The sequence below is a fragment of the Cajanus cajan genome, chromosome 7 (genome assembly GCF_000230855.2).
Source record: "Cajanus cajan strain Asha chromosome 7, NIPB_CcT2T_4, whole genome shotgun sequence".
Taxonomy (NCBI): Eukaryota; Viridiplantae; Streptophyta; class Magnoliopsida; order Fabales; family Fabaceae; genus Cajanus; species Cajanus cajan.
In genome coordinates, this window is record NC_138523.1 from 12,026,116 (window position 1) to 12,098,204 (window position 72,089).

A 72,089-nucleotide genomic window follows, 5' to 3' on the forward strand; every position below is an offset into this window, starting at 1 on the left:
TTTAGTAGATTATTATATTCCTTAAAATGTAAAAAAATTATATTTTTTTTAAAATAGTACTTTTAACTTTTAATATTTATCTATATATCAGAGACACAAAGTGTTTTAACTTTTTTATTTTTTATAAAAATAAAAAAATTATAAAAATAATCATAATAAGAATTAAACCTACATTCTGGTGCATTTTACTAACCGAGTCCTTCCCCACCAATCGAAGCTTTTTACTTTCCACTTAAAGTTGGTTGGGTTCGCCGACTAGTAAATTGTCTCTACATCACTCATCGTTCCAATCATGGCATGTTTACAGTTGCGAACCGAAGCCTTCAGACTAGGTTCTTTTTTTTTTTGTTTTATTACCGCGAAGTGCAATCCCATTGACTTAAAATAATAATAAAAGGTAAGAATTACAAGAATAATCGCATCGATAACAAGTTCAGCTTCAGATTCATGGAACCTGACCCACTTTTTGTTCCTTTAAAACTAATACTTTATCATGGGGTATTTACATGCGTGACGATTACACACGTATCAATTTATATCAATCTTATACTATTCTTTTTAAGTGCATGCTAAGGGTATTCTACATTTCTAACCGACAAGGCGATAAGACTAGTAGTAGTCTCTTGTAAATTCAGAGATTACCAGAATAAGTGTTCTAAATTTTATTTCTTTTTTTCATATATGGTATCAAGAGTCAAACTTTTATTAACATGTGTTTTAGAACTTGTCTTATCTGCATATCTTTGGGTTTTGATTTTGTAAAACTTATTGAGAATTTGAGATGTGTAAAGTAGGAAAAGTTGACCCGTGTGTGAGTGAAGCTCTTATGGAGAATGGATAGAAATACTCTTTGGGTGATTAGGGAAGAAAGAGTATTGGAGGACGTTCTCAATATCCTTAAATTTTAAATCACCAACCTAATTTATCATTTTTTTTCAGGAAGTTTGTTAAAACTGATATTTAAAAATAAATTTATGTTCATGAGTGTAACTTCAGCTGATAAAATATTATGTTGAAGTTTTTATATTCATATCTTCATGCTTGTTCGATAGTTAAAGATAAAATATAAAAAAATAATAATAATAAAAATAAAACATTATAAAATAAGATAAACTTTAATGTTATTTATTATTTAAATAATATTATTATATTATACATAATGTGTTTAAAATATATCAATAAGATATGATACAAGTTATATTTAAATAAAAAAAATTATTGTTTCATTAAAATTGCATATAACTTTTTAAAAGTAACTTTTAACTTGTTTGTTTAAATTTGACAAATTATAAAAATTATAATTTTAACTGTATTAAAAAAAAGATATTTTTTATTTATGTAGCTATATTTGTTAAATTATCAAAAAAGTATTTAATGTTTTAAAATTATAATTATTACTCAAATATTTTTCTTTGAAAATTGTATGGTATTATATACTAAATTATATAATATATACCAATATATTATATAATATTAATTTATATAGTAATATATAATTTTAAACTTCTTATAAATATTTTGTATATAAAATATTTATATTCACATATATTACATTATATATGTATTATATTAAATTATATAAATAATATAATATAATAAATAACATAATATAAAGAGGGATAAGTTATCACATTTGTTGTTTCATAACTCAATTATCCCCTTAAGATAAATAATAATAATAATAATAATAAATAATCTAATAAAATATTGGATCAACATAATAAGATAAGGGATTGAATAAAATTATTGTATCATGTTGGGTACAAACAATTGATTATAACATAATATCTTATTACATTCTAGTCATCAAGAGAGTCCTAAAAGTTTAAATAAAAGGATTTAATTGAATAAACTCTTACATAATTATTTATAAATTATGTGAAAAGAAAAGATTAAATAAGTTTTTATCTGATAGCCATAACTCACAGCAAGCCCAATCCATTCAACTAAATCCCAAGAGAGAAATTAGGTCTCCAACGTGGCTCAAGGACTATTATTGAGTTGGTTTTATTTTACCGTTGTTTTTAATCTTAGCCTTGTTTTATATCAACAGATACAAATATTTGACCGTTGCAGTTATTTCCTTTAAATAATTCTTGTATGATCTTTTTGAAAGAAGAAGAAATTATGAAGTATCTCTTTACTTAATTATCAGTTTTTACTTTATTAGTTGTAGTCTATCAGGTTTTTGGTGCTTTCGTTGAGTCTTCATGCCTCCCAAACCAGCCTCCACTTCCAAGGATTTAGAATCCACAATCCATTCCATCTCCGAGCAATTAGGGGTGTTTGCTACCCAAATCGAAAACATTCAGACTTTGCAAAACTCACGTTATGAATCACTCACCAGTTCCATTGCCACTGTCATGGCTCAACTGAGCAATCCTTCAAATTCTACCTCATCATCACCCCTTATTTCCTTCATTCCTCCATCATCTACTGACATACCTCCTCCCCAAATACCATCCATTATGTCTGGCCCAACTTCACAACCATTTAACCAAGTTATTAACCCACCTTTCCTTACACAACCACAACCCTTCCTCCACACGCCCTATTCATTAAACCCTCCTCTCAACTCCCATTTTTCTCCTCCTTATCCCCCACCCTTTACACCTCCTCCTCCAGCACCTGGTTCTCATTCTCAAAGCCCTCACTTTCGTCTACCTAAATTATAGCTAATTCCATTTGATGGCACCAAACCATTAGATTAGCTTTTCCAAGATGAACAATTTTTTACTTTCCATCAAGTCCCTTGGGAACATCGCTTAACCATGACAACCTTTTATATGAAAGGCGATGCACTTAGTTGGTTCAAATGGATGCACATGAACAATCAACTCAATGATTAGTTCTCTTTCACAAAGGCTTTGAAATTACATTTTGGTCCTTCTACGTATGAAAATCATGAAGCTGAGCTTTACAAATTACGCCAGACAGGCTCCATCACAGATTATCAGGCTCAATTCGAAAAACTCTGTAATAGGATTTATGGTTTATCTCCTACTATTAACCTTAATTGTTTCATTTCAGGTCTCTCACCTGCCATTAAGCGAGACTTTGCACTCCATAAACCAGCTTCTATCACACAAGCCATTGGGTTAGCTAAACTTGTGGAATCCAAAATTCTTGATTCTAAACCTAAGTTTTCGAAATAACTTAACCCTTACTTTACATCTCCCACTCAACTCACCCAATCATCCTCTACCACCAATTCTACACCATCCCACCCACTTAATACTCCATCTCTCCCAGTTAAACGCCTTTCCCAATCCCAACTACAAGAAAGACGTGCAGCAGGGTTGTGTTATTACTGTGATGCAAAGTTCCACTCTGGTCACAAATGTTCCCCACCAAAGTTTCTCATTCTTTTGGCAGAAGTAGAGTTTGATGAGCAAACTACCCCTACAAATTTAAACACCAATCCAGACATAGACCTCGAAGCTATTCACTTACAATTATCAAGTCAAGCACTCATGGGTTTCCCATCCCCCCAAACACTTAAATTCCAAGGTTTCGTAAATAGTCTGTCTGTCATGATCCTCATTGATTCTGGTAGTTCTCACAATATCCTCCAACCACGGATAGCTACTCATTTAAACTTACCCTCCACCCCCATTAAACCTTTTTTCCATCATGGTTGGCAATGGTCAACACATTTCTTGTTATGGACTTTGTTCAAATGTTCCCATTACATTCCAAAACCACCTATTCCACATTCCCTGTTACCTTCTACCTATCCAAGGTGCTGATGTCGTTTTAGGCATTGAATGGCTACGTTCCATTGGTCCCATACAGGCTGATTTTTCAATTCCTCAACTCTCATTTTCCATTGATAAATTACCCATTACAATCCAAGGTGACCCTTCAATTTCCCCAACTTTGGCTTCCTACCAACAAATATGTCATCTCATACATCATGACTCCATTGCTTCTTACCATTTTTTCTCCTTTGATAAACTGACAACACACACAGAGGATGATAATTCCATTTTTTTACCACACCCAGAGATTGACACACTCTTGCAAAATCACCTTCAAGTTTTTTCCCATCCACAAGGACTTCCTCCTATTCGACCACATGACCACTATATCAACTTACTTCCCAACTCTTCTCCTGTTAATGTCAAACCTTATCGATACCCTCACTCCCACAAGGATACCATGACAACATTGATTAAAGAAATGCTTCATGATGGCCTTATTGTTCCTAGCACTAGCCCCTATTCATCCCTAGTGTTGCTTGTGAGAAAAAAAGATGGTAATTGGCATTTTTGTGTTGATTATCGAGCTTTAAATGTGAGAAAAAAAGATGGTAATTGGAATTTTTGTGTTGATTATCGAGCTTTAAATGCCAACACTGTGAAAGATCGGTTCCCTATTCCCACTATCGATGAACTTTTAGATGAACTTGGCTTGGCTAAGATTTTCTCTAAAATTAACCTTCATTCAGGATATCACCAAATTCGTGTGAACCCAAATGATACCCACAAAATAGCTTTTCGTACTTACGATGGCCATTATGAGTTTTTGGTATTACCTTTTGGTCTCTCTATCGCACCGTCAACATTTCAATCGGCTATGAATGATCTCCTTCAACCATTTTTAAGAAAATTTGTGTTAGTTTTTTTTATGACATACTCATTTATAGTAGTTGCTTATCTGATCATCTATCTCATTTATCTACTATTCTTGGGTTACTAACTACTCACAAATTTTTGCTAAGAGATCTAAGTGTGTCTTTGGAGTACCTAGCATTGCTTACTTAGGTCACATTATTTCTGGTGAGGGTCTTGCTCCTGATCCAGATAAGATTGATGCAATTCAAAATTGGCCAGAGCCACATTCACTCACATCTCTCTGCGGATTCCTAGGTCTCACTAGATTTTATAGGAAATTTATTTGCAACTATGCCTCTCTCGCCTCTCCACTCACCGATTTACTTAGACATTCCACATTTCAGTGGACACAACAAGCCACTTTGGCTTTTACACAACTCAAATCAGTAGTGACCACTGCCCCTGTCCTAACACTTCCAAATTTTACACAACCATTCACTATTGAAACAAACGCTTATGCCTTTGTTGTTGGTGCAATCCTTTCTCAACGACACCATCCCATTACTTTTTTTTAGCTGCAAGTTGTGCCCTAGAATGCAGAATGCTTCCACTTATGTTCGAGAGTTGTTAACTGTCACAGAAGCAGTAAAAAAATGGCGTCAATACTTGATCGGTCAAAAATTCATTATCATTATGGATCACCAAAGTTTAAAACAACTCTTATCACACAAGGGTACCAATCTCCAGAACAACAAAAATGGACCACCAAGTTATTAGGATACAATTTTGACATTCAATATCGACCTGGTAAACACAATTCTACTGCTGATGCCCTTTCCCGACTGCCAGACTCTCCTTTACTCCTCCTTGCTCTCTCATCACCAGTCCCAGATCTCATACATACATTAAAACAATATTACTACACCAATATTTTTGGTAAACAAATGCTACAGCAAACAGGGAAGGATCCTAATTACCATTTTTCTCATGGATTACTTTATTTCCATAATCTTATCTTTATTCATGTTTTTAAAGACTTGTGTTTATCCTTGTTGACAAAATATCATTGTTCACCATCGGCCGGTCACTCAAGCCCTAAACCCACCATTGCTCGCCTCTCCGCTACTTTCTCTTGGTCGGGTCTTACTGCAGATGCTAAACGCTTTATTGATTCCTGCATCACATGTCAAAAGAATAAATACAAACCAACAAAAAAATTTGGCCTTCTTCAACCCTTACCAATTCCAAAAAAAGTATGGGATGAACTCACAATAGATTTTATCACGCACCTTCCTAGCTCTTTTGGCCACACTACGATATGGGTCATCTGCGATAGGTTGATTAAATATGCACATTTCATTGCCCTGCCAACCCATTATACGGCTCCTCAGCTCGCCAAACGATTCTCAACTGAGGTTTGTCGTCTTCATGGCATTCCCAGCTCCATTCTCTCCGATCGTGACCGTTGTTTTTAAGTACCTTCTGGAGAGAATTATTTTGCGCTCAAGGTACAACCCTCAAGTTCTGTTCTGCCTACCATCCTCAGACGGACAGTCAAACATAAGTGTTAAATAGCGGCTTGGAAGCTTATTTGCGTTGTTTTTCCAGTGAACACCCTCGCAGATGGTTCTCTTTCCTCCAATTAGTAGAGTTTTGGTACAATTCTTCTCACCACTCTGCTATTGGCACTTCTCCATTCCAGGCTCTTTACGGACGTTCGCCACCAACATTTCCATTCTACCAACCTAATACGTCCGATAATACATCTATTCATGTCCACCTACAAGAAAGACAAGTTTTGTTAGAAGACCTCAAAAAAATACTTCGGTTCACTCGCAGTCAAATGGTATCCCAAGATAACAAGAATAGAAAAGACGTCACCTTTGAGGTCGGAGACTGGGTTCTTCTTCGTCTTCAACCATATCGACAAGTTTTGATTAGACGTCGCCACCACCACAAACTTTCTCATAAGTTCTACAGCCCCTTCAAAGTTCGATGTCACATCGGAAACGTCACTTATGACCTTGAGTTACCTCCTCACTCTCGCATTCACTCGGTATTCCACGTTTCTTTACTACGTCCATATTTTGGAACCAAAACCAATGCTCCATTTACGCCTATTCCTCGTGACCTTTCAAACCCTCCAGATGACACACCACTTTCTGAACCCAACCAACAACCCTTACCACTTAAGACTTCCCCAATGCAAGTTCCCAATCTCGAGGATATCCAATGACCACTTTCAAACCTCTCTCCATACTCATTAAAGCTTTTGCCATCTAACTCCACGACCATCACTTCAACCACTTTTTCACCTGACATAATTAATACTTCCACCCACTAACCAACGGACCCTTCATCTCAACCTTTGGATCTTCCCACTCATCCCAACTTTCAATCCCCACCCTTGCGTAAAAGCACAATTCAGGTGACTCCAATTTCACCCAATAGCCTTGCGGACAAGGCCATTTTCCCTCCCCCATGCATTGATAGCCATAACCCACGGCAAGCCCAATCCATTCAACTAAAGCCCAATAGAGAAATTAGGCCTCCAACGTGGCTCAAGGACTATTATTGAGTTGGTTTTATTTTACCGTTTTTTTTAACCTTAGCCTTGTTTTATACCAATGGATACAAATATTTGATCGTTGCAGTTATTTCCTTTAAATAATTCTTGTATGATCTTTTTGAAAGGAGAAGAAATTATGAAGTATATCTTTACTTAATTATCATTTTTTACTTTATTAGTTGTAGTCTATCATTATCATAAGTTAAAACTAGTTTGTGTATAAATTAAAAATAGGATCAAATGTCATTTTCGATCCTAAATTTGAAATGTGTTATTGTATAAGTCTTTGAAACTAAAAAAAATGTCAAATAAGTCTTTGAAAGTATAATTTAACAATCACAACAGTCCAAAATTTTAAAAAGTGTGACTAAAGTGATAACATTGATATATATTCAAGAACCAAAATCACAATTAATAGTCAAATTTTGTTATGAATTTATTTGATATTTTAGGAATTTATTTGACATTTTATTGATTTTAGGAGAAAATGTGACAATGCTCATTGCATTTTCTAAGACCAAAATGAATGTTTACTCATAAGAAAAAGTTTTTTAAAAAAATAATATTGAGAGAGCTTCTACAAATAACTTTTGCATAAACTAATTTAAGCTTGTAGAAAAACTTATTTCATTTTTGTTTCATGTTTTCTTTCTTTTATAAGTGCTTATAAAAAAAGTTTATCTAAATAGATCGTAAGACAATATTATTTAGTGGAATGGCATTGACTTGCCTTGTGAGATAGCATGAGTTGTACCTAAGACACACCTTCAACAAGCTCTACCACACCCAAACTATAAGACAATTGTCACTTAAGTTGCAAAAATAAAGAAATGGACAAGTAAAGACATTTACATTTTCCTAAAATCAAGGTTTGGATTATGTTATTTGTACTAACGAAAATTTGTAGTACCTAGTCGTCGAGTTGTGGGGGAGGTGAACACAATCTCCTTCAAGTGGTGATTCCTATTTTATAGGAGACAGTGAGTAATACTAGCAAAAGCATTTCAACGCTCAATTTATGATGAAATATTAGGACTTTCCCATACAAACTAGGATAAGCTTACTTATGAACTATACTTTCATTATGTAAAGAGTATTGACACTAATAATGGATACTATGGCCAACAAAATAGTTGATCATTTTTACTCATTTTTAGGAGATGTGACTGTTATTGATCTTGTCGATAAATGCACATAATGTGTTATTTGCAAAATATCATATGTGGTGTTTTTTTTCATTAATAGTTTGTCCACCTTAATCGATCATTCTTAATCACCTTATATAGCTTGATTGTGCCTTCCATATTTTCCTAGACAGTGCATAAATCCCCCAAGCTCTAAGCTTGAGAAAGCGAAAGAGATTTTAAGATATTCTCATGTAGTTGAGCTTAATGATACCTAAGGGAATGTTATTTTTTTAAATAATGAATCAAATATAAGAAACTAACATCTCGACTTTAAATTATTAGGAAACTAAAAACCTCCTATGTACCAAATGCCTCTTTAGGGGATAGGTTCATATTCAACCTTTTTGGAGTAAGCTCAAGTCGAGTTAAAGGAATTGAAGGTGCCAGGCCATGTAGAACTTTGTTTGGTGGCAAGTATAGGTATCTGTTTGGTTTTGTAACGTAGTGAGTGGTTCAAGGTTTAGTGGATGCTAGAGGGAAGAGTATTTAAGGCTTTCTCTAAGAACAGAGCCTCATAAGCTCATTCTTAAAGAAACCTAGAGAGAGGTTTTAGAGAGAAGGACTCTGGTGAAGAAACTTGTTCTGGAGGATTGAAGTCCGTGAGTTGAGCTCCAGGAGAAATCTTATTCTTGGCCATTTTGAGCCAATTTTCAGGTGAGGGAAGCTAGATTGTAGATTGTTTTGTTGCATGTGAGTGTAAGAACTCAATTGATGTATGAATTCTGAGAATTCATGGTTGGATTGAAGAATTTCTCATTTTTCGGGGTTTTGGGAAAAATGGGATTTTTTGATGATTTTGAAGCGTTTGATGGTTGCATGTTGAATCTGAGGTTGTTTTTGAGTTGTATGAAGTTTATGCATTTCATTTCATGGATTGCATGTGGTTGAAGTTACTGATTTCTAGGTTTTGAAGGAATTTTCGAAGTTTGTGGAAGTTTTTGTTTGCATTTTGTGCCAAGCGCAGTTCTTGGCGTCGGGCGTGCATTCACCAAGGTCCACCATTGTCCAATCACGTCGAGTGCGAGGTTAGTCACATCGAGCGCGATTAGGAATGGGTGTTCTGGATGAATCACGCCAGACGTGGGGAGAACCACGTCGGGCGCGATATCAGATGTTGGCCTTAGGTTTTTGGTTACTGATATGGCGCTGGGCATATGATCTGAGCGCGCCAAGCACGGAGACTCCTTGGGGGTCTCTGCCTGGGGTGGCGCCAGGCCCAGGGTGAGTGCGCCGGGCACGGAGACCGTTGTAGGTCTCTGTGTAGACGACGCCTGGCGTGGAGACTCTGGGAGTCTCTGCCTATAAATACGTCGGGCGTGATAATACTACGCCGGGCGTGAGAGAGCTTTAGAGCTCTCGGGTTGGGTTCAAGCCGGGCGCGAGTTAACTTGCACCGGGCATCAATGTGTTTGGTTCTATGGTTAATAAATGTTGAAAGTTGTGTGTTGAACCATAGTTGTGTATTTGTGTAGAGATGTCGTATGTATGATTTGAATGAGTTACTTTGTTGCTAAAACATGTTGTTAAACATTGTTGAGGAGTTGTTGTGCTGTTAAATTGTGTTGTTAAAGTTGTGAGTTGACTATGTTGTTTAAGTTGAAAATTGATTGAGATGATGAGTTGAAAATTGTGATGATGAGTTGTTGATCACTAAGACTAGGGGAGATGTTTTCAAAGTTGTTCATCCTATTGTGTGGATTGAGAGTGATGTGGTGCTTTGAGAGCCCAATTTGTTGAAAAATCCTCCTCGGGAAGTTATCCCTTAGAGCGGATAATGTGTTGTTTTTCTCTAGGACTTAGTTGGTCCCGTGTGTGGGCAAGGTCAAGGCACACATGTATGAAGCGACCACGGTATAGGAGTCAGGTCAAGCTATACCGCTTACAAGCGACCAATTTGAGTAAAGTACAAAGTTGGTAACTTAGTTCCTAACTGAGTATCGGAGGGTTATAGTATTTCGAGGATAGTTAGTAGGTTAATCCCATAGGTGGCTTAGTTAAGCTAACTAATGTCGTGGTAGGCCTAAACCCAGCTGTTCTATCCTAACATAGTACTATACTTTCTTGTTTAAGTGGAAAAGTCTGAGAAATCGTTATCATGTGTGGATTGATATCCAAATTTGTTGTTTACCTAGCAAGCCCAAAAAGGTTCTGTATTGTCGGTTCGGTATGACCTAGCCACTTAGACTGCTCACCCTATGTTGTAGGAAATCTCTGACTTGAAATGCGTGATGACGCATAAGTTGTTGATGAGTTGATTCTGTGTGATGCAAGTTGAATAAATGTTGTTGAGTTGTGAAGTTGCGGTTGAGTTGTGTGTTGTTACGTGTTGCATGTTGAACTATTTAGGATGATGATATAGTTGTTGTTTTGTAAGTTGTTTATACATATGTATATGTTGATTCTTTTCACTAGCTTACCCTTTTGTTTCCATGTGGTGTGGACTACGATGATCATACGTGGTATGAAAGCAGAATAGGGATAGGTTAGAGAGTAGCAGTAGTGCCACAGGTGGTGCTTGGAGCTGATATTTTGTGTAGGCTACTTTGGAGTAGCATTTTGCTAGTATTATATATACTTTGACTTGTTGAGCCTCAGGACTGGATATATGTATATATTCTTTTATGTATGTATATTCTAGTGTGTGGTGTTGTTCTATAGTGTGACGGCCAGGCGGGTCATTACATGTTTGGTGCCTATCAATACAAGGCTTAATTTGATGTTTGTCGATGCACAACTTCTTTAGCACGTGTTTTATCTTTTGGAAATCATGGGTTTATAGTCTAATGGGGGTTTGGTGTATCAACCCTTGGAAAATCTTGTACCCTTGGAAATTTCTTGCTACTAAGTTTTGAGGCGGGTTTAATGTGTTTATTTATCATCATTTCTTTTCTTCAAGTCAAGTTTGGTGTATCGACTCATGATAACTCATAAAGGGTTCGGTGTATTTACCCTTGGAGAATTGTTGCCTTTGTGCTTTGAGTTGGGTTTAACATATTAATTTGGGGTATCTTAAAAAAGGTTTAGATTAACTTGTGTTCAATCTTGAATTTCATAGTGGTGATTTAATCTCCTATTTGGCATAGGTGCGGTGATTTGACCTTTTAAAATATGATAACTAGTCTGATAGGGTTTTAGCATATCAACCCTTAGATAATTCTTGGTACTTTGTTGTAGGATGAGTTTGTTATTGACTTGTAGTGAACTAAAAAAGGTTAATTTGTCAACCCTCAAAGAGTTTTTACTCCATTGCTTTAGATCAAGTTTAATGGATTAGCCTGTGGGAACTTGGGAAGAGTTTGATTTGTCAACCCTTGGAGCGTTTTTTCTTCATTGCTCCAAGTCAGTTTGGTTGATTGAGGGAACTTGATAAGGGTTTAATATGCCAACCTTTGGAGAGTTCTCGCTCTATTGCTTCAAGTTGAGTTCAATGCATTGACCTATAGGAACCTATGAAAGGTTTGAACCTTAGAGAATTATCGTTTCATTACTCTTGGTCGAGTTTGATGGAATGACCCATAAGAACATAAAAAAGGTATGGTGTTACTTGGACAATTCTCACTTCATGCTCCAAGTTGAGTTCAATGTACTAACTCATGGAAGTTTGGGAAAGGTTCAATGTGTCAACCCTTAGAAAGTTCTCATATCATTGCTCTAGGTTGAGTTTGGTTTATTGACTTGCAAGAACCTATAAAAAGGTTTAATGACATAAGTTGGTTCAGTGTATTAACATAGGTTGGGATAGTTCTTAGAAAGGGTTATTGCTTCATTTCTCCAAGTAGGGTTCAATGTATTGACCTATGGGAATCTGGGAAGGGTTTAGTGTGTCAATCCTTGGAGAGTTTTGGCTTCATTACTTCAACTTGGGCTTGGTCTGTTGACCCATAGGAATTTGGAAAGTGTTCGATGTGTCTACCCTTGAAAAGTTTTAGCTTCATTACTCTAAGTATTGTTCAGTGGATTGACACATGGGAAATTGGGAAGCGTCTAACATGTTGGCTTTTGAATCACAAATTCTTAACAAGTCTTGACATAACACTACCACAAGTGTTAATATAATTATATTCACATTGTCAATAATTTGTACCTTTTACGTGTAGTGTAGGCCATTTGTTTGATCACAAGAGTATTTCATATGTCCTTTATTCATGCTTTCACCTTCATCGTGATATTTGTATAAGATTTAACTTTATGACTGAGTTATACAAGTTTTATATTCAAGTTGTGAGAAAAAGTTCCTTAAGGTAGTTGACCCTGAGTGAAACATCATTATAACATGTCTTAACATTTGACAACTTGACTTTTCTATCCAATTTATAAAGTTGAAGTCACCCTAATGATATCATGCCAAAGAGTCAAGTCTTAAAGGAACTAAAAGGAGTGAGTAAGGCATGAAGGAAGAAGGTCCAAACTCTTATTGAACTTTGGGTTATCTTAGTAGCTTACTTTCTCTTATTTATGTATATTTCCCTTGTAAATATTTCCTTTATTTTTGACCTTGTCTTTTAGGTCAAGTAGTATAAGATTTTTGTCCTTGTATTGATATTATTTTGATGGTGTAATTAGTAGTTAGGAGAGGTGTAACTAGCTAAAGTCATATTGGACTTGGATGGGCCAAGATCCATTTTAGTCATGGTCTTGGAAGTCCATTTGCTTATTTGGATGTCCAACACCATGTCCATTTGTTCATCCAAGTGTCCAACTTGTCACATGGCTTTTGATACTGACATCTTAAAAACTTGTTTAAGTAATATTTAGCTTAGTAGTTGTAATGAGTAGGCTACGTAGTTGAAGTTAACTTAAGCTAACCTATATTATTTTTAAATTAAGATTAACTTAACTTGTTCCATAAGACATTTAGCTAAAGTTGGTTAACTTAAGTACAAGATAACTAACTTTGATTACATTTAACCATAGTTAGCCTAGCAACTCCATAAGCCAACCAAACTCTATATATAAATTTTATTTTGTTACAAATGAAATAAAGTTTAAAAGACACATTATGAATGATGTAGCTTGCTTCTTACGTCTTTCATCCAAAGAAAGTATTATTCATATTTTTCACCTATGCCTTTTGGTGAAACAAGTTTGCCTATTTGTGATAAAAAAAAATAATGTTACCAGATTTTTTCAATTAAACAATAAAGATTAGCTTATGAATAATTTGGAAACTTTGAAGCATTTTGTAGGAACAACTGGTCAACCATATTTATGGTAAATTTGGATTGATTATGGATGAGTAGATGTGAAAGGATCTTCGAAAAAGCAAATAAGTTAAAGCATTTGTTCACAAGTTAAAATGCATTGAGGCTAGCCTAAATCAACAAAGTCAAATCAAGATTACCTTTGGAGTTAACTTTCCTCGACCCCATATCACTTGGGAGAAGCTACCGAATGGAAAGTATAAAGTAAACTATGATGGTTCTATAAGAAATAAATTTAATAGAGTACAAAAAAATAAATATTTAGATTTATCAGTAAGATCAATATCAACAACACAATGAATACTATAAAATTAAAAACAAAACAATCAATTACAACTAATTAAACACAAAGAGTAAATTAAAATATTAAATAATAAGATTAGAGTAGTCTGTGTTGAAGCATGTAGAGTGTTATCCTTAGAAAGAAAATACTCCCATTGCACTGCAATTTTGAGTATTATAGTGCACTCCTCTCCCAAGATACGTCAACCCGTTAGACCGTTCGAGTGCAACGAAAGATCCTCGAACCAAAGAACATTGCTTCAAAAAATATATTTTGGTAGTATAAATAATTTCGAGGGAGAGATAAATGAACTTGTTATGTATTTGTTTATCTATTTTTCTCACGTATTAATGTATATATATAGGCACAATATTAGATACCTTTTTCAAATTAGGAATACATGCACCAGTTTTTATTTTTTATTTATTTTGCAAATTTTTCAATAACAGTAAAGCTATTGGATGTATGTTGTGTTAACCAATTTGAAAAACCACAAGACTTGGTCAAAGGAGAAAAACCATAACTATTTTGGTTTTTGGAACGTTGGAATATTAAAAACAATAAAGATTAATTAAATTAAATATTTAATTTAAATTTTAAATTATAAGATAATTTCTCAACAATCCTCCACTAATTTAAAATTTAAAATTTAAATATGAAAAAAGATGATATATATATATATATATATATATATATATATATATATATATATATATATATATATATATATAGACTTAAACATTTTAATCGAGCATGATATATCATATTTTCAGTATAAGGTACCATCCAGGTTTGAGCCTTATACCTAGTGCATATGAACTTCCATCTAAGAGAATATGGAGACATGATTGTCTTGAAGCATATCCCTTTGACCAAATTTTAGAACATAACACATAAAATAAAAGGTGTTCATTTGAGTTCTAATTAGTGGAGTGCATTACGGCCTTGCGCATGTATCTTGTTTCGTGAGTGTCATTTAGAGATTGCCCATATCTCACAGTTGCGACCCCACCACGATACTCACTAAGTGAACCCTTCTAAGGGTAATCTGTAACACCCACCCTTATAACAATTATCATTAGGTCTATTAAGAGGTATTTTTAATTTTAACACAATAAATATAAATATTTGAATATATTAACCTTATTACTACCACAATTTACTTTAAAGTACACCTCACCATAGGAATGGAACATGCAATAATTTTGCAGCTTACAATGGTGTACTTAGTTAACAAATAATTTCATTATTACCCATTGAACTTCATTTATGGGATCACCATTTATGTGAAGACGGGTGTCCATTATTGCAACTAGTTGATGGACTTTAGTCTCATTCCCCTCGACGATTCAAGTACTTGTTTACGTGTCAACCCTTTTGTGAGTGGATCCGCAAGATTATTTTCAAACTTGATAAAATCAACAGAAATAACACCACGAGTTATCAAATTTCTAATAGATTTGTGTCTTATTCTCAAGTGTCTTCTTTTTTCATTAAAGTTTTTGCTAGTAACTTTAGCAATAGAAACTTGACTATCACAATGCATTGAGATTAGATGTATAGGTTTATTTAATAATGGAAAGTCATATAAATTTTTTTTAAGAAATTTAGCTTCACTACTACTAGTATCTAAGGCAATTATTTCAGCTTCCATAGTAGAACGAGAAATAATAGTTTGTTTTGCAGATTTCCAAGCTACTGCACCTCCAGCTAAAGTAAAAACATAACCACTAGTAGATTTAGTTTTATCAGAGTCAGAAATCCAATTTGTATCAGTAAAACCTTCAATTACAGTAGGATAATATGCATAGTGAATGCCATAATTAATAGTTCCTTTAAGATATCTAAATAACCTTTCTAGAGCAAGTCAATGTGAATGATTAGGATTATGAGTGTATCTTCCTAACCTACCAACAACATATGCAATGTCCAGTCTAGAGAAACTAGACAAATGCAACAAGGAACCAATAATTTGAGAGTATTTAAGAGGAGAGACACTTTCACCAATATTTTTCTTCAATTTAATACTAGAATCAAATTGGGTAAAAACTGGTTTCACATCAAAATAATTAAACTTTTTAAATAATTTTTCAATATAATGTGATTATGTCAAAACAATACCATCATGATTCTTAATTAACTTAATACCTAAAATAACATCAACAAGGCCAAGATCTTTCATTTCAAAATTACTAGACAAGAAAAACTTCACATCATTTATAATATGTAGATTACTACCAAAGATTAAAATATCATCCACATAGAGACATAAAATAACACATGAATTATCACCAAATTGTCTCACACAAACACATTTATCACTATTATTAAACTGAAATTCATATGAAGAAACAACTTGATCAAATTTATCATGCCATTGTTTAAGAGCTTGTTTTAAACCCTACAAGGATTTAACAAGCTTGCAAACTTTATTTTTCCATTCCAGGTTCTATAAAACCTTCAAGTTGATTCATGTAAATTTCTTCTTCTAAGTCACCATTTAAGAAAGCAGTTTTTACATCCATTTGATGAATTTCCAAATTAAAAACACATGCAAGTGCAATTAAAACGATAATAGTAGTAACTTTAGAAATAAGAGAATATGTATCAAAGAAATCTACAGCTTCTACTTGTTTATAACCAATAACAACAAGTCTTGTCTTAAACTTATCTATGAAGCCATCTGTTCTTAATTTTTTCTGAAAAATCCATTTACAACCTATACTTTTGTAGCCAAGAGGAATGTCAATCAAAAACCAAGTTTTATTGATTTTAAGAGAATCTATTTCATCATTAATGACTTCTTTCCAAAAAGGTGCGTCAACAGATCTCATAGCTTCATTATACGTTTTAGGATGATTTTCAAGTAAGAAAGAATAAAATTCAGGACCAAAATTAGCTTTTCTAATTCTTTTAATAATTTTAGGTTCAAAATCCTTGTTAACAATGCTACTAGAAGGTAAAAAAGAGCTAGAAGTATCATAAACAGGTTTAGACAATTTATTCTTCAAAGGAAAATTATTTTCAAAGAAAACAACATCTTTAGATTCCATAATTATATTATTAGAAATTTTAGCAACTTTAGAATTAATAACTAAAAATCTATAAGTAGTACTATGTAAAGAATATCCCAAAAAAACACAATCAACTGTCTTGGGACCAATTTTTCTTTTCTTATTAATAAGAATATTCACATTTGCAAGACACCCCCACACTTTGAGATATTTCAAATTTGATTTTCTATTTTTCTAAAGTTCATAAGGGGTTTTATCTGAATTTTTATAAGGAATTCTATTCAAAATGTGACATACAGTAAATAAAGCTTTCCCCCACAAATTATTAGGCAAACCAAAACTTATAAGCATAGCGTTTATCATGTCTAATAGAGTACAATTTTTTCTTTTAGCAATTCCATTAGATTGAGGAGCATAAAGAGGAATGACTTCATGAATAATGCCATGTGTGTCAAAAAATTCACCCATTTCAGTAGAAGAATATTCTCCTCCTCTATCAGAACGAAGAATTTTAATACTCTTTTCTAATTGATTTTCAACTTATGCTTTTATAAACCTTGAATTTTTCAAATAACTCTTTATGAATAATCAAGTATACATAACATTTTGAGAAGTCATCAATAAAGGTAATAAAGTATTTCTTTCCACCACGAGTAATAACACCATTGCTATCACATATATCACTATGAATGAGTTCAAGCAAGCAAGTTTCCTTTTGGACAAAATTTTGAAAAGATTGTTTAGGTTGTTTAGCTTGAACACAAACGTCACATTTTTGTTTCAATTCATTAAAAGATTTAGGAATAAGATCAAGAGTTATCATTCTTTTAATAGAATTCAAGTTAGCATGTCAAAGTCTACCATGCCAAATGTCACAACATTCAACATTTGAAATAGAAGATGAAGAAATGCTATAATTTTTATTAATAAAGAACGACATGAGATTAAGTTTAAACAAAATATCACAAATATATCATTCCCAACAAAAGAACCATGTTGAGAAATTACAACTCTATTATATTCAAAAATAACTTTAAAACCTTGTTGAACTAACAAAGCAACACTAATCAAATTTTTTCTAATTTCAGAAACATGAAAGACTTTATCTAAAACAAGACAATTTCCCAAAGATAATTCTAATTCTACTCGGCCTAGACCAATGATGCGTGCTAGGCTCCCATTCCCCATGCTTACAGTACTTGTGCCACATTCCTGATATGAAGAAAATATTTTTTTTATCAGCACACACATGAACATTAGCCCCAAAGTCAATCCACCAATCATTTGAGTTATAAATAAAATTTAACTCTGGGCTAGTGACATGATACCTATTAGATGGGGAATCCGAGCTAGCATTAGCAGTAATAACATTAGCTTGAGGCTGAGATGATGATTTGGGATCGGATGTAAGGTCTTTTGGTTGACGACGACGATAAAAACAATCCTTAGCAAAATGATTGTTTCTTCCACAAACAAAGCAGAAGGACTCAGTTCCTTGAATTTTACTCTTTGGTTTGTAGTTGTTATTAAAAGCCTTGTTTTTATTTTTAGAGAAATGAAAGCTTTGACCAAATTTATTATTATTGGAAAAATCATATTTTTTTGAATTTTTTTTGTTTAGGCTTATTAGCGTTTTCTACTAAATGAGCCTTAGCCTGAAAAAGGGGTTTACGAGAATCCTTTTGTGAAATACGATGCTTATCTTCAATTTGCAAGGTCACCAATAAATTAGATAAAGTGAAATCATCAGATTTATGCTTAAGGCTTCTTGCAAATTCAGACCAAAGAAGTAGACAATTTAGAAATTAACAAATTAACAAGCATTATGTTAGGCAAAGTAATTTCTTTCATCTTCATATCATAAATAATATTTTTCAAATTCCTGAACTTGGTCAGAGAAAGGTTTTCCATCTTCTATTTGAAAATAAATCATTCTTTCATAAGAGTATCTTCTTAAACCCTTTTAAGCAAAATCATACTTTAGTTTAAGAGCGTCCCATAACTCTAAAGCAGTTTTTGTATGACAAAATATTTTATAAATATTATCAGATAAAGCATTCAAAATACGACCATGACACAAAACATCTTTATTATTATAAGTATCATCAGAAGAACTTGCTTCAACCAAGGCACAATCAAAACATTTTTCAGATTTATCATTTTAAATAACAGAAAATAAACTCAACTCTGTAAACCAAAATTCCATCTGTTGTTGCCAACATAAAAAATTTCACCATTAAATTTTTCTGGCTTACTACTCAAAGACTTTAAAATATCCATAACAGACATGTTAATATTGAACAATAAAAGAAATTTTCTCTCTAAGATTGTTAGACATAAATTTAATAGAGTACAAAAAAATAAACATTTAGATTTATCAATAAGACCAATATCAACAACACAATGAATACTATAAAATTAAAAACAAAATAATCAGTAACAACTAATAAAACACAAAGAATAAATTAAAATATTAAATAATAAGATTAGAGTAACCTAGGTTGAAGCACGCAGAGTGCTATCTTTAGAGAGAAAACGCCTCCACTACACTAGTAATTTTGAGTCGTATAGTGCGCTCCTCTCCCAAGATACGTCAACCCGTTAGACCATTTGCGTACAGCGAAAGATCCCCAAACCAAAGAACACAACTTCAAAAAATATATTTTGGTAGTAGAAATAATTTTGAGGGAAAGATAAATGAATTTGTTGTGTATAAATATTTAATTTAAAATTTAAATTATTTTAGTTTTTGGAACGGTGGAATATAAAAAAATAAATAAATAAAATTAAATACTTAATTTAAAATTTAAATTATAAGATAATTTCTCAACAGCTTCAATAGAGAAGCAATCGGGAAGAGCTGCTATTGGAGGCGTGCTACGGGACTCGAATGGCCATATTTGTTTGCTTATGCAGTTGATATTAGAGTATGCTCTGTTCCTAGACAAAATTATGGGCCATTTACCTGGACATTTCTTTAGCCTAACAAATGGGTTTTAAGGAGATTATAGTTGAATCAAATTCAAAGGTAGCCATCAATTTACTCACAAGTGGTTGTAACCAGCTTCATCCATGCTCATATATTGTCCACTGCATTGACTTCTTTGAAAACAATGGTAGTCTGTTTATGTGGAAGCATTCTCTCCATGAAGGGAACCTTTTGTTGATGAATTGTCCAAGTTCAGCCACTTCTTAAATGGAAATGTGAAGCTTTTTGAATTTGTACCTTCTTTCTTATATTCCATTTTTTTTAGCAGATTTGTCTTTAACCATATTTCTGTGCAGTTTTTAAATTGCATTTTAAGTTAATCCCACTTTATCCCAACAAAAAATATTTATTTATTTTCTGTTATAAGATGACCCATATTTGAATGTGAGTGTAATAAATCTCTAATCTCTCTATGTATTTTACTTATTTTTTTTAAACAAATTTAGTTTTGATACATCGTCAATGTAATTTTTTTATAATCAATTAATTAAATATCACTTAAATAGATTTTTAATTAATTATTATAAAATTAATATTTTTTAATTATATAATAATCCATGATAAAAGAAACATTGTTAGATAATGTATTTTAATTATTTTCATTTAAAATAATTTAGTTTTTATATAGTATTAGAAGAAATATTTTTATATTATTAATAAATTAAAAAATATTTTAAATATAACCTTTGAGTATTTATTAAAAAATAATAATATTCAATTATTCAACTACTTTTGATTAAATAAATGTTTGAATCAAACACCGAAATAATTAATTTTCCTAACTAAAATATATTTAAATTCATCTAAATAAGACTTTGTCGTCAACTATATCCACACTACCATACCTGAATCAAATTGACCTTTTTCATCCCTGTTTTGCTTTTTTTTTTTTTTTTCTTTTTACGAACATATATGACAATAACATATTTTTATTTATTATGTACGCACAATAAAAGTACATCTCAATAAAATAGGTTTTTATTGTGTATTAAATCTCATATACACAACAATGAAATTTCATTTTCATCATGTATGATAAGTTGACATTCTTTATAGTACAATGAAGAATTATTTCCGTTGTAAAAATAAATTTCATCCATTATGTATTTCACTCGCATATGCATATATATACCTTAAAAGGGTAATATTGTCTTGAAAAATATAAATCAAATAAAAAATAAAAAATAAAATAATTAGAATATTGTTATAAAAGTAATATTATTTTAAAAAAATTCTGCTCATAAAATTATATTATCAATTTTATAAATATTATAGATTATAAATATAAATAAAATAAATACACCTTACGTAGTAAAGCCAAATACCGAAAAAGTCAGCGTCTGCGAATTGGATGGAGCAGTTCGCTAAGAACAACTTGAGATAAACATAGGCCGGCGGTGGAGGAAAAAAAACATAGCCTTATTATTATTAGCATATCCATCAATATTTTCAACTATTCTATACTTTTATTTAAAATAAATAGATAGATTATACATTGATTAAACGCATTTTGTTATTGATTATACAAAAAGCCATTATTATTAAACAAAATGACGTAATAATCCATGACAAATTTTAATTATGAACATTTAATAACTATGTATTTAGAATTATTTAAAGTTGAGAGCAGTGATTCATGGCAACAATTCATCTCAGTTGATCCACTTGATGCTATGAATCTACAACGCGACTGTGTTTTATCTTTTCAAAAAGCATTTAAAAAATAATTTATTTGTATTAACTTTGTGAAGGAATTTCAAGAAATAAATGATTACACCTATTTCGTATGATTATAATAAACCAAACTGCTAAAAAATAATAAGGGAAATAATTACGACTGCGTCACCGATTAAAAAAAAAAGGCCTGTGCTCGTTGATTTCTCTCTCTCCGACAATCGAATTCCAGAGAGAGAGAGAGAGAGAGGATTCATTGATTCAACCATTCCCACTGATACAACACACTAACACAGTTACCTGGTGGTAGTTCTAGTGAGAGAAAGTGAGAGAAAGAGAAAAAGAGAGAGAGAGAGAGAGAGGAATAGTAAAACAGAAACCTCGCAAAAACCAATGGCGAGTTTTAGGGTTTTGTGAACAGCTTGCGATGGAAATGCCTGCCAGAAGATCCAACTACTCGCTCCTCAGCCAAATTCCCGACGACCAGTTTTCCGGCCCCGCCGCGCCGTCCTCCTCCGGCGACGGGAAGAACGGCCGCGGCGGCAAGGCGGACCGCGCCTTCGACTGGGACCTCGTCGCCGATCACAGGGCGGCGCAGCAGGGGACCAACCGGATCGGAAACCTGTACTCCTCGATCGGCCTGCAGAGGCAGTCCAGCGGGAGCAGCTACGGCGAGAGCTCGCTCTCCGGCGGCGGCGACTTCTACGCTCCCACGCTGTCCACGGCGGCGGCCAGCGAGGTCGACGCCTTCGGCTACCTCCATGACGAGCGGAGCAAGTTCTCCGAGGCGCCGGCGAGGATCTCCGGCTCCTCCGGGAAGAGCTGGGCGCAGCAGACGGAGGAGAGTTATCAGCTGCAGCTTGCGCTCGCGCTGCGGTTGTCGTCGGACGCCACGTGCGCCGATGATCCCAATTTCCTCGATCCGGTGCCGGACGATTCGTCTATGCGGCTCTCGTCGTCCGCGGAGGCGGTTTCGCATAGGTTCTGGGTACGTTGATCGTTGTGCTTTTTTGTTTACGTGGCTCGGATTGGACTGTGGTTGTGAATTATGCTGATGGATTTTGCTGTGAGGTGTTTTTGAACTCGTGTGTTGATGAATTGATAGTGGAAGTGATTAGGGAGCGTGAGTGGACATAGGTGTAGTTTGACTCTGATAAGCCTGGTTAAGTGCAATGTAATGTAGCATGAGGTGAAGCTGCTGTCATTCTGTGATTGATATGTTTTTTTAAGGAACCGTTGAATTACATAGGTTTTGTAGTTGATCGATCAATCAAATTGTGGTTGATTATAAACTTTTAGAAGTTCATCCAGACTGGTTGGTCCTTCGCTGTGAGTGATTGGAGGAGTTGTATTATGAATTTCATGGTTCAGGATCACGTCTCGGCTAATCTCCACATGACACATAGTCAAGTATTATTAATTCTCTCTTTTAAATTGAAAAATTCAACTGCATGTTACATAGAGATTGTGTTTTGTTTATCTCCATGGTGGTTCCAGACTATCTAAAAATTTATCCTCTTATAGAATTGTGTTGTTTGTCTGAAAGGACGGTTGGGTTTTGAATTAAAGTGTTGAAGTCTAATGGGTATCAGGCTCCTTTTTTCTTTCTCTTCTACTCCCCTCCCCCTTGGCATCTGCTTCTTGGGAAAACTGTGTGCTGTTTTCTTTGAATTCTGGGCAGGGTATCTTCTCACTGTGTGTCTACCATATTTCGCATTCTTTAATAATTTTTCTCATTGTTGCACTGCATAAAAGTTCAATATTGGAAAATGTAATTAAGAATCTTCAAATTTTTAATTTATATTTTGGCATTATTGCTGGGGGAGCAGAATGTACTTGGTCATACTTGAGGAAATTGCTGCCAAGAAGTATAGTCATAATTTCTGAAGAGATGAAATTGAAACTTGATTCTTGGTTGTTGCATGAAATAAGTTTAATAGGAAAAATATCCCAGCACTCTTTATTCTACTCCATTTTTCTTTTTAATATTTTCTCTTGTTTTCCCTGAAAGTTGAGGGAGGAAACTGGAAGTTGTTTCATTATGACAGACGTGCTGCACTTATTTGTACATATGCAACCATTGATTTGGGTCTTGTTAATGTTGTGCACCAGGTGAATGGCTGCCTGTCATACTCTGACAAAATTCCAGATGGCTTTTACCTAATTCATGGGATGGATTCCTATGTCTGGACCGTATGCACTGATCTGCATGAAAATGGCCGAATTCCATCAGTTGATACACTGAAGTCTGTGAATCCCTGCATCATTTCTTCACTTGAAGTAGTTTTGGTGGATCGACGCAGTGACCCCAGCTTAAGAGATCTTCAAAATAGAGTTCATAGCATTTCTTGTAGCAGCATAACAACAACAGATGTTGTAGATCAGCTTTCGAAGCTGATTTGCAACCGTATGGGGTGAGCCTCCTTGGCATTCTTGGTTTGACCTATTTAACTTTTTGTTTGGTCGTGTAGTCTAACTGTGCTTTGTTGCTATAATAACAAGGGGTTCAGCTTCTATTGGGGAAGATAATTTTTTTTCCATCTGGAGGGATTGCAGTAATGATCTGAAAGATTGCTTAGGATCTGTTGTTATTCCCATAGGTAGTCTATCTGTTGGCCTCTGCAGGCATCGTGCTGTATTATTCAAAGTAAGGCTCTACTTTTCTTTGGGAGGTTAAGGCTATGTTTATGCACGTTGACTTGTTTTTGTTTTCTGGTTCAGTGCAGATATTTGTATTAAGTTGTTTTTTTTTTAAATGTCTTGCTTTATTTTCAATATTTTCAGGTATTGGCTGATGCCATCGATTTGCCATGTCGAATTGCAAAGGGCTGTAAATATTGCAAAAGGGATGATGCAGCATCTTGTCTTGTTCGATTTGGGCTTGAGAGGTATGTACTTTATTGCTAAGCAGTAGCAAATATATTTTTCTTTTTATTAATAGAGCTGCAATGTAAAAATTAGTTTCCATAAGTTATGATGACCATGGAAATGCAAAATTGTAAAAGGACATTATATAAGTGGTTAACATTCTGTGAACATTATGTATATTGACATTTTAAATATGTTTCTTAATAGTAATATTCCTGACACCTCTTATCTGACATAGGCTAATATTCTAATTACAGGGAATATCTTGTTGATTTAATTGGAAAGCCAGGAAGCTTATCCGAGCCTGATTCCTTGCTCAATGGTCCATCTTCCATCTCATTTTCTTCACCCTTGCGCTTTCCACGACTTAAACCAGCTGAACCTACCATTGATTTCAGGTCGCTGGCCAAACAGTATTTCTCAGACAATCTGTCTCTTGAGCTTGTCTTCGACAACAGTTCTGCAGGTGATATTCATACTTCCTAATAATTTATGATATTCTAAATCTGGGTGTGTGATATTGTTGTTTACACATGTCTTGAAAGATCTACTAATGGTCTGTTATTGCATTTATTAAGAATTTAATATCCAGGTGCCCCAGATTTTTATTTTTATTTTTTTTAATTCCCATTTTTTTTAATGAATGATGAAATCATTTGCTTTAAGCTAGTTACTCTCTGATAGGGGTTGAGGCTCAGGGTCAAGTATTGGACTTGTATCCAAAGGGGCCAAAGATTTTTAAGGTTCATGTTAGGAAAAAGAAAGTGGGTCCCTAGGCTTGGTTATCTGAGTTGGAAGAGTTAGTTGCTTACTGGCATAGAACCATAGATTCCGGATAAGGGGAAAGATTACAAGGAGTGGAGTGTAGGAAGTGAGGAGTTAGTTTTTGCAATTGCTTTTGGTGTGAATTGTAGGCAGCGAAGCTTACTTCTCCAAGGGGCAGGTTTCTGCTCTGGAGTATTTTTTGCTTGTAATAGCTTATTAAGCTGGTTTCAGAGAATAAAACTATCAGTTTCTGGTGTTTAACCTGTGGTTCCTAACACACTCCATAATTAATTTGCTTTCTACCAAATATGGTAGTTTGTTATACTACAGCTTTGTTATTTGAATTGAACTCTATCCATTTGTTGCTTTAATCAGTTTATAAGCACCAAGATATTAGATGACAGGTGTCTGTATTTTTGTCTCTTTCATACGTTCACTGTAATTAGTTGACAAGTAAATTTATTCTAAACTTGGAAATTGCAAGAATAGGGATGCCTACTGTCACTGAAAAATAAAAAGATCATGATTCTTCACTGATATTTGTGCTATATGATGATGTTCCATGTATGTTGTTGGGCTCTGTATTCTAGAATTGGGAGAACAGTTCCAAGTTACTTGGTCAAGTTTATTGAATATCATTATCAAATTCTGATTTATTGTGATGAACATGGGTTAATATCATTTAGTCTGTCTACAGAATGAAATTTGAGTGACTATATATTTGATTTTATGTTAGGTAGGTAGATTTGTGAGTAAGTCAACATCTGGAATATTGCTAAAACAAATGTTCTTTGAATAAATTTTCATGTTGCATTCTGGACAATAGTTGTAGATTTGCTTGTCATCTGGTATGCCAATATGTATGATAGTTATTTAAATTTTAAGTAGGTGCCTGTATAGGATAGCCTAAATTTTATATCACATGAGCTGTTTCTAATGAAGATTCTGGATTCTCCATTTCAGAACAGTTTGATGCGAAGTGCAAAGACAGGAATAACACTAGGCCAATTTCAACTGAGAGCAATAGAAGTTCTCACCTTCCTCTGCATCCCCAGGATTCTACTCCAGGCACACATGAACAAGGTTCTGAAACATATCTATCATGTAACCCTCCTCAGAACATTGTAGACTTGACAACTGTGGGAAAGTATCCACCGCCGATAAAGCATAAGCGTCCTGTTGGTATACCGACCCCGTTAGCATTTCCAAATACTAATGATGACATGATTGAGGGCAAGAGGTTTGTTGAAGGAAGTCAACTGATTCCTAACAAATCTACTCGAGAGCTTACCCTTGACATGGAGGATTTGGACATTCCGTGGAGTGATCTTGTTTTAAGAGAGAAAATAGGGTCAGGTATATCTCCTTTATAATTTGCAAACTTTTTTTAAGTTGTTGGGGACAAAATAGAGACATGCTATTGGAGAGAGAAAAGACAATATGAAAGTAAGATGAATATTTTCATTAGTAATGATAGTAGTAGAAAAGAAAACAAAAAAAGGAAGCCAGCTTATTAGTGCAACAATGCTCCCTATTCCATTTGCACATTTGACCTGGGGCTTTCATTAAATCACCAAATAAAACCATTCAAAATATCACATCCAACCACGTATCACACATACCACTGGAAAAATACCACAGCTAAATTTTTTTTCCTTGCTTCTACCAAACCTTCTGAAGTTAATCATCAAGATCTGATCCTAACTTAAATGAGTTCAGTATTTAATGAATTAGTAACATAAGTTGCCTCTTCTAGTGGCATGGTTTGTGTAATTAGTATTATTAGTCATTAAATTGAAAGTAACTTGTATTTCAGGTTCTTTTGGAACTGTGCATCGTGCTGAATGGAATGGCTCGGTAAGCCAATCTCTCTGTCTCCCTCTCTCTTAAATTGATGCTGTATAAAGCAGTCAGCATATGGTTATTTGAATTGTTTCTGTTAATGTTTTCAAATTGAGTTGCCCTTGCACATCAAAAGATGAAGAGCTTATTTGAAAAAAAATAATCCACCAAGAGAATTAAGATGTTTTGCTTATGGAACTATTTCCATCTAAAATTTTATTTTCTGTAAACAAATGGAGCCTAAAATAATGTTGCCAAAGTGGCATATGTTTTAGGCTTATGTTCTTTTGTCTTAGTTTTTTGTTCTTACATCCCTCAAAACATATCATCAATTGCAGGATGTTGCTGTGAAAATTTTGATGGAACAGGATTTTCATGCTGAGCGCTTTAAGGAATTCCTTAGGGAGGTATGCTCGACAGTTGATAGTCCTAGACTCCTAATTTGTGTGCTTTTCAGATATTTGCTTGCTTTTATTTGATCTGTGTTTTCTGTTCCCTTGGTAGGTTGCAATAATGAAACGTTTGCGGCATCCAAACATTGTTTTGTTTATGGGGGCAGTCACTCAGCCTCCTAACTTGTCAATTGTTACGGAATATTTATCAAGGTTGTATTCCTCTACCTGTTGTCATCTTTTTCCCTAAAATAGGGAAAAAATTCAAGGCTATAGGATTATAGGTTATTATGACCTTGAGATTGTAAGAGATTTTTTCCTAAGTGCAGGGGTAGCTTATATAGACTGTTGCATAGATCTGGTGCCAAGGAAGTGTTGGATGAGAGGCGTAGGCTTAGTATGGCTTATGATGTGGTATGTATTTAGAAAATAAAGTCTATTGTCTCTGGTTTTTATCAATTTTTGAATTGGTAATGTCGGAATCTTTGTATTCTTTGATTAACAATGTTTTATTTTATCATTTGCAGGCAAAGGGGATGAATTATCTACATAAACGTAATCCCCCAATTGTTCACAGAGATCTGAAATCTCCCAACCTTCTTGTTGACAAGAAATATACTGTGAAGGTAAGAATGAAGTCTTCTCCAGTATATCGAATACAGAGTCTTTAAGAGTTTCATATAAATTATTTGTCACCAATGACAGTATGATTCTACTTTTCTTGCAAATAGTCTTGCACCAATACAAGCCTATATAATTAGTCACCAATGTTCACATCTTTTTGTTCTAGCATAGCTTGAATGTAGTAAGATGTTATATTTGCTCAGGTGGCCAGAATACCTTGCTATCAATGTTTGATCTGGGGAGGGAGCAACCTTCTTCCCCCACCTGTTCCTTGGAATTTGCTCTTAATCCCAAAAGGAAAATGACACATCTAGCTTCCACATAGTGTATGACAGCTCTTTCTAGATTTTTTGGAGAGATGGAGCCACATGAATAAACTATTGATTTGATTGGTTTTTCTTTAAATAGTCATCGATACTTTTTTCCTGATACATTCTAGTAATACTTTGATATTTTAGTTTGATCTGGATCTTCAGTAAACTGGTGGAAGATTGAGTTTTTGCAAAACATGCTCTGTACTGATAGAGGTTTCAGCCTTCTGTTAGTATTGCTTGTTTTGATGCAAATTTGAAATGTTGTTGAAAAGCCATTTTTAATATGAAAACAACATTTTCTGTGTGTTGGTGAAAAAAATTGTGGAGGTTTTTTGGATGGGGAGGGTTGGGGGGAGTTGATCTGTATTGTTGGACATTAATGATTAATAGATGTTTTTCCCCCTCTAAATGATAATGCCTTCTTTATAGGTTTGTGATTTTGGGCTTTCACGTCTGAAGGCCAATACGTTTCTCTCATCCAAGTCAGCTGCTGGGACTGTAAGTTCACATTGCGTACAGATATATCTGTTCTGTACATCTTATGTTTCAGTAGTAAGTTTTGTAACTGCATATTTAATTTTCTCCTTTTCCTCCCTCAGCCTGAGTGGATGGCTCCAGAGGTTCTTCGCGACGAGCCATCAAATGAGAAGTCCGATATTTACAGCTTTGGTGTAATCTTATGGGAGCTTGCAACATTGCAACAACCCTGGGTTAATTTAAATCCAGCACAGGTTTGTTGTATAGCTATGATACATGATATTGCAGTCTATTTATGCTTAATACATCTTTAGTTCTATTATAATTATATTGTTTCAGCATTTATGAAACTTGTTAAGTGAATTATCATAAGAAAATGTGTGGCTGGGAATAGAAATCCAAAAATGATTGCAAGAAATGTATATTGGTTGAAGCATGTATTGGACAAGGCAAGCCAATGATGATGGGTGTATGGTTGAAGGTTTAAGGTTGTGGCTGAAATTTTTTTTTTTTTTTTTTTTGACTTTTTAGTTTTATCCTGTTTCACGGTGGTCAATCATTGATATATTATGCATGCTTTGGTTGCATGTGCAAATTTCATGCACATAGGTAGACCTTTGGCCCAAGTTTATTCTAAATGGAAGAGGAGTGGGCTTCCTGGAGTGAATAAAAAAGAATGGAATTCTAGTATAACACCAAAATGCAAGGGAGAGGAATGATAAAGTGACGGAATGAGAGGAGAGAGAGAGAGAGGCACTTGAGGTTTAAGGAGAGGTTTGGGTGTAGGGTTCTGCATACCTGCTGCATCTATGTGCAATTTTTTTTTTCTTCAGATGTTTTTTCTGTTTTTCAGTGTAATCAAGACTCCGCATTTTTACTTCACATATTAAAAGTTTTTACTTCATGTTTATTTATTTTACTTAAATATTAAAAAATGCTTATTTTCCTGTAGGTTGTGGCTGCTGTTGGCTTCAAGGGAAAACGGCTTGAGATCCCACGTGATGTGAATCCCCAAGTAGCTGCACTAATTGAGGCTTGCTGGGCCAGGTGAGTTCAGAAGCATCTGCCTTTATGTATTCCACTTCAGTATTGTCACAACTCAAAAAATTTTATTGATATACTTGGTTTATTGTAGTGAGCCTTGGAAACGACCTTCTTTTGCGAGTATTATGGATTCTTTGAGGCCATTGCTCAAACCCCCAACACCTCAACCTGGTCGTCCGAACATGCCACTAACCTGAATGGTTGGAACACCAAGTTGCTTTTCATGCACATATGACAGGATTTTATTGGTCTTGATGTCTAACAAGATTACACTGTTTTAGTTGTCCTAGGTACGTACCAAATTCCGTAATGATCTTCTTGCTAGCTCTAAATCTAGCTTGAACGTGGTTTCTCAATTTTTGGTTGTGCAATGGGTAAGGTGAATGAAGCGCACAGTTTTTTGTTAACTTTTTTATAAATCACGCTGAATTGCAGTTGCAACTGATCTTTTTATTTATTTATTTATCGTGTTGTCATTATTGTATTTGTGCCCCTGTTGATCATGTGTCTAACCACGTGGTCAAACTAATTCTTGGTTTATGTCTTTTGGTTGCAGTGTCAATTGTATATCTCTTTAATTCAGGTTTAAGAATACTGATTTCCAACGCAGGGCAAGGATACTCCACCTTTGTTGTTCCCACAAAATTGTTTGATTAGGTGATCTTGTAATTTTACCAAGAAATGTTTTATTTTTCTTTCATAATTTTGTATGTAAAAAAAATTCCCATTGTAATTACATTCAGTTAATGATAAGCAGCTTTGCCAGCGGTGTACACCTACATTTTTTGCCTGCTTGAATCCACTGACTCCATTAAGAGACTTTGGGTTTGTTTTGATAATTTTTTTTACAGTACACTATGGAGAAAAAAAAATAAGAGAAAGATGAAATAACCATCACTATAAACTAAAATAATTTAAATTTATACATAAATAAAAGAACATATTTTGGAGAAAATAATATGAGAAAAATTCTTTAAGTTAATTTTAGTTTCTAGAGAAGTTTATTTTATTTTAATTTTTTAGAAGTATTAATGAAAAAAAAAATTCAATAAGACCGAACTTATTCCATGGTTGGAATCTTACAAGCCAAATGGCCCCTCCAATCATTCCTTCTGACATGCAGGCAATTTTGGTATCTGTCGATCAGCTGCTCGTACAGGAATGAGCACCGTTTGTCTCGCATCAAACACGATTCATTGTACTTCCGCCACATTCTCCATTGTTACTTATAATTAATGGTTACCATTTTAGAATTTTTGAAAAATAAATGCATCCATAAATAGTATGATAAAAGGATTTATCTAAATGTTAAATTCATTTTACCCTAAATTGAAGCATATAAGAGATACATTTTAATGTGCACATAGCGCTTACATATGTTTTATCATTTGGGCATGAGAAAATTGATGTTCGAAGCTCAAACAACAAAACAAAAATAACTTTGACAGATACTGAGAGGAGAAAAAAATCCATCGAACAGCTAGAAGCGAGAGGGGATCAGGAACAGAAAGGAAGATATCAATGAGCCTCTTAAGTGTTTGTTTTCAAATCAGACTCTAATTACTCGCATCTTTTAGTAACGTATTCGAAGGTGGGGCACATAAATATTATTAACAAAAAATTAACGATTATCAAAATGATAAAAAAAAAGAAAAGAGTCCAAATAGTAGACGTATAGAAGATAAAATATTGAGTAAAAAGTACATTCGACCGATACATCAATTCTACCTCAACACTTTCTTTGTTTTCTAATCTACATCCTTATTTACGTTAGATTTTAATAAACTCGCATCGACATAAATCTTATATATTAGCAAAATTATAAAAATCGACGTTACTAATATGCATTTTATAATCAAAATTACGCTTATAGCAAAGAGAAAATATTAAATATTTTTTCTTTCAAAGGAAAGAACCGGAATCACTCCCCGTTCCAACGAGATCAAGAACTTCATTTAACCTTTCATTTATTGTCATTTTATTTACAGATACACTTCAATAAACTCCTTCCCTTACTTAAACCAGTCAAATCAACTAATGTAATAAAAAAAATAAAAAAAAAATCGCACACAACACAACAAGTATTACAAAAAAAACGGAACCATAAAAGTTGCCAGTTTGGCAGTTTGTATTTATTTTTGGTAACCACAATTATCATTTTGCAATAAAATAAAATCCGCGGGCCCAGTAAAAATCGGGAGAAAAAGACAAGATGTGCATGAAAAAGAAAAACCAAAAAGCAAGTTTAGGAGTGGGCGATTGGGTGTCACAGTTAGCTTAGGCATTAAGTATTTGACTTGACCAGCGACAAAAAAAAAGTAGTCGCTCTCACAGTGTCACAGTCTCACAGTGTCACTCACGACACAGAAACAGAAAAAGAGCAACAGTAGAAGCATGTGTGGGAAAAAAATATCTCCCTGGCACGCGGTCCCAACACAGAAAGCGAGAGAAGAAGCCACCCCCAGTTGCAAGTAACCAACGTAACTGCCAGGAAAGAAACTCGTCTCAATTAATCAAAGTCGGCACTCTCACCCTCACTGTGCAATGGCCCTCCCCTGCCACCGCCATAGCTCCACCTTCCACCGCCCTCACACGCTTTTAATATCGCACACGCTTTTCTCACCCCCCAAAGCCCCATCCCTCACGCTTCTCGCACTTCACAATGAACCCTAGCCGCGATCACTCTCCCAAACCGTTGGAGCTCAACCCCGTCCCGCCGTTTCTCTCCAAGACCTTCGACCTCGTCGATGACCCGACTCTCGACCCGATTATCTCCTGGGGCTCCGCCGGTTTCACCTTCGTCGTCTGGGACCCGCTGGAGTTCGCTAGAATCGTCTTGCCGCGCCATTTCAAGCACAACAACTTCTCCAGCTTCGTTCGCCAGCTCAATACTTATGTGGGTATCCTTTTGCTTTCGATTAGTTTAGTTTAAGCCACCAGTGCCTCATTTCATCTCTTTGTAACTGTTTTTTTTTTTTTTTATTTTTTTTTATTTTTATATGTAATGTATCCATCCTGTGTTTGTAATTTGGTTTTGTGGAGATAGGTTAATGGTTATGTTGTGTATGTATTTAGACTGGGCGAGTTGATGTATAAATTGAGAATGTATGTAAAGTTAAAATTTCGAGGCGTTTTTATTTAATGGCGTGTACTATGTACTGATTCTTAATTTTAAATTGGATGTTCCTCGGCTTCGTAACTTCGTATTGTTTCTTTGATTGGAAGACTTCTTTGAATGTGTGGGAGTTAGTCTCGTGTTTGTGCAGGGAGGTAGAATGAAGCTTACTTTAGTTTAAGCTTTACGGCCTTGTTTTGTTTACTGATTCTATTTTCTAATATTTGTTTGTGGCCTGATCACATTTGGAAGTGTTTGTCCCATGAGCATGTTTCTGTTTTCTATAAGTTTGTCTATTGCGAACGAATAGAGCATTTGAAGATAACAAAAAAAGATGGGAAAAATCTTCCTATTGTTTTGGAAACAATTTGCCATGTTAAGACTATTTTGAAAAGCAGTTAGTTATATGGTTTTATTGCGGTTAGAGTCGGTTATTATTGCTGTTAGTTAGTCTTGGTTTTGTAATCAACATCTATAAATACTCTTTTTTGTATTCATTGAGTCAAATAATTTTTTTTTTTCACTTCTCTATTATCTTCTCTTTTCTCTGTTACTATTTTTACATGGTATCAGGAGCGAGAATCGATCTATCATGGCTTCCACGTTTGTTCTTCATACATGTCATAATTTAATAGATTTTGGATGAGAAATTTATTGCTAAGTAGCATGAAATTGGTTTAGAAAACTGTGTTTAAAATGAAAAATGAGAAGAGAATCAAACAAGCCCTAAGTCTCTTGTTTTTGTATTTTTTCATTTGTAAGGCAGAGTTAGTTTAATATTTTGGTCTGCTGAATCTGCTCATTATAATTACTATCTTGCGGTGTACTATTTGTTTTGAGTCGTGTCTTTTTGGGTTATGATTATTACTGCGTAAAAAGAATATGGTTCGGATGTATACTGATTGCTTTGTAGTTAGGATTGAGACTTGAGAGACTACTATTACCATTGGAAGTGGCAACAGGAGAAATATTCCCCCTCCTGTAGAAGGGATTTCATCTTTCACAGGTAGTACTCAGGGTTCTGTGAGGTGTTTGTGTCATCTTGACTTTTCCTTATGCCTATGTGAAGTTTGCTTTGAATTCAGAGATTGCATTCTCTATCTGCTCATAGTGGCTAAGTTTAGGTGTACCTAAACCACGTCTTGTTTTGCTTTGCTAATATTTCTTCCCTTCCCCCTCCTCCTCATTCTTGTCTTGGGGCCTTCTTCTGCTCCATTCGTTCTCAGGTAACTTGGTGTTTGTCTCCAGGGATTCCGCAAGATTGACGCGGACAAATGGGAGTTTTTCAATGAAGCTTTCCAACGAGGGAACAAGCACTTGCTGAAGAACATCCAAAGGCGCAGGTCATCTCAATCTCAGCAAGTTGGTAACTATATTGGAATTGGATCTTCTACTGATGCAGGGAAGTCTGGAGTTGAGGTTGAGATAGAAAGGCTGAGGAAAGAAAGGAGTATGTTAATGGACGAGCTGGTTGATTTGCAACAAGAACAACGAAGAACGGCTCACCATGCACTAGAAGTGAATCAAAGACTTCAAACTGCAGAACAAAGGCAGAAACAAATGCTTTCTTTTTTGGCCAAGTTGTTCCAAAACCCTGCCTTTTTAGCTCGGCTTAGGCATAAAAAGGAGCTAAAAGAAATAGATTCTCCAAGAATGGTACGGAAGTTTGTCAAGCAGCACCAACATGAAACAGGAACAGCAGAAACTCTCAAAGAAGGGCAAATAGTGAGGTACCAACCTGATTGGAGAATTATAGGCATGTCTTCTGAAACTCCAGAACTAAGTCCAGTTTCCATTGAACAGTCTCCTCACTACCTTTCACAGGGTTTGGCAGGAGAAATGAATGTAGGTGAAGATCTGGCTGCTCAAATTGAGAATATTGCACCAGTTGATTTGGCTGCTGTGCATGGGATCCCGCCATCTCAAGAAATGATTGGAGAAGGATCATCTAGTTTTGGACCTGAATATCCCCTTTTCAAAGGGAAAAGTGTTATGAACCCAAATCTAGAAGTTCCTCCCGATTTTGCTTCCCTCCCAGAGGTTTTGACCAAGGAGAAAGGCTTTCTAGATTTTTCTGCTCTTGGAATTGAAGGCATTGTCAAGCTTGAAGATATTTGGGACTGTGACCTCAATGTTAGTGGTGCTGCTTCAAGCTGTGGGAATGAGCTGTGGGACAATCCTATCAACTATGAAGTTCTTCCAGAATTTGGAGTCACAAGTGGTATGTCTGAGTCAGATATCTGGGATATTGGCTCTGGAAGTATGGGAATTGATAAGTGGCCAGCTGATGAACCTTCTCTTGGTGAAAAATATGGCCAAGCTGGTGAGCCTAACGAAGATAGGCCTAAGAATAATGATCCATAGGGCTTCATCTACTCCTGCATTTGTTGCCCTTGGGTACTAGCTATGTTTATGGTTCCTAGGGGTCATATTATTGAATAATTCGATTTATAAACAGTATTCATTAACCTGCTTTTATTCCTTATTATTCACTTCCTTTTTTTTTTATTCTGTTAGATTAATCCTTTAATTGTCCATATTTTTCCTTGTAAATTCTTATTGTGTAATTATTGGCAACTTCCATTCAAGTAAACCATACTTTTCCTTTCACCTGATGAATGATTCAAGTAAACATTCACAGGTGACAGGTCTATACCACATAACATAAGGCAGGTATCATCAAACCCCTATTTTGGAATTACTTTTCTTCCCAATGCCCTGCCTGTTGCCGGTAATCATGAATTCCAGACGAGGGATAAGGTATGCTGTTTAAATTAATTGGTTAATTTCCTGTTTTCTCTCCCTTTTCAATTTACATACTTCATTAAGAAATTATTGATTTAATGCTTCTCCTCAGTTTGTCATTTTACTTCTATTTACTTTATTATATTAATACTGTACACGACTATCGGGTCTGTTTAGTTTAGCTTTTGAGAATGTGAATAATATATACCATATATGTCCAAAAACAAAAAAACAGTGGGATGATATTTTAAAAGTGCATTGAAAGAATTGAATGTTTAAATATTTAGAAAAATTATATATCCTTCGAAATTTTTAATCGAAAGAATCTCCGAATTTTTAAAATTTAAAAGTATTGAAATTAAAGAAATGTTTTAAATAAAATTGTTGATAGGTGTGAATTGTTTATTGGTTCGGAGGATGATTCGGACAAATGATTTTGGAAGATATAACAAAACTCAAAGATTAAATACATTCTTATGTCATGAGCTTTTTTTTTTGTTTGTTTGTTTTTTTTCTTCTTCAAGAAAATCAGGTCCTAAGGCCTAAACTATAAAAAAAATTGTAATTTAGTTTTTTCTTCAATTTTTCTAATTATGTTTACGAAGTTTATGGTTTATTTATAATCGGTTAATTTTGGCACAATTTTTTTATTCTTTTGATCTCAAAGATCTAATTACAAAAATAAAAAATAAAAGAAAATTAAGGACTATTACAAATTCTATAATTTAGAGACCTATTTAAAAATCTTCAGAAGTTCAGGAATTAGAGGTATTATATTTGAACAAAAAGTAGTAATGAGATATATCCTACAAGCATCTTATAAATCTCCATTGAAGGTTTTTTTCTGTCTTAAAACTTAAAAGACCATTAACTCATATATATATATATATATATATATATATATAAAATAAAAAATTAATTTTATATAATAACTATAAATGATTATTTTATATTATTATTTGATAATAGTGCATTTAAGATTTTTTTTATGTAATTCAACTTTTTTATTTACTATATTTATTTTAAAATTGAATTTTACTATTTTTAAAATATATTATAAAAAATACACAAATAAGCTGCTGATGGAAATTTTACGAATTAGATTTATTGAGCTAATAAATAATATAAATGAAAAATATAATAGAGTTTAATATTTTTATCATCATGCTAAACTATGACATATTTATAATACACAAGTTATATCATCTACTTTGAAAAATAAATATCGGTGAATTTGTGATGTGTATTATATGCCAAAGTGGATGGTATAACTTAGATATTATGAATATATATCACATACTTTAGTATGATGATAAAAATGATTAATCTAAATGATATGCTTCATTTATATTTTTGAGTAGTTCTACTTATGTAAAATTTTCATTAGCAGTTTTCTTATGTTTAAAAATATTTATTTATATGTTTTAAATATAATTTATATATTTAAATATATTATTTTATAATTTATTATAATTTTTTAATTATATATAATAAATATTTAGTTTATAAAATATACATGTTAAAATAATAAAATATTAAATGTCAGCAAAATTATATTTTTTAGTAGAATTGTTAAAATAGATTACTTGATTGATGAGATCAAATTTGAAAAGTGGGTCAAGTTAATTTACAGGTCTTGAGTTTTTCAACTTATCTAGCTTAATTAGTTGGGTCAAATTAACATTTCTTTTTCATAAGATATATATTTTTTATAAAAGATAAAATATTGGCCAAATAGTATTGTTAACTCATTGACTAACATTTTCATAGTCCAATTTGACCCACCAAGTAAGGTTAAAGTAACTATTCGGATCCCAAAATGAAGAGAATAGCCTAACTTGGCCTAACCCATCAAGCCACTAGACTAATTTTAACAACTCTAACATTTAAAAAGATTTTGTAACTTTCTTTTTTTTCTATAATTAATTATTTTAGAAAATACTAGTCTTTTCATTTAAAATTATATATACATTTTAACACAGTTTTCACATTAAATAAGTTGAAATTTTTTAACTAAGTCTCTAATTCTTTTATTTTTGTAATTAGACTTTGTTGTAAGTCAACGGTTTGTAAATGAATTCAGGAACTTACAATATTTTTTTTATAAAAAATTTTAGGATTCAATTACAAATTTTTATAATTTAGAAACCTATTTAAAAAAGTTCAAAAAGTTTAGAGACCGATTAATGCAGTAAACTATGTTTAAATAATAGAACAGAACCACTTTTAAACGATAAAAATAAGTACGGTCTTGAAAATTTTAGTGTTTGTTTGGATGTATTTTTGGCCAATGTAGCATGCATTAAGAGATAAAATCAACGGGTCATTCAACAAAAATCAGTTACCACAACATTTTCACAGTTCCCACCTAAAATTAATTTTACTCAACGAAAAAGAAAATATACTTCTTTCTCAAAATAGTATATAAAAGTATATAAGAAAATAGCAACAAACCTATCTTTTCCAAACATAAGCCTAGAAAAGTTTGGAGTCCCAAATATATAACAATTGAAGGTATAATATTATATTCCTACTAATCTCATTCCCAGAATATTACACCCAGGAAATTTATTCCATGTTTTCATAATTAGTTTTAGAAAAAAATATTTTATTTAATTATAAAAAAATAAAATTAGTGAAGAAATGTGAAATGAAAAAGTGGAAAAAGGTAATTATAATAAAAAATAACTTCCATTCCCATTAAGATATAAGATGGCATGTAAAATAGGAGAGTATTTTGTATTTCTAATAATTATACAATCAGAACATTAAATGGTTGTAAATAATCATAATGATTGACTAAAAAATAAAAATTAAAAATAAGAATATTTATTTTCACTTTCATATTTTTGAAATATAAAAAAGGTTAAAAATCTCTTTTGGTTTCTTATAATATTTTTTTGTTTTAATTTAGTCCACTTTAATTTTAGGTCTCAATTTAGTTCTTAATATTTAAATCATTGCAATTTGAGATTTCTGTCTAAATTTAGATTTAAATGGAGTTAATTGGTAGTCACGTGAATGCCAGGTGGATGTCACGTTGCTATGTAGGTGGATCCCAAAATACTTGAATACACCTGGAATTAGAACGGTCTGTTTTGAAACCAGAACGGCCCGTTTTGGTTACATTATACGGTCGTTCTAGATGTAAAATTAACACACCAACAGTGTAAACCAGTAAACCAGAACGGATCGTTCTGGATTTAGAATTTCGTGCAAAAAAAATTAAAGTACAAAACATTTCAAACACTAGATTTGATAATATTGTTGATAGAGATTAATAACTTCAAAAACATTATCATTAAGAACGATGCAGTATATCACTAAGGACAATGGTAACAGGTTTTATTTTATTGTTAGTGAAACTGGAGTAAATCACTTACTACCAAATTTGACACTATACAGTCAAGGATGAAACAAAACGATATTTTTTCTTGAAGTCATTAATGATGTACCCCAACAATAACAATCTGTTCTTGAGGAGGTACAACTTGAATTTTTGTGGTTTAGGGTATCCTTTCAGCGTTACCCAGATGATTTCCTTTCTCAATAATTTCTTTGAACTTTTTTAGTATATGTTATGTTCTGAATTTTTGTTTTCAGTTTCTGAATCATGTTTCTCTCTTTGAATTTATGATATATTATGAATTTTTATTTTTAATTTTTGAATCACATTGCGACATTTTAGTCAAGATTTTGAATTGGATAAGTTCAAATCAAAGAAGGATTTTAAAAGTTCTTATTTTATTTGATTTTTTTATTCATAAATAAATATTAATTTATTGTATTTTTTATTTATTATATTTTTATTAATATAAATATAATAAAAAATATATAATAAAAAGCATGAAGTTGGTGTTATGGAACGGGCCGTTCTGAATTCAGAACGACTATTCTAACAACTATGTGTTAAATTTGCATTTGGAACGGCCGTTCCAGTTGCAAAATTAACACATAACATGTGCATGCAGAACGGACCGTTCTAGTTTCAAAACGGACCGTTCTAATGTCAGGTGTATTCATGACATTTGACATTCATCTATGCATTTACGTAGCATCCACCTGTCATCCACGTTAGCAGGAGTTAACCCCGTTTAAATTATTTGGACGGAAGTCCCAAATTGCAATAATTTAAATTATTACCAAATTGAGACCTAAAATTAAAGTAGAATTAAATTAAAACAAAAAATATTATCAGGGACCAAAAAATTTTTTTAACCTATAAAAAAAGAGTTAATCACCTATACACTGCCAGTGTAAAATTTTTTTTACACGGGCAATCAATTATATCGTAAACACATTTACTTTTAACGTGACCTGGTATAATTAAAAGATATAATTGGTCACCAGTATAAATTTTTTTTTACACTAATAGTATATAGGTGATTAACTCATAAAAAAAAATACCCAAAACAAATGCCTTCTAAGAAGTCAAGCTAACTTCAAAGGTTCATTACTTTATATCTCACTACCCTTTTATTTCAAACCTAGCTTTTCTTCCCTTCAACCTTGCCTATTTTCTTACACCTTCAACTTGACCTAAGACATATATGATCACCCTAGGAAATTAGGAGTAAGGATTACAACGAATAGGGTTCTATAATAGTTTTAATCTCCATCTCTGTACTCACTAAGTACCTGTATATCCATATCAACACCCACGTTCTACATTTCATTTAAAGAGATAATATTCGACTCAAACAAGTATAATATTAATTTATCAAATTCTTATAACATAATAATTGTTATAAATAAAGATTACAAAATATTTAATTTTTATTATGTAATTATATTATTAAATTAATATATATATAACTGCCTGCGGGACAAAACGGAACGGATTAAATACCACAATACTCGTATCCAAATCCAACCCTATCCCCATATAAATAGATATTTATCTGCCCATCATGCAGATGCGCCTAGGTCCAAGTCCATCCCCATTTTGCCATCCCCATCCCTAGTGACTAGTGAGGAGCCTACGTCCATCATAATTTTCATCTTCATAAAAATATATTTGACCATTAAGTGGGAAACTGATCCACAAAGTAGAACAGCGGAAGAATGTTTTATTAAGATCCAATATCTCAGAGTCAGTTTACAACCAGATCCGAATCCTCTACTGGCCCAGGAACATTTAAAAATAAATGAAGATCAGTTGCAAATAGGCGCTGCAAACAATAAAATGCTATAATCTAACACTACCAAAACAGAAATAATAGACTTCCATTGAATTTTGAACATAAAACTAATATACCGTCGGTAGAAGCAACGACTCATGATTTAAAACTAAAAGGTAAAGAACTGCATTTCAATTTGGCAAAATATGGAGGAAAAAATTATACTGAAAATAAAATGATGACAAAACCCCCCATTCCATATATAGGGGAAATCAACAATATTCATGACACCTAAACAACATGCAGTTTAATATAATTTGATCTACAAAGGATCACTTCATAATCAGAAGCCAGGGAAAGACAACAGGTGTAATTTATAAAGTATTAAGAGTCTTCTTCCGTTTTGAAGCATTTTCATCACTACCATTTTTCCGCTTGGCTTCTCTGCGCTCCCTCTTCACTCCTTTTGATTTGTTAGGTAAAGCCATTTCTCCAATCTAAACAATCATAAATTGTTGTTACTGGTTTATATATCTTTCACAGGATCAAAAAAGTAACATGCGCAAAGGCAATGCACTCTTAGTTTTACTGAAAGGAGCTAATTCAAAACAGTTGATGCAATGAAAATAGTCAGTCTTACCTTCTGATCTGGAATATAAATATTTCCAATCTTTCCCTGTAATTCGTCCTTTTTAACATTCTTCTCCTGTTAGCAACGGAGCAAGTACACAAATCAGACATACAATTTTCTTTTACATTATAGATAAACCAAAGGGATTTAGACATGTAGCAAACCTTTTTCTTTGGCTTCTCCCTCGATGTTTTCATTGCTTCCTTCCTCAAACTTTCATTAGGAGGACGATGCCGACGAACAACAAAATCCATCGAAGGCCCAACTTCCACCAATTCCATCCTCGGCACGATAGTGCCTGACTTTTTCAGCCGCAATGCACAGTGAGTAAAAAGCACCCGATTTGGAGAGATCGCAGCACATACATATGCACGGTCTACTCCAGCAAGATTTAAATTCTCCACAACCTGCACAATCAATCACATCACTTCTGTTTATATAATCCAAGCCAACAGCAACAAAGCACACTGCAAGACTATAAAAAAACAACAGCAACGCACCTCACCACGAAGAAGATCAAGCAAAACTTCCTTCAAATGCTTTAGCTCTTCCACAGCCTCAAATCCTTCTCCAATAAAAACAATAAAAGGCTTCGACCCTTCCTTTGGAGCCAACTTCTTATCATAACTAAAAGATTCCATGGGTTTAAAATTTTCAACACCAACCTCCACTAAATCATAGATATGATGGTCATAAGTTCTCCCTAGAACAAGGTTATCAGGTCGCTTCTTTGAATGAGATCCATACTGCAAAAATACACCAAAACCAAAAAATCTCAGTAACGTGTTTGAATGGGGAATTTAAAAACAGGAATTCAATTCAACTTTTGAGTAAATTTAACATCAAACACATCAAAATGACTTGTTTGGATATCAAATCCAAAAGAACTTTTAAAATGATGGAAAAATTGAAAGGATATTTTTTGTTCAAGCAAAATGAAGGAGTTTCAAACAACACCCAGAAATAAAAAATTTAGATATTCTTTATCATTTTCATGGTCCCATAGTTAACACTCTCATCCCAGAACTTTGATGCGTTCTCTGTTGTGCACCTCGCCATCCCCTTTTACTCAAGTTACACTTCCATGACTTACAAAAACCACTAATTTTTTGTTGAACAATATTTTCACAACTGCAAACGATATCACATCAAGTACTACAAAGAATTTGAAACACAAAAAATTAAATTTCCATATCCAAACAAAGCATTTAAAAAACAAAAGAAATTTAATTTTAGTAATTGATTAAACTCCCAAAAACTCTAAATTCCTTTGAAATTTTGAAATCCCTCGTCCAATCACTACCTAAAGCCATTACTTCCCACGCAAACAATTGACATTCTCCATTACTATCCCATAATCACAAAAAAACATTTTTTTATTAAAAAAAAAGCCTTGTATTACAACAACAAAAATTCCATATGCACTACTATTATCCCCGCAACTAAAATCAATGATTACCACAAAGATGCTGCAATCGGTTTTGAGAGAGAAAAACTCGAGAGAAGTCTCGCCGCCGGCTTCGAAGGGCTTAACGTTCTCGTTCTTACGGCTGAACTTGACGGCGTTGTTCTTCTTGAGATGATAAAGCTGCGCGAGAACGGCGTTAAGCACGGCGCTGGTCTTTGTTCCGTGCAGGATCAGCGTCTTCTTCCCCGATTCCACCTGCAATAAGAATTCCCCAAAAAGTGTAACGATTTTCTGAGAAAGAGAAGAAGAAAGAGAGAAAGGTACTTACGAGCTTGGGGGCACGCTTCTCGAGCTCACGCTTACCCTTGCGGGTCTTCGCGGTTTTGATTTCCAACATCGCAGCGAAAACGCGACCACAGACACGAACAGCGTTTCAAGGTGTCTGCTTTCAGGATTTAGGGTTTTGGAGAAGACGAGGGTTTTGTTTGTTCCCAATTCTAAATTCTAAATATAATAAATCCCACTTCACTTTTCTTTTTTACTTCTACTCCTTTATCTTTTATTTTTTACTCTACAAAACACGTATTCACCTTCACCGCAAATATGCTCTAGCCAGGTTGGGTTTTTTTTTTTTTTTTTTTTTTATAATAATTTTTTTAATTTTATATTATTATTATTATTATTATTATTATTATCTTTAATTTTGAATTAGTTTATTTCTGGTGGAGCTGTAAAAATAAAAAATAAAAAGATAAAAACTAGTTACTTGTGTATATTTGGTGAGATTCGCGAAAAATATTATATATATATATATATATATATATTTAAAAACTCTATTTTAAATTATATCAAAAATAAAATACTATTGTCATTTTTCTTAACAAATATTGAAGCATACGTTATTGAAAACGATAATGTATTTTTAAGGAATATTTCGTATACATTTTCTCGAATGGTTGAAAAAAAAAACTATTTTATAAAATGAAATAAGACCATGCTTAGATAAAAAATATTTATAAATATATATATAAAAGTGAAATAAATTATATTTTTTATAAATTAAAATTATTTTTTTATTTTATAAAACTTATATTTTAACTTTTGCATTACACACGTAAATAATTATTATATAACTAAAATTTATAATAAATTATATATAAAACTAAATATTATAATTATAATGTTAAGTTAAATTGATCCTGATATTAATATGATTATAAAATAATTCCTGAAATTGTATACTATTTAACAATTTAGTTTTTGAAATTGTCATATATGAACAAGTTGTTTTTGAAATAAATAAGGTTTTTAAAAGTGAAAATCATTAATTAATTTAGCCCTAAAACTACAATAATCAGTCAAATTAGTATTTAAAATTAAAAAAAACGCTTAATTGTTATTTTTGTTTAACTTTCAAAACTTTGTAAATCATGCCCATAAAATTTTTGTCTCACATTTTAACTCTAAATTTACATAATTTTGTTAATTTTTTTTATTCTAATTGACTATATAAGATTTGGTCCCCCATTTACAAATTTGCAAGTATTTTGTTTCTGAAAACGCAATTAAACATTTAAATAGTAAACATGTTAAAAAGTGGTATTTGAATTCTCGACCCATTCTTTCTTTATTCTCACCAAATATTTGACTTATTAATTTTATATAACAAATATTATATAGTATATTATTAATGCATTTTGTTAATTACACTTTTAATCTTTTAAGGGTATATTTATGTTTGTATAAAAAATATAAAAAAAATAATTTATATTAAATATTTAAAATATAATTACAAAATCTAGATGACAATAATCCAATAGAGACCATAACCATGTAAGGTTTTAGATTAGATAAGTATTAAATATTGATTCAATTGACCGAGAATGAATGTCAGCCATTTGGAACTAATTTGAACACCCTTCTGATTCAATCAAAGCAAGGTGCATCACTACTATGCCATTGTTGTAGACGAATTGTTTAAGTGTGGGACAACCTCTCCACTCCTCAAGTGTTGTACCAAGAATCAAAGTGAGTATGTAATGGAAGAAGTACACGGGGGATTTTGTGGCATGAAAGGGTTATGATTCATGGTTGCTTGGGTTATTCGAGCTAGGTATTATTATTGACCCGTCACAAAAGCTTACTACACTGCGTTTGTGAAGTAATGCAAACAGTGCTTAGAAATTGGCAATTTGTCCTGAGCTTCGTCTGAAGAGTTTCATTAATTCCATGCAACCTCCTTGGTCATTCACTGTTTGGGGGAATGGGCATCCTCATCCTTTCCCTTGTGTCAAAGGACAAGAAAATTCTTATTGGTTGTTATTGACCACTTCATTAAGTGAATTAAAGCTAATCTCTCAATCAAGACAACTTTACAAAATGTGTAAAAGTTTACATAGAATAATTTGACATCGGGATAACCCTCTCTATGTTGTGATAATTGATAATGAATAACAATTTATTGATAAGAGCATTTACGACTCAATATCTTATTTGAGGTACTTAAGTAGATTTCACTCATACATATAGCTCATTTTTATTATTTTTTAAGAATTCTTTAAAGTATTCAATTCTTTCAAGTTCCATCCAAGTATTTCTACTAAAATTACTAAATGGGTCACACCAATAATTCAATCCCAACCAATTCACCAACATGCAATGTTAAAACATAAAGTGTAGGATTTTTCTTGAGAAGGTGGAGGAAGAGAAATACATGATTGAGATAATGATATGATGTTTTTTTTTAACAAGAATATAATTAGTTACTCGTGAAAGTATTTTGTTTCATTTTTTTTTAAAAGTATTAGTAACCTATGTTTGTAAGAGGCAACAATTTGTGTAATGATGAAAGGAGTATGTCACATAAGTAAAATAGTTTATGTAGAAGAATTTGTAATTTACATAAATTCGAGGTGACAGTGTCACATTTCGAATTGTTCATGTAGAAGAATATGTAATTCACATAAATTTGAGATGATAATGTCACATTCCGAATCTCAAATTTTATATATTATAAATAGATTGATAAATAAATTCTACAAGTATCTAAATTTTTGTAAAAAACTTTGCTTCTCATTATGGTAATATTTGTTACGATAATAAGTCTATAATTTTAATTAAGACTTTATCAAATTGATTATTCAACTAAAAAGTAAATATATTAATAAAAGTAACATTTTATTAAATCATAGAATGATTGTAAAGAAAATCATAAAACGATTACTTGATAGATCAAATCGGGTTCATAACTATTTATTCCTTAACCTAGTTGCTAAGCCGATTGGAAGAACAAAGTGATAGCTCTTCACCCGTGGCTGTTGTTGGGGATCACAAACACACTCATACACATAATTGCAAGAGAGAAAGTAAATTAACAGGACACAAATATTTATGTGGTTTGGTCAAAATAACCTACGTCCACGGCCGCACTAGATGGTATTTTCTATTTCATAATTAGGTTTACAATTACATGAGTATTTATAAATTAAAAAAAAAAAAGCAAATAGGTCAAGTCCAATAAACCTATCAGACTTCACATACTCAACAATCTTCCACTTGGAGGCTGATCACATCAACTGCACTCCAAAGTAAATCTAGTAAACCTCAAAACCATAACACCTCCAAACTAGTGTGACGCCTTCTCAACAATTAACCATGAAAGCCAGTTGAAGTTATGCGAAATTTTAACTTCTCAGTAGTAACCACCTTGGTCAATATATCTGCAGGATTCTCTGACCCAAGGATCTTCTTTAAGAACAAAGTACCATCAACTGGATGTACTTTGTCTTTGCATGAAACACATGATTCTTTGCAAGATGAATGACACTCTGATTATCACTATAAAGAGCACTGTCACACTGCTTCTTGCCCAACTCTTCAAGAAAATTCTTCAACCAAATCATTTCTTTACAGCTTCTGAAATAGCCATGTACTCTGCTTCTGTGGTTGAAAGTGCGATGCTTTTCTGAAGTTGAGACATCCAAGTAACTACTATGCCACCTACTGTGAAAACAAATCCTGTAGTACTCTTCCTTGTGTCTGAACAACCTCCCAAATTTGCATCAGAATATCCTTCCAAAATAACATCGTTCTTACTGAAACATAATGCAATCTTAGAAGTACTTTTCAAGTAGCGTAACAACCACTTGATAGCTTCCCAATGCTTCTTTCCTGGATTAGACATGAATCTGCTAACAACTCTCACTGCATAAGCAATGTCTGGTCTAGTGCATACCATTGCATACATTAAGCTACCAACTGCAGATGCATAAGGAACCTTAGCCTTTGTTGCCTTGTCTTCATCCGTCTTAGGTGAATGCAAGTGAACCCCCAAATGTGTACTTACTGAGGTTAGATGAAAAACACATAGAAGGGGGGTTGAATATGTGTGTGTGTGAACAAGGGGAATTTTTGTAAACTTTTCGTAATAGATAACTTGATTCGTCTAACAAGGTTTTAAAAGGTTAGATGATTATACAAGATTTGCTCAGCTCAAGGTGTTTGCATCTGCGAGTTTTGTCGCCTGCTTCAGAAAGATGTTTCTTAAAGTGATAAATTAAAAGTGTGCATCTTCCATTTAAAGATAGTTGCATTTTGGAAATAGGTAGTAGACAAAACTTTCAGTTTGATAAATAGGATGAACAGGGTTTACGTCTGCGTCTCAAAATTGATTTCAATGAAGAATAAGCTCTGGACGAAATTTCATGAGATGATTTGACAGTTAAGTAAAACTTTACGTTTGAAATATAAATAAGTAATGCAGACGGTTTTTATACTGGTTCGCTCAAACTGAGCTACGTCCAGTCTCCTTCAACTGAAGGGTTCTACTAGATATGCAATTCAATACAAAAGTATTGTCAACCACTTCTGGCTCGTTGACTTAACTCATCAACGCTAGTATCTTCTTATCAGTTTCTTCAGGCTAGCATTGAGTATTATGGACCGTCCAGGTCAGAACCACTCCTGATCCAAGTATTGTCGACCACTCCTGGCCCGCTAGTTTCACTCACTAGCGTTAGTATTCTTTAATCAGTCTCTTTAGCTCGCAATGAGTATTATGGACCACCCAGGTCAGAACCACTTCTGGTCCAAGTATTATCGACCACTCCTGGTCACGAGTATTCTCAACCACTCTTGGTTGGCTAGCTTCACTCACCAGCTCTAGTATTCTTAAACCACTTCTGGTTCTCCAAGTATTCTCCACCACTCTTGGCCTATTAGCTTCACTCACCAAAGCTAGTATTCTTAAACCACTTCTGATTCCCTAAGTATTCTTGACCACTTCTAGCCCGCTAGCTTCACTCACTAGCGCTAGTATTCTTAAACCACTTCTGGTTCCCCAAGTATTCTCGACCACTCATGGCCCGTTTGCTTCACTCACCAACGCTAATATTTTTTAATGAGTCACTTCTGGCTAACAGTGAGTATTCTTTCACAAGCCCCTCCGGGCTTTACAAGTATTCTTTTCCTAGCCTCTTCAGGCTTTACACATATTTCTTTCCCTAAGTACACGTTCCTAAGTTACACTTAAAACTCCTTAGTTTATAGAAAGAAATACACTAAAGTACATTTTTTGTTTCTTGGGCTTGATCTCCTTTTAATCATTCTTACAATTAAGTCATAGCCTAGGGCAAAGCCAGCCACCTCAGGTTTAAGGTTATGGCATATTTATAAGCTTATAAGATTTTCCCGTTGCATATATCCGTTGGAGCTGATATAGTCGTTCATGACTAGTTTGATCTTCTCATTTAATGCTCAGATTCTTGCATTAAATGTTACTTCCTGTTTATAGACAGTGCGTGAATTCTTCTTGCCTTGTTAGTAGCTGTGTCTGAATATAGCAGAGACCTAGGAACCTTTTTGTTCTTTCCTAGTCATGTAGCTTGTAGAATGTTTTCCTTAGCTCAAAAAGTGATGTACTTTTTCTGACACATGCAAGCTTTTACTTCTGCCCTTGACTTTCTCGTTCTTTTCTTCTTCTTACTTTCGCGCATTTAATTGAGAGCCTTTTGTGTGGTTGTAGACGATGCCTTGATTTGGCCTTTGAAACTTGATTCTTCATATGCTTTCATGGCAGTCTTCATCTATGTCTGGCAGTCCTTGTGCATCTCAAGTCTTGACTTTTTGTTCGATGCTTGAGGCTTTGTTTTGGTTTGTGTATATGAGGCTTCCGATTGTCATCTTGTATCATCTGATGCATATGCTTGTTTTGTCGGATCCTTGTTTTTCTTTTCCTGCTCTTATACACATTTGAAACACTACTAAACTTTTTGTTAGCAACAACAATATGTATTATATTTGTCTCATTCAAAATCTTGCTGGGAAGTGCTTTTATTTTCGTTTGACTTAACACTTACGATCTTGGCATCTTGCATGCCGAATTTCTCTAATAATTTCTCAATATACTTCTCTTGAGATAATATTAAGGAACCTTTAGATTTGTTTCTAATAATGTGCATGCCCAAAATTTGCGTTGCAGCACCCAAATCCTTCATTTCAAACAATTGTGCCTTCAATTTATTGATTTCATCCATATTAGATCCTGCAACTAACATGTCATCAACATATAATAGTAATATGATATAGGATGGACCAAAATTTTCCAGATAACAACACTGATCCATGGCACACTTCTTGTACCCCTTCCTACTCATAAAATTGTCAAACTTCGAGTACCATTGCCTTGGTGCTTGCTTCAGCCTATACAAACTCTTAGTCAACTTACAAACCAAGTTCTCCTTCCCTGTTATTTGAAAACCCTCTAGTTGCACCATGTAGATGTTCTCATCAAGGTCACCATGCACTACAAGAAAAACTGTTATTATCTATGGAATATCACCTACAAAATTTTTTCTGTAGATAATTTTTAGTTATTTATAAAATATTACCTATAGAATTTTTTCTGTAGATAATGTTTAGTTATCTACGGAATATTACCTACATAATTTTTTTTCTATAGATAATTTTTAGTTATCTAAAATTTTTTCAGTAAATAACATATGGTGGGTGGGTAATGAAAAAATTCAGATTACATACGGATTTTCCGTAGATAACCTTGGCGGGATGTAGTGTAAAATTTTTTATGCTCTAAGTGATGTAAAGAATATTTGGTAAAAAATAAATATTATTAAAAATTATCATTTTAATTTTTTTTTTATTTTTATAAATTAATAATGATAATAAAAAATAACATAGTAATTTTTTATAATAATATCAAAATATTTAATAACATGTTTAGGGTTTATTTTTGTATAACTAATATCTGGTTTTAAATTTGATATGAAAATATTATGATACAATTAGATAAAATTTTAAATTAGTATTTTATTAATGGTTGACAATTATAAAATAAAACAAGAATAATTACATTTTTTGAATTTTATATATTAGATTTAAGATGAATAAATATATTAAGTTAATTAATAATTTATTTAAAATGTCAAAATTTAATTTATAAAAATAATATTTTAAATAAGAAGAGTTTTAATAACATCGGTGTAACTTTTACTAAGTATTACACTACTCAATAACCTTATATTAAATTTAAATTTTATAAATTCAACCGTTAGATTGAAAGTTTTTTACTCTTAGCTCATATATGCAAAATTTTATATTAATTCAAGATAATTTGATACTTCATTCTTGTAAAACAAAATTGACGTAATATATACATTTCAAAATATACTAAAATATGAACACTTTGATTACTTTCAAGTTGTTGTTCAATTTTAACAAAATTTGATATAAACATATAAAGTGTATGAACTTTCAATCTAATGGTTGGATTTACAAAATTCACATTTAATATAAAGTTATTGAGCGGTATAATACTTAGTAAAAGTTACACCGATGTTATTATAACCTTTATCATTTTAAAATATATAAATCATTATTTAAACTTTTAAATTTATAATAAATAATTTAAATTGTATCATAATATTAATTTTAAATAGAAATAAGTAGATTGTTAATTATAAAAGTAAGTATATATATAAATAAAGATTAATTAAATATAATATAATTATTATTATTGGTAATATAATTATTATATATATATTTTTATATATTTTTATAGCGATCCAGAGACATCGAAATGAGAGGGATCCAAAGATAGTATAAGTATGAGATTGTATAGTTGAGGATGACTTAAATGAATTAATTTGTACTACTTATACTGACATGTATATGTTTTTTAGTAACTTATCTCATCAAAACTTCACAGTTAAGCGTGCTTAACTTGGAGTAATATAGGGATGAGTGACCTTCTGGAAAGTCTCCCAGAAATTGTGCAGTAAGGACAAAACATGTTGAAAAGTGAAGTGTCGTGAAATAGCATCCTTGAGAGGCCAAATATGAGGGTTGTTACATTAATAAATTTATTAAAATTAAACAAAAAATTTCCAACAGAAATTTCTGTAGATAACCTCACCCATAGATAATTCCGTAGGTAAGTCTTTTAAATCTTATCCGTATTTATAATCCGTAGATAACAACTTTCATGGGTAATTCGTAGATATGTCCGTATATAAGGTTATCTACGGATAAACTTTCTATAAATAACGTTATCTACGACCTTATTACCTATGAATTTTTGGCTATACAAAATTCGTAGATAATTAGACTCATCTACGAATTTTCATGCTTATATATGGATTTCTTCCATAAATAATCCTAATTTTTCTTGTAGTGATGTAAGAATGTTGTCTTAACATCTAGCCGCTCTAGATATAAATCCTTTCCAGACACAATGCTCAACACAAGTCTAATGGTAGTCATTTTAACTACAAGAGAGAAAATCTCATTATAGTCAACACCTCTTTTCTGCTAAAAAACTTTTACCACTAACCTTGCCTTGTATCTCTTGTTGCCATCATGTTCTTCCTTAACCCTGAACACCTACTTGTTTTGCAATGCCCTCTTTCCTACTAGTAGGTCAGTCAAACACCAAGTTTTATTCTTCTCAAGTGACTTCATCTCCTCCTGCATGGCTAATTCTCACTGAGCTACATCATCCATCTGCAATGCTTGATGCTAACATAGAGGTTCTCCATCGTCAGTCAACAACAAATAATTTGCTGAAGGAGAGAATCTATGAGGAGGCCTAATAACTTTGCTAGATCTCCTCACTTCGATTACTAGAGTGACTGGAGTGGTCTCCTCAACTGTGTTATTTTCTGAGCTCTCACCTTTTTATGCAATGTCATCTTCTGTAATGTCATCTAACACTGCCTCTTTCTTTTCTATTGGTTTCTTTTTAGCTTCAACATTTGTCTCAAGTCTGTCCTTGCACACGACATTTTCATTGAAAGTAACATCTCTGCTTCTAATGATCTTTCTGTTTTGATCATCCCAAAAGCGATATCCCATAACATTTTCTCCATAGCCAATAAAAATGCACTTTCTTGCTTTTGGATCAAGCTTATCCCTGTTAGCATCTCTAACACGAACATAAGAAACACAACCAAATACTTTCAAATGAAAAAGACTTACAACCTTGCTTTGCCATTCCTCCTCAGGAATCTTGAACCCTATGGGAACTAAGGGTCCTCGATTAATGAGGTATGCTGCTTTGCTCACTACATCTGCCCATAATGTCTTCGATAACCATGCATGAATTCTCATACTCTTTGCCCTCTTATTCAAGTTCTTGTTCATTCTTTCAGCAACATCATTCCGCTAAGGTGCCTCAAGAATAGTTTTAAGCATTCTAATTCCATTCTAAGCACAGTAATTAACAAATTCAATACTACTGTATTCACCACCATTATCAGACTTTAAACATTTAACTTTCAATCCTGTCTCATTCTTAACAGCAGCTTTCCACTTCTTAAAGGTATTAAATACTTCTGATTTTTGCTTCAAAAAATAAACCCATACCTTTATGGTGGAATCATCAATGAAGGTGACATAATATTGTGATCCTCCCAATGATGAGACTAATTTTGGTCCGTACACATTTGTATGAACAAGCTCCAACTTCTCAACCTTGGGCATCCTCCCTGACTTGGAAAAAGTAACTCTCTTCTGCTTTCCAAACACGCTGGTTCACAGAAATCAACTTCTACCTCTTTCAGTTCTGGAATCTTCCCCTTTGAGACTAGTATCTTTATACCCTTCTCGCTCATATGACCAAGTTTCTGGTGCCACAGAGTCGAAGAGTGACCAACATCACCACTGACTGAATTTACTTCTTCTGCAGGTAATTCTACCATATAAAGGGTTCCTTTCTTCCATCTATGAGAAACAACTAGATTACCCTTCACCACCTTCCATTGACCATCTTCGAATGTAACTCGATATCCCTGAACATCCAACATACCCACAGAGATTAACATTCTCTTGAGTCCTGGAATATATTTGACGTCCTCCAGTGTCCATAATGTACCCGCAAAAGCTCTAAGATTTATATCTCCCATGCCTACGATGTCTAAAGCTTCATCATCTGCTAGACGAACTTTGCCAAAATTCTAGTTGTGAAACTTTTTCATCGAGTCCTTGTAAGGAGAAGCATGGAAAGATGCACCAGAATTCATGATCCAGGATTCAAACTTACTCTCAACGCAATAGATAAACGCATCATCAATGTCTTCTTATGTTGCAAAAGGAGTAGTACACTGGTTTCTGAAGTGGCCATTCTGCTGACAATTCCAATAGATAATATCCTTGCAAGGTTTGGACTGTCCTCGCTTCTTGGACTTTGATCTATCACGCCTAGAACGTTGCCCCCTTTCAGGCCTTCTGCCTCTACCTTCTGTGCTCAATAAGGAACTTGCTGATTCTCTGGCATTTCTCCTATGAACATCCTCACTAAGGATTAAATCCCTAATTCCTTCGAAGCTCAATTTCATAGTCCTAGATGTACTAGCGACTACTGTGACAGTTCCTGACCAACTATCAAGCAACGAGGATAGCAACAATATGGCTTGTACTTCATCAAATTTAATATCCACTAATACTAATCTCGACAGTAAAGAATTAAATTCATTCACATGATCTGTAACACTAGCACCTTCTCCCATCTTCGTATTAACTAGTTGACGAATAAAAAATACCTTGTTTGATGCTGATGGCTTCTCGTACATGTTTGATAATGCCTTTACCAAACCATATGTCATCTTCTCATTGACAATGTTGTAGGCGACATTCTTTGCCAACATCAATCTAACGACCCCCAGAGCCTGTCGGTCTAGCAAATTCCAATCTTCCTGAGACATCGTTTCTGGTTTATTCTCGGACAGAGGCTGATACAGTTTCTTCTGATACAAATAATCTTCAATCTGCATCTTCCAAAATTCGAAATCACTCTCATCGAACTTGTCAATCTTCACTTTTCCGTCTTCTACCATTGCTCCCACTCGCGTCAGAATAAGACACAGATATTTATGTGGTTCGGTCAGAATAACCTTCTTCTACGGCCGCACTAGATGATATTTTCTATTTCATAATTAAATTTACAATTACATGAGTATTTATAAAAAAGAAAGAAAGCAAATGGGTTAAACCCAATAAATCCATTAGACTCCACATACTTAACAACTTTGGTGTTTGGTTTTGCAGCTGTCCTAGTCCCTTGTACCAAAGACGAGGTAAATGATACTGCAAGAATAAAAAGCTTATATATCCTTATCTGAATCAACCAGATCAGTAATAAGAAATCTCAATTGGATTTGAGTTTATGTAGAAATCAAGTATTTAACACCTCCCCACCACAAAAAAAAAAAAAAAACGTAAAAAAGTGTTCACAATTGCTCCAGTTGGCCAAATAATAGACAAGCTAAAAAACCTATAAATTTCTCTGGCTTAAATGTCAAGTATCATTCAGTCTAAAAGGTAATATAATAGAAGGCAATTTTCATACACTGAACCATTAGATTAGACTAGTTATTTTTTTGGAAGAATATTGACAAATATTATTAACAGCCAAAAAAAGGGACCAACATGATTGACTCCAATCATTCGGATATGAACTCAATAGCTATGCCATATCAATTATTGTCGTCCTAAGCTCAACTTAAAAACAAAAACTGTGTAAGACTGGGTAGAGCCCACTCTAATAAAGCATAACTTGTACCTGATTATTAGAAGGAGTTATGGATTTTTTCACATTCATAAGTTTTTCTTACATTCTTCACCATTTTTTTTTTCTGTTAAAGTAATTCAACATTTTACAAAGAGTGTAAAGGAGTGCAAAGCAAAAAATAATGCGAATCGAACATTACTCTATTTAATGTTCTTATCCAACTATACATTGAGGGTTTAAGACATGAATCAATATTGCCGAGAGGATCAATTTAGGTACAGAATAATAAATAACACTTTCGCTTATTAATGCTTGTTGCCCCACATGAAAGTTATGCGACTTGTGGCAACCCCAAATGGTCATTCTGTTCACTAGCAGAATATTTTCACACACTCTTTTTAATATCTTTTTTATGATTGGATGAAATTATGTTGACTAACTAAATGACTATGTACATGCACATGAATCTCACCACTTTTACTAATCTCTTTACATGCTTATATCGCAATTTAATATATAAACCATTTTTTTAAAGATAATACTAGTTAATATGAGCCTTCTTCTTTTTATAATACCCATTATACGCCAGATATCACACAATCATAAAGTTATCAAAGAGTAATTGCTAGCATATCTCTTCACAACATATCCTATAGTCTGTTTTTGAAAGTGCAGTCCATATAAGGATTAATCACGAGTTGTACGAGCACATATCTCAAAATTTTAATTTTTAAACACAATGTTCAGAAGTGTATTTTATTCTGCTTGAAAATTTGTCTATCCATATATTCATCATACGTGAATGTGTGGTGCATAATACCTCAATAAAAAGAGATAAGTAATTTAGGATACTACTTGACCATTTAAAGGAACCTACGAAATAGAAATAAAGTTGATATTAGTATAGAAGATAGCATAAGCAATTAAGCATTGCCTTTTAATTCACTAAGAAAGAAGGAAAACAACACTAATTTCAGCTACTTCTTGTAGTGCTATCAACTGAATCATGTTAACCATGTTCTAATATTTCTGCATTTAACACAAACCAGTTTTGGAAAGTAGAAACAATGTGCGAGAGTAGAAAATGGTCTGGTATCACGATTCTCAAAAATGGTTAATTATGTTAAGTTAAATCGTATTCCATGAAACATGTTCAGTTATGTAACAGGAATAAATATTGTTACCTTGCCAAATGCTAGCTTTAGGTAAGAGAGTGTTAAGATTACTTGTAAGGAAAAGCATCCTTCATGGTCATTAAAGTTGGCGTGGTGAAATTAGATAGTGGCAACAACATAGAGATTGAAAATATCATTTATTATCACAATCAGAGGTAATTTAAAAAAAATAAATTGGAAGGGATATTGTTAAGGATAATAAAATTAGTTAGATTAAAACTAATTCTGTTATGATAAAATCATTTGTTTAGCTATGATTAGTTATCTTAGCTGTCATTGTTTATGATAAGATTATTCTGTTACGTGTAGCTTATATAAGGTCTTTAAATCATTCTCTGTAATTCATACTGATGATAATAATTCAATACATCTTTCAGCATCTATTTCATTCCTTTGCTTATCTTTACATGGTATCACGAGCACAGTGAGATCTATCAAACATGTCTTCCGCTACACAAAAATCGTTCAACCTGCAAACTTTCCATACTCCAATTGCAATCAAATTAGACGATGAAATTTTTTTGTTATGGCAGCAACAAGTTCTTGCCAGTATTCGTGGAATGAAGCTTCAGGAATTCATCAGTAGTAGTGATGTTCCAGCAAAATTCGCGACAATAGAGGATGCAACAAGCAACACCCTAAGTCAAGATTATGAGCATCATGTGCAGCAAGATCAACTATTGACGGCATGGCTTCTGGCTTCAATGTCCACCCCAATCTTGACAAAGATGGTTGGGTTGGAAACCTCTTTTCAAATCTGGAAGCGTTTAGAGGTTTACTATGCGTCTCATACACGAGCCACGATCAAGAAATTGAAGCTTCAGTTACGCACAATTAAGAAAGAAAAAGAAATTAATGATTACCTATTAGAAATCAAGAAAATTATTGATTCACTCGCTGCCGTAGGAGTCAAAATTTCAGAAGAAGATCACATAGATGTGATTCTTGATGGTTTGCTGCCGTAGGAGTCAAAATTTCAGAAGAAGATAACATAGATGTGATTCTTGATGGTTTGCCTGAAGATTTCGATAGTTTTGTGACCTCCATAACATCTCGAATTGATCCATACACAGTAGATGAGATCGAGGCTCTGCTTCTTGCACAAGAAGAGAGGTTTGACAAGAGAAAATGCAATGAGATAAGTCTTGTTCATGCTAACACTGCCTCAGTACCTGCTCAATGGAAAAATAATGACACCAATTCTGGTATAGGCAACAATAACTATTGAGGTGGTTTTTCTGGAGGCAAGTTCAATCAAAGAGGTGGACAACGAAACGGTCGTGGTAGAAACAATGGTGGCAGAGGCAGTGGAAGGACAAACTGGAATCAGAATAATCACAATACATGGCATCAGGTAAAAATTTCTTGCCAAATTTGTGGGAAAAATGGCCATACTGCTCTTGATTGCTGGAACAGGTATAATCAGGAGTATCAATCTCAACCACAGGTCCATACCTCTCAAATGTATCATCACAACAATGCTTCAGGTGATGCTACAATGCTGGCCACACCGTCTACAGTAGTGGATCCTCTTTGGTATCCAGATTCAGGTGCTTCTCACCACATCACACATGATGATTCCACCCTGTCGACCAAAAATACTTACACTGGTTCAGACAAAGTTAATATTGGTAATGGTACAGGCTTAAATATACATCAAGTTGGTCATTCATATTTGCACTGTCCTAAATTCTCTAAAACTGTCATTCTTAATAATCTTCTTCATGTCCCTTCCATAACAAAAAATTTACTTAGTGTGTCACAATTTGCTAGGGATAATCATGTCTTTTTTGAATTTTATCCTGATTTTTGTACTGTTAAAACTCAGGGTACTCGGGAAACAGTTCTTCAAGGGCAACTTAGAGGTGGTTTATATGTTTTCCCACCCATGCACAAGGTTCAGCCTCCTTTAGCTTTTTCTGCTGAGAAGAGTTCATCTCACTCCCGCTTTACTCTTTGGCACTCAAGACTGGGTCATCCCTCTCCTAAAATTCTTAAAGTAGCTTTAAGAAATAGTCATATTCCTTGTAATAATTTTCCAGATTCTGTATTGTGTGAGTCATGTTGCATGGGTAAAGCTCATCAACTTCCTTTTATAAATTCAAATTCAGAATATCATACTCCTCTTCAGTTAGTTTTCTCAGACATTTGGGGCCCTTCCCCCGTTGCAACTTCTACTGGTGCTAGATATTATATAGTTTTCTTGGATGCTTTTTCAAAACATTCTTGGATCTATCTTTTAAATTTTAAATCTGAAGCATTTACTGCTTTTCAACAATTTAAGTCCTCTGCTGAGCTTCAATTGAATACTAAAATCAAAGCTATACAAACTGATAATGCTAAGGAATTCATAAAATTGTCCAAATACCTCAATGAAAATGGCATTCAACATCGATTAACTTGTCCTCATACACATGAACAGAACGGTAGCCCAGAAAGAAAACATAGACATATCACAGAAACTGGCCTCACTCTGCTAGCTAATGCATTTTTACCTCTCCGCTTTTGGGGTGAAGCTTTCCTTACTGCCACCATCCTCATCAATCTTTTGCCTACCCCTTCTCCTAAATAATCTAAGTCCTCATGAAACACTTTTTCAAAAACCCCCAGACTATAACTTTCTTCGAATTCTTGGTTGTGCATGTTATCCTTTACTTCGACCATACAACCATCATAAATTGGATTTTCGAACCCAACAATGTCTCTTTTTGGGCTATGGCAATCAACAGAGAGGCTACAAATGTATGTCTCCATCCGGGAAAATATATATGTCTAGGCATGTTAAGTTCGATGAGAACCTTTTTCCATACAAAGAGAAAACCAATCCTTTTTCATCTGAGTCACTCTGTGAAAATAATAATTCTGTTTCTAATCCATCTCTCACTCTAGTCAACTCTATTCCTATGAATGATCATAATGATGTAGTCATGCCTATTAACACCATTCACACTGATGCCACTACTACTGATGTTACTAATGTCACTTCTACTGATGTTTCTAATGATACTTGTATCTCGCCTAGTCCTGTTGCTACTACAGGTTCATCTCAGCAACCTCCATCTAATACTCACCCTATGATCACAAGGGCTAAAGCGGGTATTTACAAACCAAAGTCATATACAGCTGCTGCTTCATCAAAAACATATGATCACACTATTGAACCTACATCAGTAAAAGAGGCACTCTCTAAACCGGAATGGTATAAAGCTATGCAAGATGAGTATCTTGCACTACAGAAAAACGACACTTGGAATTTAGTAGACTTACCTGCTGGCTGTCGTACTATAGGCTGCAAGTGGGTCTTTAAAAGCAAGCACAATGCTGATGGCAACTTCCAAAGACATAAAGCCAGGCTAGTCGCCAAAGGCTACCACCAGCGAGAAGGTTTTGATTTTCATGAGACATTTAGTCCTGTTGTTAAACCTACAACAGTGCGGGTTGTACTTAATTTGGCTCTATTCAAACAGTGGCATATTCATCAAATTGATATCAACAATGCATTTCTGCATGGAGAATTAACGGAGACGGTGTATATGAATCAACCCCCTGGCTTTAACACTACTCACAAAAATAAAGTGTGCAAGTTACATAAAGCAATTTATGGGCTCAAACAAGCACCACGGTCATGGTTTCAGAAGCTCAGTACTACTCTCATTCACATGGGATTTCGTCCAACTAAGAGTGACACTTCTTTATTTGTAAGGAATACTTCCACATCCACCATCCTACTTTTGATCTATGTGGATGACATAATAATCACTCGCAGCTCACAAGCTGAGATGAATTCATTAATTCTTACCCTGCACACAAAATTTAGCCTAAAAGATCTTGGCCCTCTTCATCATTTCTTAGGTATTGAGGTATCCCATACTTCTGATGGAGGCTTATTTCTTTCTCAAAAACAGTATATTCGAGATTTACTTCATAGAGCCAAGATGGATGATTCTAAACCACAACCTACACCTATGACTTCTGGTCTAAAACTCACTGCCAATGGCTCTACATCTATCCCCGACCCCTCCTTTTATAGATCAATTGTAGGTGGCCTCCAATACATCACCATCACCAGACCAGAATTGTCCTTTTCCATTAATAAAGTCTGTCAATTTATGCATAATCCTCAAGAACATCATTGGAAGGCTGTGAAACGGATACTGAGATACCTACAAGGGACTGTCACTCATGGTCTTCACTTCAGAAGACCAACTAATCTGACCTTAATGGCCTTCTCGGATTCCGATTGGGGTTCTGACTTGGATGATCGAAAGTCTACAACTGGATACTGTGTGTACTTTGGGAACAATCTTGTGTCTTGGTCATCACGAAAGCAACGTGCTGTCTCTAGGAGTAGTACCGAAGCTGAGTATCGGGGTTTAGCTGTTGTTACTACTGAAATTGTATGGATCCAATCACTTCTTAGTGAACTTCAAGTGAATACTGCTACTCCAACAATCTACTGCGACAATCTTGGTGCTGTGATGTTAGCTGCTAACCCCATTATGCACTCCCGAACTAAACATTTTGAACTTGATCTATACTTTGTAAGAGATAAGGTGCTTACTAGAGCCATTCAGGTTTTTCATCTACCATCACATTTTCAGGTTGCAGACATTCTTACAAAGTCCATCACTGGCCTCCATTTGAGAGTTTTCGACGCAAACTTATGGTCACTTCCTCATGTGACATAAGTTTGAGGGGGGATGTTAAGGATAATAAAGTTAGTTAGATTAAAACTAATTCTGTTATGATAAAATCATTTGTTTAGTTATGATTAGTTATCTTAGCTGTCATTGTTTATGATAAGATTATTCTGTTACGTGTAACTTATATAAGGTCTTTAAATCATTCTCTGTAATTCATGTTGATGATAATAATTCAATATATCTTTGAGCATCTATTTCATTCCTTTGCTTATCTTTACAGATATGAATATGATTAATAGAAAAGGATGATATAAAAGAAATAATCATTGAAATTTGATCCACTACGGTTTTACTGCATTTGTCTATCGTTTCTACTTAATACAATGTGATCCTATATGTTTATATTATTCTGGACCAAGCCTCGACCAAGCCTCCCTTGCCCCCTTCTATTTTTTTTATATATTAAAAAGAGGTTCATAATAGATTTTATAATGAGTTGTTGTGAAGATTAGTCTTTAATTATTAATTTTTAAAAGTGAATTGAAAAAAATTGAATAATGGGATGTTAAGAGGAAATAAGGGAAAAAAAAGGTACAAAACATATCATCATCCCATTCGTTTATTTATTATTCTTGTCATCTTAATTGACTCGAGGATACAAAACTTCTCTTCTTTTATCTCAAATTAAAATGCTTTTCTTAATTTTATATAAAAGTAATTTTGTTATTGATATTTTCTTTTCAATTTTTTATACACATTTTATATTTTATAATTTTTTTTTAGAAAAATCGATTCTGAAGTTTGATATGTATATATAGAAGAACAATTGAACAGGGATGCCTAAGTGGTGAAATAGGATCCAATGATTATTGGTCGTGGAACAGGTTTATAAGATAATATTGAGAATATTTTGTAAAACCTTTTGAAAAATAATTGAAATCTTGAATGAAATATAACATTTTTTTTCTCCAATTTCTTGATCAAAATATTTCTCCAGAAAATGTTGGGGGCAAAAAAGGAAAGAAAAGAGTACTATTGAAAATGAAAAGTGATTTTCTATGTGGAACAAGGTGTTTAAAAAACTTGTTCCTTGTTTTAACGACAACTGAGAAAATGAAGACGATAATAGAATCCTGTGTCTCTGCAAGTGCCACACGTGTGTGTGCCCCTCTGCCTCACACTAAGTATCCATGTAATAACAACATGTTTGCAACTTGTTCAGCATCATCCTCAATAACAAGAAGACCTTTATCTCTTTCTCTCATCTCCACCACTTTCTCTGCATTCATCTTCTCACTTCCTCCACCTCCTTCCTCTTCTTCCCCCTCTCCTTCTTCAAAATTTCCCCTATCAGATTTCTTTGAGATCCCCAATTCTGGTGGACTCAAGGCTTTGGACCTCCTTGAAGGTTCAGGTGAAGTTCCCTCAGATGGGGACCAGGTATTTCTCCTCTAATTTTACATAATATATGAGTCTAATTAGAATCATAATGCATTGATAATTAAAATTTATTGAGACCGTTATCTAATCACAAATTGTGATATGTGATATGATATCGATAAGTTGGGTTAAAATAGAATTTGACTATATCATTTTAATCTTGGTTTGAATTCAATTTGGTTCCTTTTATTTAAAAAGTTACACTTTCATTTTTGAAGTGTGTCAATTAGTTAAATTGATAATTCCCTCAATGTTTTGCTTAACAGTGTTAATTTTGCCAGACGTGATATCTTTGACAGTCTATCACATTCATATCGACTAAATTAGTGTAATTATTATTAGTGGTAGGGTTAGAGTAGTATATAAAGTATTTTAAGTTTGAATCATGTTGCTATTATTGTAATTTCTATAGATAAAAAAAGTGTAAAAAAATTTACATGACTAATCAACTAAAAATTATCTTTGGAATGACATTTAAGATGATTATTATAAAAGTTAATAAATTTATTATATATATATATATATATATATGATGGTTTATGATCAGATGATAGTGTAAAGATTGTTTACATTCGTTATAATGTATGTGTTATTTTATATGCTTGGTTTTATGCCATGATGAATTTGTTTTGTTGGTAGTGTAAGATAATTTGTAGGATTTTATTTATATAATAATTCAACTCATGAATATGTAAATCTTTTTAATTTATTTCATTGATTATGATTCGGTTGATTTTGTAAATATTTTGTTGTTATTTTTGAAGGTTGCAATTCACTACTATGGGAGGCTGGCAGCAAAACAAGGGTGGCGCTTTGACTCAACCTATGACCACAAAGATGACAATGGTGAACCCAATCCATTTGTCTTTGTCCTTGGTTCTAGCAAGGTATTGAAGGGAAAGGACATGACAGAATATAATTTTAAGTGCAAATTTCAAAATGGTTTTATTATTGTTATTACTTTAACATTGATTCAAGTTTTATGAGTCATTCTTTTCTTTTAATCCATGGATTCCATGGGAACCAAACTTAGTACCAAGGGTTTACAACAACTCACGCACTATGTTTAACTAACTGAGGTAGACCTCACTGATTTTGTATGAGTCATTCTGTTTTAGCATTTATGTAAAACACAACCTTCATCTTTTGTGAAACTACCATTTGAAGGATTGTCAAAATGTAGGACTTCTATATGATTTTTTTTTTTCAAAAGTTGTTATTAAATTATTTCCTATGTATGTCATGTTTAAGAAGAATTGATTCATATCAGAATCAAATGCTATGTCTAGGTTATTACTGGAATTGAGGTGGCAGTGAGATCGATGAAAGTTGGAGGTATTCGTCGAATCATCATACCCCCATCACTAGGGTATCAAAACACATCACAAGAGCCCATCCCACCTAATGTAAGAAACTTTTCCTGCTCCAAACTTGCCGTAAATTTTTTATATTCCACTTCATTTAAAAAATAAATTAAAAACATTTGCATCTACTACCTAGAAAAGAAGGTTCTGCTTGTAAACTGCAAAACCAAGCTAGCTTCAATATGGCTTATATTTATTGATAAATGCAAACTTTTCAACATCCAAATTGAATGACCTGCTGGTAATGTGAAAAAAAAATGAAGTGGTTGCATGTTTGTGCTTGTTTACAATATCTGCATAGATAACTTTTTCACTATACATTCTTTATTGGTTGAAATTGAGTGTTAAAAATTTTACATGGACTAGTGATATGATTAACATAGAATATGTAAGTGAAGACAGTCTTTACCTTACAAACTGATATTATAAAGCTGAGTTAGTGATAAACCCACATTCTAATCTTAGATAATAACACATGTAAGAATAGGACACACAATGTGTTACATGGCTGTGGGGGTTATAAAAGAAAAACAGAAATATCAGAAAAAAAAATGACATAGTAGACTAGACTGATATTAAAAGAAGCTTATGTAGCACAAAAATTATGGAATATACAAAATGTCATGTTATATCCTGTGATTACTTTTCCTTACATTGCGAAGTCATACATGTTAAATGAAGGGGTAGTTGCTACTTAGTAAATACTGGTTACTGTATAAAATATAGCTATTAGCCCATTTGATAGTTTTTTTCATTTTGGAAGAAACTGTGATCCATCCACTTCTGTTTTCTCCCTTTTTGTATGATGAACAATTTACAAATGGATTGGATATTATATTGTCAATCTCTTTTATTCTTATAGTAATAGTTTATTTTGGTATTCCTTCAACCTTCCTCCAAAAAAAAGTTCTTTGACAGGCAAAGGCTGTTCACTACTATTTTTAATCCAACTCGCCTAGCAAATGGAGAAGGTTCCACTTTAGGGACACTTATATTTGATATTGAACTGGTTAGCCTGAGGCATCTGTGAAGTCATCAAATATGATCCAGCCATCAGAAATCAAAATAAGAGTTCTTTATTTTTTTGTTGTGGGGTTCAATTAGTAACATTTTGCATCTACTAGCATTTATCAGTTTGTAAATTGCAGGGTATTGTTCATTGTTCATGAATCCTCATGAATGATCTTGATTATGCCATGTTATGATCAGTATTTATCTTTGCCATTGATAAGTGGAATTAATGTTGACTGCCATGTTGCTCAATTTTTGCATTATCATATTGCTTTGCATTAAAGTAAGGCTGTACGAGAAAGCTCCAAGAATCACAATTGTGTGTGTACTTGATGGTGAAGGTTGTCGTTAATTCTTGGATAGAAATGTATTGCTTGGCATAAGATAATTAGTTGATTAGTTAACTAAACTAAAACAAGATATATATTGATATATTCTTGATTAGGGCCAGTCACAAAATTTGGGTTCAGATCCTATATATCTTAATGCCTTGCAGACGTAATTGAGATTGAAAAGTTACTTGAAAAAAATTAATTTTATTAGTAAAAATGGACAATCGAGGTTCAAAGAGGCAAAATTAAGATATCAAAAGTTAAATGAAGACACAGAACATAACATCATTAACAGTAACTACTAGAACAATATAAGATTAAAAGCTGAAAAATGATCTCAAGTAAATTAAAAAAGAAAAAAATAAAAATTAATAGTTTATAAGTTATACATTAGTTAAAATAACTTGTAAAAATAATTAAGTTAGAAGTTACTGTAATAAATTTATATACAAAACAGGTTTATTTTAATCATACTAATTTATAAGTTATTAAAATAACTTGTCATACACACATAAATCACGTGACTTTTTTCATATTGAACATTTAATTTTCTTAATAATTCTTTTTATTTCATTCAAATTCAAATACTATTACATAAATTTAATTTGATTTAAATACATTAAATTTTAAATTTTGATACACAATAACAAATCAAAAATATCTTATTTTTTATATGAAAAATGAATATAAATATTATTTAAATGTTAGTTATTCTTAATTTTAAAATTTTGAATTTTGACAAATCATTTTAATAGAGTTTTTTTTTGCTACAGATCAAATCCCCCCTATATATATATATATATATATATATATATATATATATATATATATATATATATATATATATATATATATATATATATTTCTTTTTATATATAATGCTTTGGATTTCATTTTCAAACAGATCCTTTTGCACTTTTTTTTATGTTATAAAAAATCTAAATTGTTTATCCTTTTTAAGCAGTGAAATTTCACTAATTGCATAATAATTTCTTTTAATTGGTTTTTTTTTTCATTTTATCTTGCATAATGAATAATTATGGACTATCACTTTTCTATCTAGAACCACTATTTTTTTTTCTACATAAAATATGTAGGGGCGATAAGTGTCTTGATCACCCTAATTTAAATAAAGATGATGTATCTTGATTCAAATAATTTATTTTCATACTTTATTTCTCAATTTTAAATGTATTTCGTCTTTAATTTACACATATCTAATTAAATACAAAAATTAATTATTTATAATTAAAATTTTATTTTTTCTTAAATTTAAAAACGCTCATGCATGACAATAAATTTTAATTTTTTAATTTTTTTTATCTAATTCAATTTTTATTTATCATAATTATTTATGAATTAAATCTTACTATTTTTAAAATATATTATCAATAAATAAAATAATATTGTACTATAATATAAATTATTTATCATAAATATAAAGTATAATTTATACATTTAAAATATTTATTTATATAAATTTTAAAATGTAATTTATATTTTTTAATATAATATTTATTTGTATATATTTATTATAAATTTTAGTTATATATAATAAGTATTTAGCATGTTAATCGTAAAAAAATAATACTAATTTTTTAATAAATCAAAATTGATTAATCCCAATATACAAAAAAAAAAATATATTTTGGATGACTTCTCTTAAAAAACAACTTATCTAAATTACTACCTCAGTTTACTAGCTGGTTCGTATCATGGCATGGAATGGAGCGTCATATGATGATGAATGATGATACCGACTTCATATTATTTTAATTTATTTGTAATTTCTTATTTAATAACGTATACTTCTGTTTATTTCCTAAAACGAAGAATAAAGGTGATACTTTATATTCTTCTTTGGCGAAACACATTGTTATTATAGCTTTAACACACTGTTTGAATTATGTCCGTAGATTAATATTAAAATTGATTTTTTATGCACTTGCGGTGCATTTGGTCGTCATCAATGAAAGCTATAGAAAAACTTACTTTTATAATGCTAAGTCAGCATTCATTGTTAAATTTGCCGATTAGGCGTGTTTTAGCCCGTTATCTGCATTCAATAATTACATATATTTTAAGTAAATAGTTGACTTTATACTTCTTAAAAAGTTTGATTAAAATCATTATATATATACAATAAGTCTTTTTGGAGGAAAAAAAGTCTTTTAGTTTGTACTTTTTTTTTTAATAATATTGTATTGTCTTAAGAATATTCCAAAAAATCTACTAATTATACAATGTTTAATTGGTTAACAATTCAAATTTAGGAATTATTGAATATTTACTGAAAGATTCAATATGAAGGTTAATGACATGAATGCATAAATTGAATTTCATAATGTAACATCGATCATTCCAAAGTTTTAGAATGAAAATACATAAATTATGAAATTTATAAATGATAACTTTGCTATAAATAAAAACCTTTAATGTTAAAAACGAACAAATTAGAATTTTGTATTTAAATAATATTATTTTAAATTTTTTTACTTAAATAGTAACTATGCAAATTTATTTCCCCAACTAGTACTATTTACTGTTCACGTTTAGAACGGACCGTTCTAAAACCAAAACGGACCGTTCCAGATTAAAAAATAACACATGGTTTATGGATCAGAACGGGTCGTTCTAAATTCAAAATTAGCACACAAAAAGTGGAACCAGAACGGGCCGTCCATTTTTTAAACCATTTTTTTCTTTGATTTTCACTTATCAAATACCAAAATTCAGAGACTACCATCAAGTGATTAAATTTATTGAATATTTACATTTTAAATATAACTAAATAAATTTATTAAAATTCATTACAACAATAAAAGTTAATGGTGGTAGAAACTGAATTAATTCATGACCAATATTTGGATATGTTTTCCTAGTGTGACCAGAGGTGTGACAATAAGAACAATTTTTTACACGATTATGTTATTCTCTAATGTCCATCTCTGTTCTAATCCTGCTGGACTTTGGCCGATCCTTGAAAGTTCTCTTGAGTTCTGGATTTGGCCACAAAGTTGAAAGAAACGCAACCATAGTTTTAAAAACCGGATCAGTCATCGAACCAGTTAAGGTACTGGGTCAGTGGGTCAAAGTTTGAACCGGTGGGTCATTAGTTGAACTGCATGACTCGGTTTTTATTTATTTTTATTAAAAAAATATTCATATTAAATATATTTTATACTTATAAATTTTAATAAATTCATATCTATTTTAAATTTCAATTTTTTTATCTTATTTAAAATTATTTTTATTTTTATTTTGTAAAAAAATACATAAAAAATTACATGTTAAACGACATATTAATACAAATTAAAAATATAAATAATATGTACCTATATAATATGCTTGCAATTAATATTACAAAATAATATATGTAATATTTACATAAATATTATATTATTAAATATATAATTTAAAATTAATAATATACTATAAAAGTTATTTAAGTTGTATATATTGCAAACAAATAGATTAGAACAAGTAGTCATTGTTATATTTAATAAGACTCCTTGCTTTTCTATTAAGAGATTCAATTTTCATTATTATTTTTTGTGGTTTATGGCCCCTTAAAAAAAATTTAAAAAAAAAAAGAAAAAAAAATGGTTGAACCGGTTTGACCCACCGGTTCACCGGTTGAACCGGAAAATTGACCGGTTCAATCCGGTTTGAAACGGGTCGACTACATAACTGATCCAACTTAAGATTCGAACCGGCTGGACCACCAGTTCCCGGTCCAACCGGTCCGACCAGCCAGTTCGGTCCAGTTTTTGAATCACTGAACGCAACATCCGAGAGAAGTTTGACCTGCTGGGAGATTTACAGTAAGGCTAAATGAAATGTGGTATGATTGCGACAAGTTCCAGAAAGTTCATATCGCTTGCTCGTATGACCCACTGAGAGATTTATAGTAAGACTAAATAAAATGTGGTATGATTGCGGCAAGTTCCAAAAAGTTCATATTCCTTGCTCTCATGACCCGCTGTGAGATTTACAGTAAGGCTAAATATAATGTGGTGTGATTGCAGCAAGTTCCAAAAAGTTCATATCCCTTGCTCGCATGATCACACTCCTGGTCACACTAGGAAGACATATCCAAATATTGGTCATGAATTTAGTTTCAGCCACCATTAATCTTTTATTGTTGTATTGAATTTTAATAAAGTTATTTAGTTATATTTATAATGTTAATATTCAATAAATTTAATTATTTGATGTTAGTTTCTGAGTTTTGGTATTTGATAAGTGAAAATTGAACATTTTTTTTTATTTATAGGCCAGAACGGCCCGTTCTGGATTCAGAACGGTTCATTCTGGTTCCACTTTTTATGTGCTAATTTTGAATTCAGAACGACCCGTTCTAATCCATTCTTCATGTGTTATTTTTTAATCTGGAACGGTCCGTTTTGGTTTCAGAACGGCCCGTTCTGAACGTGAACAATAAATAGTGCTAGTTGGAGAAATAAATTTGCACAGTTACTATTTGGGTAATTTTTTTTAAATAGTATTATTTGAGTAAAAAACTCAATAAATTACACATTTTATATATTTTACACTCGGATGATGATTAAATTTTTTTAATACGTTCTTTTACATTAAAACAATACTTATTGTCATTTAACTGCTATAATTACATAGTTTTTCATTTTTTTCTATTATAAGTGTGTTTTACTCAAGTTTTGGTTCAAATTTTTAGTTTAAATATAGTTTTATTATAGGTGTATTAAAAATTTGATTTAAATATGTTTTTGAATTTTGTGAATATTACTTTTATTCACTTTAATCCCTATAAATTAATATGAGTTTAATTTTTATATATTATAGGCACAACTAATTAAAAATTATTTTATGTATGACTTTTAAAATAATTATTACAAAAATAAAAATTCTTAGTATAAACTAATCTACGATTAGGTAATACTATAGTTTTAAAAATCGGACCAGTCATCGAACCGGTTAAGGTACTAGATCAGTGGGTTAAAGGTTGAACCGGTGGATTACTAGTTGAACCGCATGACTCAATTTTTATTAAAAAAGATTTATATTAAATATATTTTATACTTATGAATTTGAATAAATTCATATCTTATTTTAAATTTCAATTTTTCTATCTTATTTAAAATTATTTTTATTTTTATTTTATAAAAATACATAAAAAATTGCATGTTAAATTGTATATTAATACAAATTAAAAATATAAATAATACGTACATATATAATATGCTTGCAATTGATATCACAAAATAATATATATGATATCTATATAGATATTATATTATTAAATATATAATTTAAAATTAATAATATACTATAAAAGTTATTTAAGTTGTATATATTACAAACAAATACATTAGAATAAGTAGTCATTATTATATTTAATAAGACTCTTTGCTTTTCCATTAAGAGATTCAATTTTTATTATTATTTTTGTGGTTTATGGTCCCTTAAAAAAATTTAAAAAAAAGTGTCGGTTGAACCGGAAAATTGACCAGTTCAATCCAATTTAAAACTGATCGACTGCATAACCGATTCAACTTAAGATTCGGACCGGCTAGACCACCAATTCCCAATCCAACTGATCTGACTGGCTGATTCGATCCGGGTTTTAAATCAATACTATAGTGTAGATTTTTTTTAAAAGAACATAAAAGTTATTTCTTATATATTTGATTTTATCATCTAAAACAATATGAAAATTAATCTGTCCAGATATATATGCAGTGATTCTCTGCCGCTTCTCAATTAATTTGCAAAATCTAATCATGTTCTAAAGGATTATACATTAAAGCACACACATTAGTGAAAATTTAGAAACCTTTTTGGGGCACATGCAAAAGGCTATGCTTAACATGGTTGATTACAATTAAGTTTAAAATATCAAAAGCCATCAAAACAAACCCGCATGCAATAAGACCAACTATCAGGGGACAACAATGGCTACCATCGTCGCTTGGAAGAAGTAGGCACGAGACAACTTTTTAATGATTTAATCTAAGGTTAATATTAATTTTCAAATGACTTTTATAGCATTTAATTATATCTGATTGTTCATGCTGGAGAAAGGCTGGAGACACTCTTTACAAAAGAGAATCCAAATTCCTAATCCTACTGACTTGCATATGCTAACAACAAAAAGGGTTCTTCATTTCTTGAAAGGGAACTATTATATTAATTATTACTTAACTTTAAATTATATTTTATCATTTAGGCTATTTATCTAAATTTTAAAGCATATTATTTTTATACTTTAATCAATTTTTAAACTATTTAACGAAGTTTCCTCTTTAATATTTTTCGGTATAAGACATTAAGACTAATCTATATTTCAATATTTGGAATGTTGAGACTTTCTTCGTTTGTCCGAAGTTCTGGAAGACTTGAACCACAGACATCATCAAAAATTCAAAAATCAAAATCCATCAACCATTAAGCGATCCTATTCTGGAATCCCGATTGAAGAAAATACTATCATTGCATGTAATTTTTAAGAATATTTTCTTTATAATTTTGAATAATGAGAATTTTCAAAGAACCAAAAAACGCTAACCACTGGCCTACTGTATAGGTCTTAGGCAACGGAAGCTTCGGACGGGAATCCGAAAAACCAGAAACAGTGCAAGACTTGATGAGTGATTGAGTTCACTGTATGACTCAACCTCTTTTAATAAAAATTTAATTCCTCCATTAGGGAAAATAAAAAAGTTGAAATTGAGAACGTGATGGCCACGGGTGGGGCGTGAAGTTGAGGAACATGTTAAGGTGGAACATGCTTTTCGGACTCTACAATATTCAAACCTCAAAACCAAAGCCCCCAGTTTGTAGCCATCTTTTTGAATTTAGCCTTTATAATTTCTTCCACATCTATGGTCCATATTTGCCCATAGATTTTGACTTTTCAATTTTTTATTCATAAATCTTCCCACAACTGCTTTATAAAGCCTCCAACTTCACCTTCAGCAATTGTGAAACAAAAAGCCTTATTTTTGTTGGGCGATCGGACAGGGGCACCATGTCATCATTGAAGAGCAAGTACCAAGGTTTGTTTTGTTTTATAAATCCATGTAAAGGTCTGGGTGGGTAGGATGTATTAAATAAATAAGAATTGGCACTGATTGCAGATGAGCTAATAGCGAACGCGACGTACATCGGGACACCGGGAAAGGGCATCCTGGCGGCAGACGAGTCAACCGGCACAATCGGTAAGCGTCTGGCGAGCATCAACGTGGAAAACGTGGAAACAAACAGACGCATCCTCCGCGAGCTTCTATTCACGGCCCCCGGTTGCCT

The 72,089-nt window shown here is 32.7% G+C and overlaps 6 protein-coding genes across 8 annotated transcripts in view; 5 read left to right on the forward strand and 1 right to left on the reverse strand.

Annotated features, from left to right (window-relative positions):
- The first annotated feature begins 21,606 nt into the window (after positions 1–21,606).
- LOC109814344 (serine/threonine-protein kinase CTR1) lies at positions 21,607–30,578 on the forward strand. Of its 3 annotated transcripts, none has more exons than XM_083061080.1 (16): positions 21,607–22,461; positions 23,586–23,887; positions 23,976–24,120; positions 24,258–24,361; positions 24,599–24,807; positions 26,070–26,462; positions 26,923–26,963; positions 27,287–27,355; positions 27,453–27,553; positions 27,670–27,754; positions 27,868–27,966; positions 28,708–28,776; positions 28,878–29,009; positions 29,708–29,802; positions 29,891–30,178; positions 30,356–30,578. In XM_083061080.1, exons 1-15 carry the CDS (start codon positions 21,901–21,903, stop codon positions 29,994–29,996), a joined length of 2,511 nt encoding a protein of 836 aa, XP_082917206.1. In that variant the 5' UTR covers positions 21,607–21,900; the 3' UTR covers positions 29,997–30,178; positions 30,356–30,578. The 3 variants fall into 3 exon arrangements, with proteins under 3 accessions (XP_082917206.1, XP_082917207.1, XP_082917205.1); XM_083061081.1 differs by having other exon boundaries at positions 29,891–30,173; XM_083061079.1 differs by having other exon boundaries at positions 29,891–30,089.
- A 1,590-nt stretch (positions 30,579–32,168) lies between these two features.
- Positions 32,169–35,402, forward strand: LOC109818866 (heat stress transcription factor A-3). The gene is made up of 2 exons (XM_020384402.3): positions 32,169–32,695; positions 34,163–35,402. The coding sequence occupies exons 1-2, from the start codon at positions 32,462–32,464 to the stop codon at positions 35,276–35,278; spliced, it is 1,350 nt and encodes a 449-aa protein (XP_020239991.1). The 5' UTR covers positions 32,169–32,461; the 3' UTR covers positions 35,279–35,402.
- Positions 35,403–40,941: 5,539 nt separating this feature from the next.
- LOC109790447 (Ribosomal RNA processing Brix domain protein) lies at positions 40,942–43,317 on the reverse strand. The gene is made up of 6 exons (XM_020349600.3): positions 43,147–43,317; positions 42,870–43,073; positions 41,911–42,156; positions 41,575–41,817; positions 41,420–41,485; positions 40,942–41,276 (listed from the first exon to the last, which is right to left on the reverse strand). Exons 1-6 carry the CDS (start codon positions 43,213–43,215, stop codon positions 41,154–41,156), a joined length of 951 nt encoding a protein of 316 aa, XP_020205189.1. The 5' UTR covers positions 43,216–43,317; the 3' UTR covers positions 40,942–41,153.
- A 15,439-nt stretch (positions 43,318–58,756) lies between these two features.
- On the forward strand, positions 58,757–60,700 carry LOC109793184 (retrovirus-related Pol polyprotein from transposon RE2). The gene has a single exon (XM_020352650.2). It carries the CDS (start codon positions 58,757–58,759, stop codon positions 60,698–60,700), a length of 1,944 nt encoding a protein of 647 aa, XP_020208239.2.
- Positions 60,701–61,735: 1,035 nt separating this feature from the next.
- On the forward strand, positions 61,736–64,722 carry LOC109792639 (peptidyl-prolyl cis-trans isomerase FKBP17-1, chloroplastic). The gene is made up of 4 exons (XM_083061082.1): positions 61,736–62,095; positions 62,860–62,982; positions 63,385–63,501; positions 64,378–64,722. The coding sequence occupies exons 1-4, from the start codon at positions 61,769–61,771 to the stop codon at positions 64,402–64,404; spliced, it is 594 nt and encodes a 197-aa protein (XP_082917208.1). The 5' UTR covers positions 61,736–61,768; the 3' UTR covers positions 64,405–64,722.
- A 6,950-nt stretch (positions 64,723–71,672) lies between these two features.
- The window catches only part of LOC109818034 (fructose-bisphosphate aldolase 6, cytosolic), a 1,524-nt gene continuing 1,107 nt past the window's right edge, over positions 71,673–72,089 (forward strand). Inside the window, exons 1-2 of the mRNA XM_020383424.3 lie at positions 71,673–71,839; positions 71,921–72,089. The exon at positions 71,921–72,089 is cut by the window's right edge and continues 1,107 nt beyond it. Of these exons, the coding sequence (XP_020239013.1) occupies positions 71,812–71,839; positions 71,921–72,089 (197 nt within the window). The 5' untranslated portion in view covers positions 71,673–71,811. The remainder of the gene's footprint in view (positions 71,840–71,920) is intronic.

What these genes read in the sequence shown, in the direction of transcription:
- LOC109814344 (XM_083061080.1), top strand. Translation starts at nt 21,901, where the DNA reads ATGGAAATGCCTGCCAGAAGATCCAACTACTCGCTCCTCAGCCAAATT. An exon ending in TTAAGGAATTCCTTAGGGAG is followed by an intron (nt 27,356 to 27,452) that starts GTATGCTCGACA and finishes TTCCCTTGGTAG; the next exon opens with GTTGCAATAATGAAACGTTT. An exon ending in CCAAGTCAGCTGCTGGGACT is followed by an intron (nt 28,777 to 28,877) that starts GTAAGTTCACAT and finishes TTCCTCCCTCAG; the next exon opens with CCTGAGTGGATGGCTCCAGA.
- LOC109818866 (XM_020384402.3), top strand. Translation starts at nt 32,462, where the DNA reads ATGAACCCTAGCCGCGATCACTCTCCCAAACCGTTGGAGCTCAACCCC. An exon ending in TTCGCCAGCTCAATACTTAT is followed by an intron (nt 32,696 to 34,162) that starts GTGGGTATCCTT and finishes GTTTGTCTCCAG; the next exon opens with GGATTCCGCAAGATTGACGC.
- LOC109790447 (XM_020349600.3), bottom strand. Translation starts at nt 43,215, where the DNA reads ATGTTGGAAATCAAAACCGCGAAGACCCGCAAGGGTAAGCGTGAGCTC. An exon ending in TTGATCTTCTTCGTGGTGAG is followed by an intron (nt 41,818 to 41,910) that starts GTGCGTTGCTGT and finishes TTGATTGTGCAG; the next exon opens with GTTGTGGAGAATTTAAATCT. An exon ending in TTTATATTCCAGATCAGAAG is followed by an intron (nt 41,277 to 41,419) that starts GTAAGACTGACT and finishes ATGATTGTTTAG; the next exon opens with ATTGGAGAAATGGCTTTACC.
- LOC109793184 (XM_020352650.2), top strand. Translation starts at nt 58,757, where the DNA reads ATGTCTCCATCCGGGAAAATATATATGTCTAGGCATGTTAAGTTCGAT.
- LOC109792639 (XM_083061082.1), top strand. Translation starts at nt 61,769, where the DNA reads ATGAAGACGATAATAGAATCCTGTGTCTCTGCAAGTGCCACACGTGTG. An exon ending in TTGTCCTTGGTTCTAGCAAG is followed by an intron (nt 62,983 to 63,384) that starts GTATTGAAGGGA and finishes TGCTATGTCTAG; the next exon opens with GTTATTACTGGAATTGAGGT. An exon ending in AAGAGCCCATCCCACCTAAT is followed by an intron (nt 63,502 to 64,377) that starts GTAAGAAACTTT and finishes GTTCTTTGACAG; the next exon opens with GCAAAGGCTGTTCACTACTA.